Source organism: Pipistrellus hanaki, assembly GCF_964339955.1.
Source record: "Pipistrellus hanaki genome assembly, chromosome: 2".
In the NCBI taxonomy this organism is placed as follows: domain Eukaryota; kingdom Metazoa; phylum Chordata; class Mammalia; order Chiroptera; family Vespertilionidae; genus Pipistrellus; species Pipistrellus hanaki.
In genome coordinates this window covers 118,148,543-118,220,631 of record NC_140504.1, presented here as the reverse complement: position 1 = coordinate 118,220,631, position 72,089 = coordinate 118,148,543, and positions in this window count along the sequence as shown.

The window sequence follows — 72,089 nt, the reverse complement described above, 5'->3', positions numbered from 1 at the left end:
CTCCTAACTGCCCTCCCCTGGAGACCTGGTCCCTCTCAACTTCCCTCCCTTGGAGGCCTGGTCCCTCCCAACCGCCCACCCACCCCTGCTGGCCATCTTGTGGTGGCCATCTTGTGTCCATATGGGGGCAGGATCTTTGACCACATGGGGGCAGCCATCTTGTGTGTTGGAGTGATGGTCAATCTGCATATTACTCTTTTATTAGATAGGATAGAGACCTGGTGCATGGGTGGAGACCAGCTGGTTTGCACTGAAGGGTGTCCCGGATCAGGGTGGGAATTCTCTTAGGGTGTGGGGTAGCCTGGGAGATGGGCCTGTGGTGGTTTGCAAGCCGGCCATGCTCCCCAGTGACCCATGCAAAGGCCCTGGTATCTGGAATTTATTTATCTTCTACAATTGAAACTTTGTAGCCTGAAATGAAGGACTGAGCCAGCCAGGGCGGCAGAAGCTTGGCTTCCTGCATCACCCTAGCCTCCTGCTCTTTCAGCTCTGTGGCTGCTGCCATTTCTGTTGGAATTTATTTACCTTCTATAATTGAAACTTTGTACCCTTGAGTGGAGGCCTGGGCCCACCCGGAGTGTGTGGAAAGCTTGGCTTCCTCCATTGCCATGGAAACCCAAGCCTCCCTCCTGTTCTCTGTGGCCGCATCCATCTTGGTTAGGGTTAATTTGTATACTCTCTCTGATTGGCTGGTGGGCGTGGCTGGTGGGTGTTGCAGAGTGGTGGTTAATTGCATATTACTCCTTTATTAGGTAGGATTATATTGTGTGTTCACCACCCCAAGGCAAGTCTCCTTCCATCACAATCTGTCCCCCCTTTGCCATCTCCTACTCCCCGCCCCCCCCCCCCCCCCCCCGCATCCCCTGTGGAGATCACTTTATGATTTGACATTTGAAATGACATTTGAGATGTGCCTTGAGAGCACAGGTGGGATTTAGACAGATGAAGAGGGTGAGAATGTGCTTCAGGTACAGAGAGTGAGCACGTGACCTGGAGGCAGGAGAGATGAAGACTGGAAAGACCAGAGCACATGCCCTTCAGATGCCTGTCAGTGAGGGGACCTGAGAGGGAAACAGAAGACCCTCCATGGAGGGGGCAAGGCTGAGGAGAAAAGGAACCAACCACAGAGTGGTCAGAACAAGGGAGAGAGTGGGCCCTCCATCGGAAGGCAGGAAGAACAGGGAACCATGGGAAGGGGCAGGGCTGGGGGAACAGGGAAACCTTCTTGGGGGGAAAGGGGACTCTCCTTGGAGGGGGCAGTGTCCCATGTCCTCCCTCCCTCCTCTACTATCCTCCCTGTTCTGCCCCCTCCATGGAGGGTCCCTCCTCCCTGCCCTGTTCCCTCCATGGAGTGTCCCTGTGTCCCTGTCCTGTCCCTCACTCATCGGCCTATGAGGTGGGTGCTCAGGTCTCCAGTGTTCATCTCTCCTGCCTCCAGGTCATGTTCCCACTCTCTGTACCTGAAGCACATCTCACCCTCTTCATCTGTATGGATTCTACCCCCTCAAATATCATTTCAAATGCTAAAAATCACAGTGACCTTTAAAAAATATAAATCTGATCATGTCATTCCCCACACAAGGGCCCTTTACTCACCCGTCCTCTCCTGCACCCAGCCAGCCTGGTTCTCCCTGCCCCGGGGGCACTTGCTGCCCCTTTGGTGGTGGCTTCCCCTTTCTCCATGTGGCCAGCTCTGCCTCAACAGCCGAGTCTGAGTTTAAATATGACAAGATCTTGGGGAGCTCTTCCTGAGACTGCAGGGGAATCACAGTGCAGTGGCCCCAGCCCAGCCTTGTGGGGTGTCATGTGGCAACAGGTCACAGAACTAAGACAGGTCACAATGGTAAGGCAGGTTACAGAGGTAACCTGGCAACTGTCCTGGGTTAGGCAGGTGGTGAAGTTAACCAGGTGTTTCTTTGTTTTTAAATCAGTGATTGGACATTTATTGAGCACCAAATCCCAGACCCTGTACTGAACGTGCTGAAGTTGTGGCCCCACTCTGAGGTCCTGGCCCTCAGTGACCAGGTGTTCTTGAAAGTGGGAAGTGGGCAGGAGGGTGGGTCAGAGATGCCATGGGAGGGACTCAACACGCATTGCTGGCTTTGAGGCTAGAGAAAGGGATCACAGACCAAGGTTTTCTGGAGGCCCCTGGCAGCTGGCAGTGGCTTAGGCAGAGACATGAAACAGAATGGTCCCATAGGAGCAGATTCTGCCAGCACCCATGAGCAGGGGACGGGCTGGGTCTCCCAGCCCCTCTCAGCACCTGAAAGGTAACCTGTGAAGGCCCGCCCCCAAGACCCAGGTGCAGGGAGGGCTACAGGAGGAGCACATGTGTTCAGTGAGTTTGGGACTGAAGGGCTATTTTCTGATTTCATAATGTTATCTATATACTAGAGGCCTGGTGCACAAAATTCATGTATAGAAGGGGGTGTCCCTCAGTTTAGCCTGCACCCTCTCCAATCTGGGATCCTTTGAGGGATGTCCGACTACCTGTGATCAGGTCTAAACAGGCAGTCTGACATCCCTCTCACAATCCAGGACTGCTGGTGCCCAACCACTCACCTGCCTGCCTTCCTGATTGCCCCTAACCACTTCTTCTTGCCCCTAACCACTGATTAGCCCCTAACCACTCCCTTGCCAGCCTGATTGATCCTAATTTCTCCCTTGCCAACCTGTTTGCCCCTAACTGCCCTCTCCTGCAGGCTTGGTCCCCCCAACTTCCCTTCCCTGCAAGCCCAGTCACCCCAAACTTCCCTCCTCTGCCAGCCTGGTCACCCCTAACTGCTTTCCTGGTCACCCCTAACAGGCTTGATGAACGCCAACTGCCCTCCCTTGGAGGCCTGGTCCCTCCCAACTGCCCTCACCTGCTCGCCATCTTGTAGTTGCGGCCAGCTGGTTTGCCCCGAAGGGTGTCCAGGTTCAGGGTGGGGGTTCTCTTGGGATGTGGGGTGGCCTGGGTGAGGGGCCTACGGTGGTTTGCAGGCTGGCCACATCCCCAAACGACCCAAGAGGAGACTAATATCTGGGATTTATTTATCTTCTACAATTGAAACTTTTTAACCTTGAGTGGAGCCAAGCCTCCTGCTTGCTCTGTAGCTGCAGCCATTATTCTTAGGATTTATTTATCTTCTATAATTGAAACGTTGTAGCCTTGAGCAGAGGCCAAAGCAGGCTACAGCAGGTGGGAAGCTTGGCTTCCTCCATAACCAGGGGGAAACGCAAGCCTCCTCTCTCTGTGGCTGCAGCTATCTTGGTTTGGTTAATTTGCATACTCACTCCTGATTGGCTTATGGGCATGGCTTGTGGGCGTGGGTGGGGTGCGGTCAATTGCTTATTACTCTTTTATTAGATAGGATATCAAATCATGTTGTACACCTTAAGTGCATAGAATTGTTATTTGTCAATTCCACCTCAATAAAGCTGGTAAAACTATGAGAAGTTGTATCACCTGGGTCTTTGTGAATATAATTTGTTATATAGTAATGTCACTGTACTATTTTAAAATGTGTAAATGAGAAACACAGAATATGTAAGTCATTTTTATCTTTTTCAGGATTCAGTTTCCTCATCTGTAAAGTGATATAAGTGGTTGAAATGGTTTCTACTATTATTTATTGCACAAACTTTTATAAACCTATTCTTAACATAAATTTTCCAGAAGTCTTAAAAGTGAAGAAATCATTGGCAGTTGATCTGCAAGGCACACAGAGTTCTCCATGGAAATATTTACTGTTCAGCTTTGAGTTCCTGCTGCATGCCAGGTACTTTGCCCTCCTGGATTTTAAAGGAGCTTTTATAAATAAGTATCTAAACAGCTGTGACAATGCTTGATTATAATTTTCATGGATAACGACCGGAAGTAGAGGCTAGAAACTCTCTGAACTTGACATGAAGGTGTAAAAACAATGGTTGATCAGACTCGGGAGATAGTAGGCATGGAAGGGCCAAAGGCAGGGCAATAATGAGAGCCAATCAAAAACAAGATTGGATATCTTAAGAAGATAAAAAAAGATTAAAATTATTTCAAAAGTAATGTATATGTTTTTTTAATTTCACTATTTTTTCACAAAATATACTTTGTGTTTTTTCTTTTTTAAAAACTAAAAGTTTTATCAGTTTTACAACAATGGAAATAGTCTGCAGCTATGAACATTCTTGTACAAGATTTTATAGACATATGTTTTCATTTTGTTGGGCAAATAACTAGAAGAATTGCTGGATGGTAAGGTAAGTGAATATTTAAATTTTTAAGAAACTATCAAATTGTTTTCTAAAGTGACAGTACTATTTTGCATTTTCTTTAGCAAAGTAAGTAGTTTAATTGCTCCATATTCTAGACAACACTGAGTATTGTCAGTACTCTTAATTTTAGTCATTCTGGGGGATGTGTAATGATGTGCCATTGCGGTTTTACTTAAATTTTTTTTATGACTAGTTATGTTGAGCATATTTTCGCATACTTTGTGGACATTTACATATCTTTTTATGTCAAATATTTTGCTTTTTTTAAAAAAAATAGCTTATTAATTATCCTATCATAGCTGCAGATTAGAAACAACCCAAATGGTTATCGATAGTTAAATGAATAAATAATAGGTTGAATAATTATACAACATAATGCTGCCTATAAAAAGTAGCAAACTTCTGATGTACATAATGTCAAGGATAAATCTTAAAGTCAATATACTAAGTGAAAGAAGCCAGGCACATCCATACTTTATGATTTAATTAATGTGATGTGAAATTCTAGAAGAGGCAAAAAACAAAAACCCCATTAATATATACTTACAGAAAACATATAACTGGTTATTAGAGACTGGGAATAGAGAGGATTGTATGTGAAGGAGGCACAAAGTAAATTAGGTTGTGGGTAGAGGGTTTAATAGAAATGTTCTATATCTTGGACATTGGTTGCATGACTATATACATCTGGGTGAGTCATTGTCTATGAGTATACCTCAGTAAAGACTTGAAAGTAAAATAGTTTATGTTAATGTAAAAGATTTTCAATCATGTTAAGCAATAAAATCAAGTTTAAAAAATAATAGAAATATACAGGGATTGAATTTCTAACTTTTTTAAACAATTCCTGTCACTTTAGTTGGGGTATGTATTTCTATGTCATGCTTTTCTTCTAATTTCTCTATAGCCCAATGTATACAACTGCCGCCAAGGGGTTTGGGGGAATAAAAAGAACCACCAGAAATATTATTGGAATGAAATTAAAAACATATAGAATCCTGCTTTCTCCACCTTGGAGTACCTGACACTTTGGTTACATAGCAATACAAGGGGCCACACTTGAGCTATAAGAGCACCTCAGAAACTTCACAAAATGTAGTAGATTAATGGCAAGAATGTGACATGGTGATGGCATTTTAAAAAAATATAACTCTTTAATCTGAAAAGACAAGGACAAGGTCAGTCATAATCAAAGTTTTTAAAGTGTGAAGAGACTATAAGAAAGGTATTCAGATACTTTTATATCCCTTAACAATTAAAGAAATTCATGAAGTAAATAATGCACAGTAGATTGCCCATCTGTTTAAAATAGTAAATGGTAGGTCCATCCATAGTTTTCTATTAAGTTAACCTAAAGATTTCTTAATGTAAATAACCTATATTCACCAAAAAGTTTATTTTTCCTTTACTTCATTACATTCCTCAACACAATGACTGTGTTGGGGTTTTTTAATTTTTTATTGCTGATTACACTTTTATTGCTGATTAAAGTGTTACAGATGTCCCGCCCTCCTCCATTGTCTCCATCTAGCCCATACCTACCGCCTGCCCCAGGCCTTCACCACACCATTATCTGTGTCGATGGGTTATGTATATACTAGTATGTATACAAGTTCTTTGGTTAATAACATCCCACTCACCCACCCACCCCAGCCTAAACAACAAGTCTTCCCAAGGTAAATCATCTATTGGTGATATCATTAGAGGCAAATCCCATCTTATGACTATGACCCAATGGAAAAATTTTAATGAATTGTTCTTAAAGAGTTGGTGCTTCAAAATTATAGTAGAGCCACCATTGTTGCAATATTTCCAATATTTTACACAAGGTTGGATATTTTCTTTTATCTGTAACTTTTGATTAGGGTATGGAGGGAGATAAAAGTGAATTTACCAGTGGAAGCAACCAGGACATAATAGTTATCTCTTACTATTTATTGTTCATGAATATTGTATTTGATAAAGAAGAAAAAGAGAGAGAGAGAGAGAAAATAAGAAAGAAAAAACTTGAGATTTAAATATATTTTTAAAATAGAACTGTTAATCTAATTAGCTTTAACTACAATAATTATAAAATATTATTTGAAAAACATAAAATGTAATGAAGAATACCAACAAAATTCTGGCTAAAATGCATTTTTATTTTTTATAAAATAAGTCTTGACTATTGTCTTTTTAATTTTACTTTCATATCATTTAACTTGCAAAGACAAAGATAAGGACAGTCATTGTGTTGAGGAATGTAATGAAGTAAAGGAAAAATAAACTTTTGGTGAATATAGATAATACCAATGAAAATTTTTCTGTGTGATAAAAAAAATTAACTCAGAAATGCTTACCTATGATCTATTAAATGGACCACTTTATTTTTGAACCATGCACAATGACTTTGAAAGGTAAAATTACCTAGATCTGAAAAGCTTTTATCACTAGGGAAGTATTCAAAGTTATCACTATTAAATAATTACACTTATTTAACTAAATCTAGCATGTTTGGTCTATCTTTTCTTCTTTTATATTAAGCTGTGCTGACCAATACCCACTTTAGCAATAGTTTACAAATGCCTCATTCCAATCCAGCAATGAAATCCACCTGATTTGTTATAACAGTAATAACACAAAACAGGTTTTATTTTGTTTATGGATTGTGATTAAACAACAAAATCCATGAAGAAGCAAACTGTTTACGCCTGTTGGGTGGATGAGCTTTTCCGAAGAGCAGGATTTAGTGCCCTTAAGGAGGCAATTTATTAATGGAGCAAGAGATATATTTTCATTTCACTGTCTGAATAGAGAAAGCATCATATTAAACATGTACTTTAGGGCAGTTAGATTCCTTTATCAGGTATTATATGAACTCTGTTTAAACATCCAATCTTCCCAAGCAATCACAGCAATATGGCAATACTTATTAGATCATTCTGAAATGTAATCATATAGTAATAGTGAGACTGAAGCAAAGCCCTAATCTAGAAGTCAGGACATCTTAGCTTGTATGACCGACCACGAGCAAAACAGTTAAACACAATTCCTTCAACTATAAACATGAAAGTTTAACAAGATGATCTCTAAAATCCATTTCAATTACAGCACAAGATAATTGCTCATTTTCTTCTCAATGTGCTAACGTATGTCTTCCAAGTTGTATTAAAAACATTTTTCTTTCAGTAATGCCTCTTCCCCGACATCCAAAAGACACACATAATTACCACGAATTAAAGCAAGATTTTAAGTGCACTATTCTTTCGAAACATATGGAAAAGCCAAGACAATGCAAAAGTTTTATGATTGCGGCAAAATCACTTAGCAAATAATTTCCATGCCCAAATGACATGAGTTTGGGCCAAGTCATCTCATTTCTCACCTCTTCTATTTTCCATACTAAAAATAGATGATCACTTGCTCATTTTTAAAGTAGGTGTTAAAAAGTTTCTTGGACATTAGGAAAAAAAGACAAAATCATGATATAAAGCAAAACTTGATTATATCTTTTTTTTTAAACTTGTAAATCTATTTTCAGAACTTGATTGGCTCAGCCATCAAGTATATTGTAAAGAAATGAGTGAAGAGGAATATCCTAGAACTAAAATTCAAGCCCGATTGACTTCAGTGTGACAAATCCAAGGTAACAAATTTTAGGTTATTGGGGAAATGGAGAAGTAATGAACCAGACAATCACACAGCTCAGCACTATCGCTGTTTCTGTGTGTTTCAGAATTCAGAATTTAGCCCCTTAGAATTTCCCTATATTCCTAAACAGTTACAGCAAAAATACCAACTCATTAATTTCATTTTGTTTAGATAAAGTTATGGTTTATGTTTTAGCACATTCACAAGCACCCCACAACATTTAGACTGCTATCTCTTTGAATGTAGGACTTCTGCTTTGCTTCTTTTTGTTTCCCACTGCCTACTAATATGCACATAGCAAATAGCTAACACAAATGTGTTGTATAAATAAGTGTTTGATCTGTACTTTCTTTAATATTGCACAAGAAGTGAATATTAACAAAAATAATAAAATACTTTAATCTATTCAGTATTCACTGGTGCCAGGCATTTATCCACTCTACCTTCAATCTACAAAACTACCATATGAGGAATTATCCTCTCCCTTTTCACAGACAAGGACATTCCCAAGAAATTAAGTAAATTGTCCTCCATTATATAGCCAGAAATCTGTAGGACAGAACTCAACCAATCTGTCTGGCAGCGAGGTCTGTGCTCTTTTCATTTCAACACATGTGTTCTCCTTGGTCAGTGCTTTAACCACAAGCCATCCAACCTACATATAACTTTATGAATACTTATGAAAAAGCAAGAGAAAAATGTGGCTCTGTTTTAGGGCTGGCTAATATCATCCAAACAGATATCTAACTAATCCTAAGTTTATTTTATAGCTAGGTAGTTTTGTTTTGTTTTACCAAAATATTTTTAAAAGCTTTTCTGTCAGAGGGAAAGCCTGTCTGAGAGGACATACATACAAAGAAATAAAATAAAAGGGACACTAAATGTTCTGGGTAACTTCTAAGCTTACTAGAAGAACAATGGAGGGATGAGGAGGCGTGGGAGAAAGGAAAGACAACTATCACAGTAGTTCCAATTACGTTAAATCCTCAAAACTTAAGCTCTTGAGCCAGAGTCCTAATCATCTTCCTTAATTACTTGCTCTTGTCCTAAAGCAAGGCCCTTTCACAGCCCGGGCTTCTTTTTCATTGATGGAGGAGGCCATGGGAATGACCAAGCCCTCTAAAATTATGACTCAGACCTCCTGCCCCGCCGCCCCCCCCCCCCAACACACACACACACACACACACACACACACACACACACACATTTCAATTACTTGTGTTGGGGTAACTTGAAGAATCAAGATGGGTCACACAGGATCACCCAACAAACAGGATGTGAGACATAGTTGTCCTGGCCTTTAAGCAAGATTCACTCTTCTTATAGAATGTTCTTCTTACAACCTTTGTCATCAGAAGTGGTGCCTCATCCATATTGGTTATACATCCTCCCAAAGTTTAGTTAATTTACTGTGTCACTTGGGCTCACTCACTTTAAAGGCTGCTGACTTGGGGGATTATTTGTCATGCATTCAGATTCTTCTTCACTCATGGCATGGCAACATGGTAAACACCAGAACCTAATGTTTGCCTTTTAAAAACAGTAGTTGCAAAACAGAAATATTCTTATTGACTTTCTTCAGTTTCCAAAAGGAGATGGTCATAAATGAAATATGACTATTCCTCAACAATTCACTAAGCCTAAATTTCATATTTATAGCTACAATGCATACACATGCATTACAAATGCCATACCTATATTTGTCATACATATTTCAAAATATTAAAACATTTTACAAGATTTATGCAAACTGTTTTATATACATTACCTCACAAGAAACCAAAGAGGTAATGATGCAATAATAATAATAATAATAATAATAATAATAATAATAAGATTTGGAGAAATGAACATGCCCAAAGTGTAGCTATTGAAACAGGCTTTATAAATACTTAACTAAATAGATCACTCCCAAGCCCTTTGAAACAAATTAATTATATTTTCTGAATTGGAACAAAACTTATTATTTAAATCACTATTTTTGCTTTGATTATATACTGATCTATATTGATAGTCACTGTAAGTGTCCAGTCACATCATCAAAGGTTGTCATTTCTTTAAGGCTAAAGAATCTGATGAAATCTATGAACAATTTCCCCAGAGAAATTCATCCATCCATCACAGTTGTTCAACCTTCTGTAGCCTGCCTGTAGGCTTGGGATCAGCATACTCTAGAAAACCATGAGCTCTAGGTTCAAAAGACCTCACTCGCCATCTTAACTTATTTCCTGTCTTCCACAGGGCGGTGCTTTGCACAGTTTTGTTCTCAAGAAAATGTTAACTTTGAAAGAGAAAGACACTTGCTATGAACCTTGAAATCTTTATAGTCTAGGAAGCTATGTACATGGTTTACCAGCAAATGTGTTTTTATTTTTTACTATCATATTCAGAAAAGAGACAACTATAATATGTGCCCTTTGAGCCGTGGTTGGATGAGCAGGTTGGGAAATGATGTTTCTTTAGTGAACTGCTTCTGTCTTACAACATCGAATGCACAGATGGCTATGGGAGACCCAGATTGTGTCTACACTCATTGTTTTGTGCTGTAGATAGTTAGGGAGCTGAAGTGAATATTAGCACTCTTTGGGGGGTGGGGGGAGACTTCTTTCTTGAATAGTATTAATATGTAAAAATAACCTCACAGATCAAAGTTAAGATAAATATGCTTCTTTGGAAAAAGCTAGATTTCAATTAAAATATTTTTATTCTTATTATTAAATTAACATATTATCATTTCACTTTGTGTTTTCTCCTTAAAAAGTTTTAAAATTTAAACATTGCTTTCTTGTAGGGTCTGTAACAAAAATATCTTAAATCCAGGCTTCTCTCCCATTCCATTTGCCTAGTTCTGAACTTTTATAATTTTTTGCTGGGTTTTTTAAACAGCTCTTTGACTCAGAATTCCATGACCAAGCCAGTAAGTCTTGACTGACATTAGCTGTTTTTCTAACTATTAAATCTGATGCCAAAAGAGATTGTAAAGCAAAAGGACTAAACCTAAATTTATTGTAGTTTGAAGGCTCTTCCAATCTATTTCTAACATAATGTTCCCTTCCCCCTTCTTTCTAAACTCTTGTCCACTTCCTTCAACTCACAAACTACCTTTAAATTTCAGTTATACTGAAGTCCTCACCATTTTCTATGCATATTAAGACCTGCTACAATAATAAGTGTGCTGTCTTTTCTGGAATGTTTTATTTTTTTTCACTTTCACCAACTGAAAACATCTAAAGTCACCATGTGGGCTTTTAAGATACAGCTCAAATTTCATCTCTCCTCAGAAGACTTTCATGAACTCATCATATAGTTATTCTATCCTTTAAATTTCAGTTCCCTTCTCTTTATAACTCTATTAAACCTGGTGCCATTGAAAGTTTTATTGTGTGATATCTGTCTGTCCAATAAAACTGTGAGATACTGAAGGACAAAAGATATATCATTATTTCTACAGACAGCACCACATCAGTAATTGACATAACTTATTACTTGAAAATTGTTTGAATAATCAATGAATGATATAGTGGAGTGAATGTGAACATATTTTTTCTCTACTAATAATCAATATGTGAATTGGTAATAAACAAATTTGATTATAAAACTTCTTATATTTTAAATTAATATTTCAAAGATTAAAATATCTTAAATAAGAAAGTATGAAAGAAAAGCTAAATTTATTAAAGCCTTATAATCCTTATACAAGGAGGAAATATTTTCATATTCTAAATTTCTAGGATTGTTTGCATTTTTAAATAGGAAAAGACATAAAAGTAAATTTGGACTTTCAAAATCATAAGAAGAGCCTTAGCTGCTTTGGCTCAGTGGAGAGAGTGTCTGTCTGTGGACTGAAATGTCCCTGGTTTGATTCCAGTCAGGGCACATGCTCTGGTTGCTGTCTCAATCCCTAGTAGGGGGCCTGCAAGAAGCAGCCAATCAATGATTTTCTCTCATCATTGATGTTTCTATCTATCTCTCTCTCCCTCTTCCTTCCTCTCTGAAATCAATTAAAAATATATTTTTTAAAAACTTTTAAAAAATCATAAAAACATTTTGAAATCAAAATATTCAAAAGGAAAGAGAGAAACTATGATAGCAATTTATAAACAATTAAAAAATAGAACTTCCCTTAACCCATAAATTTTAAGGGCCAACTATGATCAGATTTTACAGGAATTTATCCTTCCTGTTACTGGGTACATTCCTGGAAATGGATCGTTATCATAACTTTTTTTTCCCAGAAAAAAATAATCGTCTTGCAAAAGTAATGTTGATTATATTTGTGTCTGTTCACCTTCTGTTTGCTCCTAGAATTAGCTCCCAAATCAATGCTCCTTAGCTGGTTTACACTTCCTCCTGCTGATGTAACCTGTACCACAGCCAGGCTGAGAAGTCTCTTTCTTCCGAACTTTGTGATCCAAGAGGATAAAAATACTTTTCTGAAAGTGAAAATCAGAAAAGCATCCTTTCCACAATAACCTAGAGCAGGAAAATATTTCTGTAAATGTTCTCTTTGTCACAATTTAGAAAAAAATAAAATAATAAATACTGTGAAAGTTAAATTAAATACAGTATTCCACAAAGAACAAAAACTTTTTGTTTCTACTCTTTTAACTTAATAGAGCTTTGCCCTCTACTCCTTTCTTCACAATCCCATCGAATGTCTTAAGTCTATTGAGGATTTTTGCACTTTCTTACATGTTCAAGATGTCCTCAGATCCCCCACAATGCAATTAGTGTTGCTCTCTTTATTGTCAATCTCTACTACCCTATCACTCCCTTTTCTTTCTTTCTTCATTCATCACATCCACCCAGCAGAGCCCCACAGCTAACCCACATGGTGACTTTGTGTAAGTCAGGCACAAGGCAAATGTCAAGGCACTTTACTGGCATGTGCTGGGAAATTTTTGCAATAAAGATGATGATAATAGATAGATAATAGATAGGTATATAGATAGATGATGATGATGAAGATAGAGATAAATAGATAGATAGATAGATAGATAGATAGATAGATAGATAGATAGATAGATAGATGATAGGTGATGGATAGATGATAGATAGATAGATAGATAGATGACAGGTGATGGATAGAAGATAAATATAGATAGATAGATATTATAATTATGAGATAAATGATTCATCCAAAGTCATTCAGTTTGCACAATTACAAGCAATGTCTCAACAAACACACACACACAACACACACAGAGCACTACAAAACCATTAGTGTTCAAATATCGTTTGATCTCTCTTGGAATTTCAAAAAGAGATTTATTCCTAAACTTTCTTTAAAATTATAACATTCACTTTACTCTGTAACATCAAGGACATATCATGAGTTCCATTGTGCCTGACAGGGGGGAATGAATGACAGCATACTGTCAGTTCTGGGAAGAGGCTTCTCCCTTCAGCTAGAAAGGCAACAAAGGAAGGAATTAGGTTGATAAGAAGCATTCCTGGTACTTCTTGAAAGATCCCTGGTCTGTCTACTTTTGAGTTAAAACTAGTTCAATTCAAATCTCTGAGGGAAACTTCATGCCAGTGGTATTTTAGTATGCAGATGCTAGTATCTAATCTAGGGAATTTACTGTTAGGCCCATAATAAAGCTGAATATACAATCAGACTGAGAATTAGAAGATAGTAGATAAATGTATGTGAAAATTTATCCAAGCTTCTAATAGAGAAGTTTCTAAGGAAAAGTAATGGAAAATATAATGAAGATAAAATGCAATACGGATTACAATATTATATACATATATAAAGAGCAAACTTGAAAATTCACTTACAGCTATTAAGATGATGGCTACATATTAGTAATCTATAAATGGCATACATATAGCTACAAAGTAATTGACACAGCAAAAACCATATAAAAGATAATTTCACTTATTCATTATTTTAGTCATTCAAAAGTACTGTTGAGTATCTCTCATGTGCCAAGCACAATTCTGGATATTAAGGATGTAGCAGTGAATAAAGGAAAGCATCTGTCAAAGATTTTTATTTCTGCTTGGGAAGACAAGAAACAAACAAAAAATATATAATACCTTAATCAAAATTTCAGTTGATCATAGTGCTATGAAGTACTGTAAATAAGTGATCAGGGAAGATCTCTCTCAGAGGTCAGTTTCAACAGGGGCTTTAATGAAATGAGTGAAAAAGCTACTGAAAAAGCTAAGGTTCTATTCCAGGCAGATGGAATAGCTATAACTTCAAAGGCCTTAATCGAGGATGGAGGTTTGGTGGGTATATGAAGTAGCAGGAAAATCAATGTGGCTGAAGCATGAATTCCAGGAGGCAACCAGAGGCTGTTATATAGACTTTGAAGATCATGGCAAGAACTTTGGTTTTTATTCTAATTATGATGAAAAACCACTGCAGGCTTTTAGACAGAGAAATAGTATAATCTATTTTAAAAATATATATTACTCTGGCTAATGCATGGTAAATGCATTGCAGTAAAGCAAGTGTGAAAACAGAAACTTGTTACATGGCAGCTTCTCCAGAGCAAGAAAAAAAGTTCCAGAAAACAAAACCAGGTGATCAGAAATCTCCCTCCAAACAGAAAATGAACATATGGGCCCAAACCAATGACAACAACACCTAAAAAGCCCCATGTAATCTGCAGCTGTGAGGAAGAAAACAGAGAGAACAATATTTCTAAGACCTGGGTAACCCAAAATTCCTAAGTATACACCTGAAATGAAAGCACCACATGTAGTAGATTACTCAGCTGATAGATCTGAGTATACTTTGCAGGGTCCAATTTTCATGTGAGTACAAGACAGTGACAGAAAGATCTGAAAGCAACAAAAAAATTCTGGGCCCACAGAGCTATAAAAAAAAAATATCCAGCCAATAGCAAAATCCTAGATTGAGGTAAAACTTCTTGGTATGAGCATAAATGTATCAAGTTAGAAACTAAGTGCATAAAGAAGAGTAGAACAAAACTCATACACAGAACATTTTGATGTTTACTAAATGGGAAGGAGTTGGGGGAAATAGATGAGAAAGGGGAAAGGATAAGAAGTGCAAATTGCTGCCAATAAAACTGTCACAGGTTGTAAAGTATAGCATAGGGAACATAGTCAATCCTATCTAATAAAGAGTAATATCCAAATTGACCATACCTCTGCTACACCCACATACCATGCCCACCAGCCACACCCACCAGCCAATCAGAGCAAGTATGCAAATAAGCCCAACCAAGATGGCTACAGCCACAGAGAGAAGAAGGGAGGCTTGGGTTTCCCTGGCAACAGAGATTGGAGAGGGTGCAGGCTGGGCTAAGGGACACACCTCCTCCATGCATGAATTCTGTGCACCAAGCCTCTAGTAATATAATAGCTATGTATGGTATTAGATGGACATTGAATTTATTGGGGGATCACTTCATAAGTTATATAAATGTCTAACTATTATGCTGTGCACTTAAAACTGATATAATATTGTGTCAGCTGTAATTGAAAAATAAAAAAATTATTTGAAAAAGAAGAAGAGTAGATTCAGATAATAATGGTGGAGGAAACCAAGCAAATATCAGAAAATACTAGAGATGATAATATTGAGAGACCATATTTTAAATTATTTTTAATCTTTATCTTTTAATTACAGTATTAATTTCAGATGCACATCCCAGTGAGCATACATTATATAACTTACTAACTGATCATCCTGGTAAATCTCCTACCCATCTGACATCATACATGATTATTAGAATACTAGAGGCCCAGTGCACAGATTCATGCACTGGTGGGGTCCCTTGGCCTGGCCTGCAGGGATCAGGCCAAAACTGGCAGTCCAACATCCCCAGGGGTGTCCTGAATTACAAGAAATAAAATGTTCTTGGAGCAGATGAGACAAAAATGTGCCTGTTTTTTATTCTTAGCATGAATATAAATAATGAAAAAAGAATAAGCAAAAATAAACCTCCTATAAAAAGTTTCCATTCCTTTTCTTTTATCTTCTGGCTATTGAAAATATATATTGAACCCAATAGAGCTTTGATAGTTTGGGCTTCCAGATAAATTTATAAAATAGAACACTCTGCCCCTTCCAACTATTATATTATATATGATCAAGAAACAAACATCTTGTTGGGTTAAGCCATTTAGATTTCAAGGTTTATCTTTTACTGTGTTATCTTAAGTTAAACAGAAATTTTTAGTACAGTGGATAGTAACCAAAAATATAATATCTGTGGCATTTACAGAAGAAAACTAATAAACTATATCAGAGACTGGAAACATTCTCAAGTTAGGTAGTGATAAAATAATTGGTAACAATGATGCTGATATATTGCAAGACAGACCCTCACCTTCTTAGCCTGTAACTCTAGCAAAAAAGATAGGGAAACTAAATTATATTAGCACACATTAGATGTTACTTTCTTTAGCCAGCTATTATTTAAAATATGACCACAGAAACGATTTATTCAGTGTACACATAAGACTGAAAGGGAACAGAAATTTTAATCTCAAAAAGTTAGGAATGCTTATCTCAAACATTAGAGAATAAGATTTTTGGTTGAATGATTAAGGGTCTTAAGTTACAGGTATATGACAAAGTTCAGATTGAGTCAGGCCTTTAACCCAAGTCTTAAGGTAAATGTCATTGAGTTGAGAAAAAAAAAATGGTGATGAAAAGGAAAAGAAATGAATCAGATTTAAGAATTATGTCAAAGAAAGAATTATAGGTGTGACTACTGGCATAGAGAACTGACTGCAAGCAAAGAGATGAAAGTTATTAATTTTAAAAGAAAGTATATTGCCAAAACAACTATGAGTTAAGACAAAAGTCTTTGGCTGAACATTAAAACAATCAAAGGCCACAAAATGCATACAGGAAGGAAAGAAGCAGCAAAAACTCTAGAGCCCTCAACTCCTACTACACATGTGGCCATGTCAGATAATGGACAAGCAAGAACCTTCCAAAAGGCAGAAGCAGAGGCCACAGAGAACAATGGACAAAGAAATTCCTCCCCAAGAGTACAGTCATATCTAATCAAGGAACTTTTCCTCACTGCCAAGACTTCATAATAGCTGTCCAATAGGATTTCATCATTACCACAGACCAGTGACTCCTGTGTATATTGTAATTTTCTGTTTTTCAAATGGGGTACTTATTACAGTTATTCTATCCCTGTTATACCATACATTTTGGCTACAGTGGAGGAGACAGAAAACTTGCAAGTAATTCATCCATATCCTATCTAATAAAAGAGTAATATGCAAATTGACCGTCACTCCAACACTCAAGATGGGTGCCCTCATGTGGTCAGAGATGGCTGCCCCCATGTGGACACAAGATGGCCACCACAAGATGGCCACCACAAGATGGCCAGCAGGGGAGGGCAATTGGGAGGGACCAGGCCTGCAAGGGAAGGCAGTTGGGGAGGACCAGGCCTGTAGGGGAGGGCAGTTAGGGGTGACCAGGCTGGCAAAGGAGGAAAGTTGGGGGTGACCAGGCCCACAGGGGAGGGCAGCTAGGGGCAATTAGGCTGGCAGGGAAGCATGTAGGCATCAACCAGGCTGTCATGGTTAGAGGGTGATCAGGCTGGCAGGCAGAAGTGGTTAGGGGCAATCAGGAAGGCAGGCAGGTGAGCAGTTGGAATTGCGAGAGGGATGTCCGACTGCCCATTTAGGGTAGGATCAGGCCTACATGGGCAGTCGGACATCCTTTGAGGGGTCCGAGATTGGAGAGGGTGCAGGCTGGGCTGCGAAACACACCACCCCATGCATGAATTTCATGCATCAGGGCTCTAGTATAAAAATAAGAACAACTACTAACCATCTATATATTCTGAGCACTATTTTAAGGTCTTTATATACATTATCTTTTTAAATACACAGAATATTTATAATATTGGTGCTATAAATTTATTTATACTAGCAACCTGTTGCAGGAATATTCCTGCAAGACTTTCAGCTGGCTTCACTCCCGCCACCTCCGTCTCTCCTGCCTCCCTTCCTCTCCTGCTTCAGAGTGCAGGGCGGGGCAGAGCTGGCATGCCCCGCCCATCCCACCCTCCACCAGCTCCATGGCCATGAGCTGCCACCACCCGCTGCACGCCTCACCCTGCACATCCAACCCGCCATGCCCGCCACGCCCACCACCCCCACTGCCTCCTGCCACCACAGCCTCCCACCACCGCCACCTCTGTGGCCAAGTGCAGCTGCGCACCTCGCCCTGCTCTGCCCGGCACACACTGCCAGTGCTTTCCCTCCAGCAGTCACAACCACCTTGCTTTTCATTTTCCCTCTCTCTTCCTTCTATGCTGTCGTCAGTCTTCACTCTTCCCTCCCTCCATGAATGCAAATTAACAGCCATCTTTGTTGTGTTAATTTGCATACTCACTCTGATTGGCTGGTGGGCATGGCTGGTGGGTGTAGTGGAGTGGTGGTTAATTTGTATATTACTCTATTATTACATAGGATAGGATGACATTGGTGCTATAAATATTCCTATTTGCTACTACCTCTAAAGTAGCATTATTTCCAAGCCCTGCAATATAACCTAAGAAAAAGGAGCCCATGCTAAGGAAAATTTAGCTTCTCTGCAGCAGATCCTGAGACAAAGATTTGAGTTCCCATAGTTTATTTGGAAAGTGATCCCAGGAAACACTGGTAAGGTAATCAGGAAGTGAGATCACAAAGGGAAGAAGGTCAATAAAAGGTGCTTTATCAAACAAATTGCCATTTGGGTGACTTCAGCTTTTTGCCCCTAGAAAGTCACCTTACTTCCATCCTATCTACTAGACCAAGGAACTCCTCTGGGTGTGTGATTGAGGACTGCTCCTCAATGGTGATAGTTCCCAGTACTCTCAGGCGATTGCATGTCCAGGGAGAGCATGCTCCGCTGGTCCAACAAAGCCCTCAAGCAAAGGGAAGCAGTTACCAGCAGTTGAAATTTAAATCACATTACACAGAACTGAGGACCAAGGTGATTGCAACTTGATCTGTACTTCAGAAAAAGCTTTATGAGTTGTTTTGGAAGCTGGATGTTGAGAATATTCTGGGTATACAGCACAAAACATATTTATTAGTATTTTGATACTGAGAAGTTAGTGTTCCTTTCATATGAATCCTGAGAGGGCAAGACTGCCTGGATTAAACCCAAGGTAGAACTTGAACAGATGCTACTTCTTGAATACCATGAAGAATGCTGAGGGAAAAGTAGCTTCAGCTTAGCTGCTTCTAACTGTGGTTCTCCCTCTGTCAAATTCTACAGGTAATAGAGCAAATGTTGAACATTTTGCTGGAGTGAGCAGTAAACCTTTGGGATTGTAAGCCACCAAATTTAGGGAGTATTTTTGTCCCTGCACTATAACTATATAACAGTCATCTTCCATTCGCCTCTCCAGATACACTCTCTACCCTTCTCCACTGCGGAAAGCCAGCCTGTAAAGAGTATGTCAATTAACTCTCTTGTCTGCTTTGGCTGAGCTCAACCATTAGAGAGACCCGGCAGGAGATTAGAGGGAGGGAGGAGAGCGGGAACAGGGTAGGTATAACCCCCAATCTCCCCCACTGTAAGGGTACTTTGAGCTGCCAGGTTCACATGAAGACCATGGCTCTTCCCAAGGTGGCCCAGTCCATAAGACTCTCTCCTTCCATGTAATTCACCCCTTTGGGCTTAGGGATAGAAATAGACCAGTGTCACCAGTCCAGGGTTACTTCCCCTTGATGGCTTCCCTTTATCCCACCTAGATTTTTATAAATAGCTCCTTTATTAAATACTCTTCAAATTATTCTATCAGAATGAACCGTCTATGTCCTGTGGAACACGGAATGATGCATTATTATTCTACCTATACTGTCTATTTTAGTTATTCTAACAATAAAATGTCACATTGTTAAAATATCATTCTTTCTGAACCACTGTGGTTTTCACCACATTCAATCTTGCCAAAATTAAGGAAGAGATTGAAAAATCCAAGTTCCACTGCCATCTCAATACTCCTTCCCCAGACAATAATGCCTTTATGTTTAAGAAAGCACTAGCACATCCAAGTTTCAAATCTGTTGCTCCATTGCCCAACCCCACCCTATTTTTAAAATGCAGCGCTAATTTTTTAGTACTTCAGGGATGTTTTCTAAAGCAAGATCTTTGATACTATTTCTTCTTCCTCTCATTATCTCTCTCAACTTTACCCCAGGTTAAGTTTATGTTTGGGTAATGTGTTGAAAGGACAAGCTCCATAAAAATATTTATTGAGATGTGATTAGTGATTCCAAATACAGGATCTTGGTAGGAGATGAGGACTGATGTGCTTCTAGTGTGTTGTAAAATAATTCATTAAGCCAAGATAAGAGGAAAAGAGATTACTTACCTTACTTGGGGCCAAGGAAAACTCATTTTATCCCACACTTAAGTGTTCAATGACATCACCTAAGGAAAATTGTGAAAGATCTCAAATAAATACATTAACTTTCAAAAAGAGAGAGAAACTAGTAAATTACAGATTACCATCTATGGAATATGTTCAAAAGCACCATTTAACAAGCCTGTATTTAAAATTATTATACATGAAAGTAATTCTTTCATTACAGTTAATTTATGTTTTATGTAAATTTGACTTACCAAATCATCTTATGGAATTCCAACCCAAGTTTTTAGAGACCCATAAACATTTTCTCCCACTGAAAATTACTGTTTTGTTTTTCTCATTTTGGCATTGCTTCTTTATCCTTAAATATTAATATTTATATAGTTACACAATTTAAGATCTTTCTCATCAACAGTGGTAGTTCTCAAACATCTAACAGTTCTCTGGGAATATGAGGACACTAATGAACACTCTCCCTATAGTTAGTATGTACATGGGCCTATGCATATACTACTACATTGAATTTTGGAAGGTTCATTGATAACCTAAAATTTGTCCAAGGGTGAATAACTCCTATAAATCTATAGCTTAATCCACACAACACTTCTATGAGATAGGCATTGCCATTTCCATTTTTCAATTGCGAAAGTTAAGGTACAAAGAAGCTAAATCACTTGTCCAACTCAGGCAGCAGAATTTGGTGTTAAACTTAGGGCTTTTGGCACTATGTGCAATGTTCCCCTCTGACCCATGTCTCCCCCCTATTTTTGTCAATGTAAACAATCACTTTATTCAACTATAAAGTATTTAAGGTAGTTTTAGCATTTAATTAATGAGAGTCTAGGATATCTGAAGTTTTGTCAATAAATTGCAGACTGTTAATCCCATCTGATTGTTATGTCATAGCTCCATTTTCTTTTCATTTAGTTAAATCTCTGCTCTATAAAATTTATTTACTCAGAAGAATTTCTAATCTATCTCATGGTGTTATACAAAATTAAAAGCAAATATCTATGCACCCTCCCCCCCAAAAAAAGATGTGGCTCATTATTTATACAGATTTTTCTTTCCTCTGTTTCTCTCTTAGCATCTATGCCAAGCCCACCACCTTGCATTCTGGACCCTTGCTTTGTCCTATTGATCCCCAATAGGAGTGGAGAAGAGAATGACAAGGACACTTGATTACTCAAAAAGGAGAGGTGGTTTTAATTTTGCCACTTAGCAGATAAATTACATTAAGTAAACCACATATATACCATAAGTATTTCCTCATTTGAAAGTCAAGATTATATGGTCCATATCTCTTATCCAATAAGATAATATTGCCTGAGAAAGTGCTTCAGACATTGTTAAATCATCATACACATTCATGTTGCTGTTATTAGAGTCAGCAAAGATATGGAGATAATAGTGATGACTCAACATTTGCAGTGAATAATTTGGTGGACATATCTTACTGTTTTACTTTTTTAAAAAACGTTTTTATTGATTTTTTTAAACAGAGAGAAAGGGAGAGGGAGATAGAGAAATATTTATGTGAAAGCAAAACATTGATCATTTACCTCCTGCATGCCCCCTACCAGGGATTAAGCCTGTAACCTGAGTATGTGCCTTAATTGGAAAACGAACACGCAACATTTTGGTGCAAAGTACAATGCCCAACCAACTGAGCCACACCAGCCAGGACTGTTCTTTTTAAAAAATGAAATGCTGATCATTTAATATATGATACTGACTACACTGGGATCACTGGTCCAGTCAAATTTGTAGAGAAGCTGATGTCCTAATTCCTACATTGAACATAAGCCAACAGGTGAGTCACTTAATACACTCAGTGACCTTTCATGGTGCAATTATTTACCTACTAAGATTGTGTGATAGATTTACTATATTAAATTACCACTTCATTATAAATAACACCAACCTCAATGGTCTTTAAAAATAATCTTCAGTAACCTCTGTAAATAAAGAGGGGTCAATTGTTTATAAAAACTATTATATATATGTGGTATTTTTAAAGATGTTGTATAATAGGTTTGGTTGATTTTTCAGAATTTTTAATGCAGTAGGGCTTATTTTTACAAATTTTCTTGCATTGTAATTGTTTACTGAACATCATCACAGTATATCTTTCAACACACAGTAACTGAAGCCAATAGAATTAGATCATTTGAGTACAAAATGTGCAATGAAAGTAAGTATAAACAACGAACAGAAATCAAATGGAGGCAGAAAAACTGTCAGCAACGGTTCTCTGTATTATAAAATCCAGCTGGAGAAATTGTTTCAGAGAAAGCTTACAAAATATTCCTAGTATTTTAAAAATCATTTTAAAGAAGAAATTGCAATTTCTTTAAAAGACCAGTTTTTTATGATTTAACACTTAACCTATGATTTTAAAACAAACAATAACTGTGAACATTGAAGTGACCTTTGTAACATTTCAGGATTAGATTCTGTTTAGATGCAAATCTGTAGAAATAAAATGTCTCTGAATAAAACAACTGAGGTTATAAATCTCAGTGTGTGTGTGTGTATATGTATATTTTTTACTTTGTTTTCTGAAACAATGACTTCTAGCTCTAGCTCTATTCAGTACAGTGGCCAGATCCAGGGTTAATTAGTGTGGAATTTTTGCAATCTATGGCTAGCCTGAAAGTTTTCTCTACTCACTCATTTTCCCAGGGGTGGCATCTTTGTTTCTGAGGGTCAACCTAGTGCCACAATATCAGTGGGAAAGGGAGAATGCCTGGCTCTCAACTGTTATCTTCTTTGCCATGGTCAGATGATGAAATATTCACATTTTACCTATTTCTGGCTGTTGAACCATATTGCAATATGTCATTGCCATTGGGTCTCAGGTCTTTGCCCATGAAAGTAATTTTGCATCCTCAAAGTCTCTGCTAAAATACTTCTTCAGGACTACCATCAATCTCTTCTCCACCTATGTGCCCTTTTAAGATGGAATAAGGGGAAAGAATATCATGTAGAATATAAGGATTTCTACTGTAAAGGTGCTTACAATCCTGAGAATATACTTAATATTTTTCTGTGTTTTCCTCATAGTGTTCACAACAAGCTTTACCCACTTGCATATGGGCTTTGGATTCATGGTCTGTGTCAAACCTAAGGTTATAAAAGTTTTTATTTTACCTCAGATAACTCATCTATACAACAAATAGAATAGCATTCTTCTTCATTGGGTTGTTGCAAAGATTAAAGTAAATAACAGATATAAAAACAATTTGAATGTTGGCTGGGGTATAAAAATATTTCAACAAATGATATCCATTATTGGCATAATTATTATATCTCCTCCTCTTCATTCTCTCCTGCAACTTGTCCTATGCATAGAGGTTCATCAATATTTATGATTCCACTCAAAAGACACTAAGAATAACAAATGTTGGGCAGAAGACATTTTTACAAGACCTCACATGTTTTTCTTCAGCCTGTCATTTTAGCTTATGAGTGTGCAGAATTTCTTATTGCTTGGCAGAACCTTTCCCCAAATGCCTAAAAGATGTATTTCCAATGTGGAGAATAGAGCTAAAATTTGGATATAGCCATTAATATCGATTTAGTTCATAACCACAAGTCAGAATTGGATATTTTAAATAAGGAAAGAGAACAGTATGAATTCTGTCAGCTTTCATCTGTTTCTTTTCCTGAAAGAATCCCTTTTTAAATCAAAAGAACCAGTTCTTCCAAAGCATTACAGTAAAAAGCTCCAAAGATGAAATCAACCCAGAATCACCTCATGGGTAACTAGCCCAGTAAGTTAATTACAGGATTCTTTGTTGATCTTTTTTATTGTGAGTAAGAGTTCTTGATGCAATGTTTTGGGTTAATTGAAGATTTTCTTTAAAACTATGCAAGACAGCCTGCAAATAGTACATTTATGTATGTAATAGAAATGGTTGTAATATATCATTAAGGCACTCCGGGGCATGCTTTATTGGTTCATTAATACAGTACATGCCTTAGGTGTATTCAACCACTCGGGGCCTATATTAATGGACCAATAAAATGTACCCGGGAGTGCCTTAATGCTACCCTAATATGACTAAGTTTAAATTAATTTTTTCAGGCTTATCTTTTACAAAATCATTTTTTCCTCCTCGGGAAGAGAATTTTCTTTACAGGAGAAAAAGTTCATAGTGACAGAATAAAAAAAGAAGAAGGATAATAAAAATATTTTTGTTTTACCAGTTTCCTAAAATGTTTTATCTTTTTGGATGGTTCTATTTCTAATCTTATGCATTCTACTTCCAGCATCTCTCCACCACTTCCATGAAAATCAATAATCTTGTAGCTAGTAGCAGGAAAATAACTATTTATTTTTTGAAATAACATATTTACTAGAAAATTTCATGTCTACCTATAAAACCCCTGTCACCTTTCAATATTCCACTCAGTCAGAACAAATGCTTACCTCCTTTAAGGGCAACCTCCTTTAATTACCTCTTGTCACCTGTGTAATAAAGAAAATATGCTTTCCCCAAAAGTAAAATATTCCTCCTAATCATCTACATTTCACTTCCATCTTGGCTTTTCAGAAGTTCTTGAATTCTTTCTTGGATCATTATGGAATCTTTTTGAATACAAAAATAGGGAAAGAAAGAAAGTGTTTAATCAAGCACAAACTGAATTAAAATCTCAGTCTAACCATCTACTTGTTCTACAACATTGGCCTAAAAGCTTTCAGTTCTTCTTCAGCAAATGAAGGTAATAATGGCTATCTCATAGGAATGTAGCATGAATGATAAATGAGATGATTCATGCAGAACCCTTGATGAAGCACCTGGCACTTAGGAATCATTGGAAAAATGGTAGTTTTTGCTATTAACTTACCAAATGCTACTGAAAAGATCAAAATGAATGGCAACAGTTGAATTGTATGGCCTGTCCTAAAAATAATGCTGACAAATTAAGCATTCAAAGTACGAAAAGCAAATATCCCTGGCTCACCTCTTCCTACCCCCACATATATATATTTATATATATATATATATATATATATATATATATATATATATATATATATAGAGAGAGAGAGAGAGAGAGAGAGAGAGAGAGAGAGAAAGTGAAAGAGAGAGAGAGAGAGAGGAGAGAGACTGGAACTTTCTTTACTTTTAATTTTCCTAAAAAGTCTAGTCATCTGGGAATGTTTATCGTTATCATCACAAATGTCATAAATAAGTTCTGTTCTGTGGAAAAGCACTAGCCTTGACTCTGCCAGAGTGGGAAATAGAAATTGAATCTCTGTGTTCAAAGAATTTATATTTTAATTAGAACAACCAGGTATATGGAAGAGTATAAATAACAGTACAAAATACATTGGGAATGCTATTTGAGTTTTAATTCAATTTTGAACATAATAGAAAAAAAATGTCAGTGAATAAGATCAATCACAAAAAAGTCCACCCAGCCTGTGGAAACTAAACAAGACTATTTGCTTAATGAGGGAGAAAGTGTATATTGAAACTGGTCATGATGAATTCAGAAGGAAGAAGTATTGTAGAAATCCACTTTGGGGAGTAGAAAAGGAATTTTGATGAAGAATGATTGGTGAGAGGACTATCAGAGAACGTTAGTAGGAGATGCAATTGGGCTGGATTATGGAAAGCTCCACCTTTCAAGTGATAGAAAACTAATACAGGAATTTTGATCAGGGAAATGTCCTAAATTAAAATGATTTTTTAAATGTTCATTACTGTGTTATTTATGAGCTGGGGTAAAGAGAAATGGTATAAGAGAGAGCAGTTTAGAGAATATTGTCTTATCATTCTTGAAGTTGTAGGGATCTGAATAAAATAAAACAAAAAGAAAACAGAAAACAATTATGAATGAAAATCTAACAAAATTATAAATATTTTGTTGTAAAATATCAGGATAGTGTAAGGAGCCTCTGGTACGACTTCAAGTGTACCAACATTCGCATTTTGAGGATGCCAGAAAAAGAAGAGAGAGAGAGCAAGAATTTGAAAACCTAAGTGAAAAAGTAATGACAGCAAACTTTTCTAACCTGCTGAAGGAAATAGACATACAAGTCCAGGAAGTGCAGAGAGTCCCAAACAAGATGAACTCAAAGAGGCCCACACCAAGACACACATTAATTAAAATGGCAAGTGTTAAAGACAAAAAGAGAATCTTTAAAGCAGCAAGAGAAAAACAGTTAGTTACCTACAAGAAATATCCCCTAGGGTCAGTTAATTTCTCAACAAAAACTTTGCAGGCCAAAAAAAATTGGCAAAAAATAGTCAAAGTAATGAAAACCAAGGACTGACAACCAAGATTACTCTACCCAGTATAACTATCATTAAGAATCAAAGGATATATAAAGAGCTTCCTAGACAAGAAAAAGCTTTATCCCAGGCACTGGTCAGAGCTCATGTGGGAGGCAACAAATCTATGTGTCTCTCTCACATGGATGTTTCTCTCTCTGTGTTTCTCCCCTCCCACTCTCTAAAACTCAATGGGAAAAATATCCTCAAGGACTAACAAAAAATAAAAATAAAATAAAAATAAACAAGTAGAACAGAAACAGACTCACAGGTACAGAGAACACTTTAATTGTTGCCAGCTGAGAGGGATGTTTCAGGGGAGGGGTACAAATTGGTAATTATAGAATATTCATGGGGATGTAAAGTACAGCCTAGGGAATATAGGAAATAATATTATAAAAGCCATGTATGGTGTCAGATGGATATGAAATTTATCAGTATAATCACTTAATAACTTATGTAGTACCTAATCACTAGAGTGTACACCTGAAACTAATATAATAATGCATGTTAACTGTAACTGAAAAAATATTAAATAGGTAAATAAATAAATATTTTATTTTAATATGCAAGGTTAGATAACTATTTAGTCAACTCAATTTGCTTAATAGAGAAAAAATTTTCCAAGATCTCACTATATGAGCCTCACATGTTCCTGAGTAATAATAAAATACTCACCACCCTTATCCAACATGGTAATGAAAGTCCTAACTGAGAAATCAGGCAAGAGAAAGAAATCAAAGACATCTAAATTGGAAATTGAGAAGTAAAATTGTCACTCTTTGCAGATTACATGATGCTTTACATAGAAAAACCCTAAAGATTTCATTAAAAAAACAATTAAAAACAACAAAAAATACAGTAAAAGTTTCAGGATACAAAATCTAGGTAAACAAAATCCGTAGCATTCCTATATACTAAAAATTGAATTTCAGAAAAAGAAATAGTAAAACAATCCCTTTTGCAACTGCAACAAAAAGAATAAAATACCTGGGAAGAAAGTTAACAAACGATGTAAAGGACCTATACCCCGAAAACTACAAAGCCTTATTAAAATAGATTGAAAAAGCATAAACAAATCAAAGCAGTACAAAGTCATGGTCATTATTAGAAAACTAGTGGCCTTGGGCACAAAATTCATGAATCTGGGGTGTCCTTCAGCCTGGCCTGCACCCTCACCAATCTGGGACCCCACAGGGGATGTCCAATTGCCTGTTTAGGGATCAGGCCTAAACCGGCAGTTGGACATCCCTCTCACAATCCAGGATTGCTGGCTCCTAACTGCTCTGCCTGCCTGCCTGCCTGATCACCCCTAAACCACTATGCCTGCTTGCCTGCTCACCCTCAACCACCCCCCCCCCCCAGCCAGCCTGATCATTTCCAACTGCCCGCCCTGCCTACCTGCTCATCCTCAACTGCCCCCTCCTTGCCAGCCTGATCACTCCCAACTACCCCCCCCCCACCGCTGGCCTACTCACCCCCTACTATCTCCCCCACCAGCCTGATCACCCCCAACTTCCCCCCACTGCTGGCCTGCTCGTCCCCAACTGCCCTCCCACTGGCCTGATCACCCCCCAACTGCCCGCCCTTCCTGGCCTGATCATTCCTAACCACCCCTGCCTCGGCCCCACCACCATGGCTTTGTCTGGAAGGACATCCTGAAGGTCTCCCAGTCTAAGTAGCCTATTGCCCTTTTATTAGTATAGATAACTTTGAAAGTACATATTTCAGCATAGGTGTATTAACTGAGAGCATTAATTCTATGTCTGAAGAAAAAACACACTATGTCAATTACCATAGCACAAAGTACAGCAAAACTTTGGAAGCCTCCTATAAATATTTCTCAGCATCATACCATGCTCCCTGTATTTCTTTCATTTTGCCAAAAAGGTTTCCTTCATCTTCACCCTGCCTTCTCCTTTCCCTTTACCTAAATAAAATTTACTTTTCAAAGCCTATTTTCTCCAGGAAACTTTTCCTAACTACTCAAACTCACATTGAACACCTCTCCTTCCTTGAATTCCTAGAACCCCTACTGAATTAGCCATTTAATTTAGCACTTAATTATATATGTCTAAAGCACACAGGACCATGTGCTTAAAAGAGAAAAAGGCAAAAGTAGGGAATATATTCACTCATTCCACAAAATTACCATGGCTGTTCTCATGTCTCCAAAAAGAGAAATTCTAAATATATTTAAAAAAATAATAACATCATTACAATGAATGTGCCACTCTCAGGGTGACTGCTTTGTAATCTTCATTTAATTCAAATAAAATATTAATTCACTAGTTCAAAATTACATTGCATTATAAGCATCAATTTTAAGCATCATGGAAATAGAAGAGTTTTTTAAATTAATTTATTTGCCTAAATTGTTCAAAAGAAAATTAGCATAAATATATGATAATTAAGTCAAACAATTATTTGAAAAGTTAAAGGAAATATATACTTTATTTGTTCAAATATCTGCCTCAGCTGAAGATGATGTGACCAGGACTGTCACAGCAATGGTTTCCAAGGGCATGCCTTCCAACAGCCGTCATGTGGTGAGACGGGACGTGAGCGTGAGGAAGGTCTGCCTATCTGACGCTGAACTGAGTAAGAAAACCCAGAATGTCAAGAAAAGCCAAAATCCATTAAGGAGAGCAATGAATAAAGGCTAGAGAGAACAGAATTTTGAAGTGGAAGCCAAAGAGCCAGAGGCAGATCAAAGCTGGGATATATTGCCAAGAGTCAGAGCTGGAATTAGTGAGAAACCCATTGTTAGCATATCAGTCCTGGTGTTGAAAATTTCAAGCAATTGTTTAAAAATAGCTTGGAGCATCAAGATTCTGCTTAATGATACTGAGTAAAAGATAATTTTCTAGTTTTTCTTGACACTTTTTCTGTCTGTTTTTGAATTTATTTTTTTGTAATCCTTTGTGATTTTAGACACAGTCTCAAAGATGGTTAATTGTTAATTTTAATAATTTGCTCCAAATTTAAGCTGTTAATATTTAGAATCTCACTATATGTTTTAGTGTATAGGTTATTTCACTACCTGCATAAAAGTTAAAAAAGACATATAACCACAAACTTTGAAGCTGACAATATATTTTAGTCATCATTGAACAATGATATCACAGAAAAACACCAGTCATAACTAAAGACAGGGTTTTTATAGATATCCAGGCACATGGTTCAAACTTTAATATCAAATAAAATATTCAGGTAAATTTCATTTTTGCAAATAACTATTCAAGAATACATCATAGAACCTGAAAATTTCCCCTAGTCATCTCTGTAGCAGGCTCAAAAAGTCTTTTTGCCACAGATGGTCTTTCATTACCATGGAAATGATTGTTCCAGCCTTTTGGAAGGCAATTTGGCAACTCATATTAAAAGCTTGCAAATGCCCTTATCCTCTGACAGAGCAATTCTGTTGCGCTGTTTGTGAATTTTTACTAAAGAAGCAGTCATGGATGTGTGCAAATATTTATCTCAAAGATATTCATTGTATCATTGTTAATAATAGCTACAACAATTCAAAATTCAAATGCACAAAATAGGACTGTGGTTAAGTAAACTATGACAAACCCAAGTAATGAAACTAATTAGCCACAGGAAAGTATGCTGTAAAAGAGCATTTAATAAATATAGAATGTTAGATTACAAAGAAAGTGATAAAAGCAAGTTATACAGTATAACCTCTGAGCTTCTAAAAAATACCACAAGAGCAAGAGCAAAAGAGACCAAGTTGACTAAAAATATTAATAATCTTTACCTCTGATTGTTCTTTATTGTGTGTGTGTGTGTGTGTGTGTGTGTGTGTGTGTGTGTGTGTGAGAGAGAGAGAGAGAGAGAGAGAGAGAGAGAGAGAGAGAGAGAGAGAGAGTGTGTTTATTGAATTTAGTGGGGGTGATGTTGGTTAGTAAAATTATATAGGTTTCAGTTGTATAATTCTATAACATATTATCTGCATATTGAACTGTGTGTTCACCACCCCAAGTCAAGTCTCCTTCCATCACCATTTATCCCCCTTTAACTGCTTTACCCCCCCTTACCCCTCTTTCCTCCGGTAGTCACTATATTGTTGTCTGTTTCTATGAGTTTTTTTTTTGTTTGTTTGTTTACGTAATCCTTTTCCTTTTCACCCCGCACCCTCAAGTCCCCTCCCTTCTGATAGCTATCAGTCTGTTCTCTGTATCTATGAATCTGTATCTATATTGTTTGTTTATCTTGCTCATTGGATTCCACATATAAGTGAAATCATATGGTACTTGTCTTTATCTGACTAGCTGATTTTACTGATTGTTCTTAGAATACAATTTGAATTCCTTAACATGATGTAAAATGTCCTATGTGATCTGGTTTCACCTCCTGTTCTAACTTCCTCCTCGCCACTCCTTCTCATTCCCTGCTTTCTAGACTTTTGGCCTCCTCTGTTCCTGGAACATGCCCACAGACTTCCAGCTCGGGGATCAGGTCACTGTAGTTCCTCCATCTAGAAGGTTTATCTGCTTTGCACCACTCCTACCCCCTTACCCTTCTCTCCTTCAGACCTCAGATTAAAACACACCCACACAGCATTCCACCCTTCACCTTCAGACACATCCCCCTTCACACATTTTCAGGGAACCCTCACTCCAGTTTCATAGCATTTAAATCTATTGTAATCAAATAGTTGTTTTTGTGACTATTTGTTTACTATCTGTTGTTTCTAATACACTGCAAGTTCCATAAAGTCACAGACTATGTATTTGCATATTCACATATTATAATTTCACACATAAAATGATATATGGATGACATTATGGGAACTATTTAACTTCTTTACCTTATATCAAACATATATAATCTCTGCAATAAGGAACAAAGATTTTTGTTTTGTTTTTATGTGGGTTTTGCTTTTTTTTTTTTAATTTCAGAGAGAGGAAGGGAGGGAAAGAGAGAGAGAAACATCAATGATGAGAGAAAATCATTGATCAGCTCCTTCCCACATGCCCCCTACTGGACACCTAGCCTACAATCCTGGCATGTGCCCAGACTATGAGTCAAGCAGTGACCTCCTGGTTAATGCATTGACACTCAACCACTAAGCCACACCTGTGGGGCAAAACATAACGTTTAATAATTAAAAAGTTTATTTGAAATAGTGTAAAATAAATGAGCATCAAGTTTGACAATGTATTTGAATTATTCATGCTACAACATGAATAATTTTGCTTGCTAGTATAAACTAGATTATCCCTTTAAACCAGGATTTACTACCTCTGTTACTTATTTTAAACTTGAATTTGATTTCAAAATTTTCCACTGTAATCATTAGAAATTCCTCAGAGTAAAAACATAAATACCAAGGAGGAAGTCTCCATGTGGATGGTGGAGAGAATTTTCCCTTAAGAAGCTATTTCCCAGATAATAAGTCCTAAAATAGCAATTCCATTGGTTGGATAAAAATAAGAGATAATTCAAAGTGTGCAATGGTTCAACGCTCTGTGTGAACTGATAATATCTCTCTCTGTTCCTTTCTTTCAGCCTTGACCTATGTAACAAAGAATGTAGTTTCCACCATCCAGCCAATTTGAAAACGACTTGCCAGCCTAGTACATGATCCAGAGTCTTAGTTCATGAATCCTTTTTGATGATGACAGATCCTTATGTTTGTACTTGTTTTAGTTTAGGTTTTTCCCCCCTTAGGTTGCTTCTCTATTTTAAGCACATGAAATGTATTTCAACACTTAACAACACAAGAAGTATAATCAAGAGCTGCAAAAGTTCCAACTAAATTTCTCGTTTGAAGTGATAACCAAGCATTGCTACACAGAGCTGACTGCATGGTAGCTTAATGGTATGTTATAAAACCCTTTTCACCATTAAACAGGAAAGTAAACCTGCCAAATTTACTTTAAAATACAAAATTAATTTCCTGCTACTGTCTCATTGCCAAAATCATTTCATCCAATGTTGAAGGTTAAATGCTGTGTTCCTAACTGAACCTCAAGTTATTATTTCTACATGAAGAAAGAAAAAAAACACAAATGTACTACTTCTTCAAGTGATCTCAACTGTTCAATATGTATGTAAGGTTCTTGGTGATATTTTAAGTTCATTATTATTAACCTGGCAGAAACACAGTTTCATAATCGAGTGCAATTTTAATAAAATCAAACATTACTACAATATTATAAGTGCCTCATCTTGACTTTCTTCTAATCTATCCAAATTCAGTGTTTCTGGTATAACCACTTGAGTTCACATTAGATTTATTTCACACTATAAAAGCACAATTCATTAAACAGAGTAGTCAATTTAAAACAAAGGCACTTTTATCACAGTCAATTCAATTATTTAACACTGCTTTTTTAACTCACTACTTAAAGTTTCTTTTGACAAGTATTCCTTTAAATAAATGAGTTGTAATTTAAAGATTAAAAAAGATAAAGTTACACTATATGCAATTAGCCTATAGGAAGATGTTTTCCTTTTAATATAAAACTATTTTTTTCAGTTAGACTGAATTTCAAGTAATAGAAGCCATCATGGTTATTTTTCAGAAGAAATAAACATAAAATAACTTTCTATGTGCAATTAACTTCACTTTGCTCTGTTGCTTGTATTTTCATGTAAGGAAGTAACTATTTGGGCATGCCTATATAATTAAAGCATCAGAGTGATCATATGAATAAGTTATTCTAAAGATAATGTAATCTGAAGGACATAGAATCAACCTTCTCATCCTACTAAATAATAATCTGATTAGTTACTTTATAATATTAATAAACAGTCAAATGGAAAGTTTAGTAACTGCCTAGCCAAGTGCTGACAAAAGAAAATTAAGCTAGTGTGGTGAGTTTCTTTCAAAAGTTTCCTCACAAAATGTTTTGTTTAAAATTATTATGAGATTTAAATTTTATTTAAGGTTACAGACTTGAACTTCAGATAATGAGCTGAATAAGGAATGTTCCCATTAATAAAGAAAAAGGAATTTAGATATGTTTAGCACAAGCCTTATTCATCAAACAGCATTTTCATAAAGGCAATGTTATTAATTTTTTATGCGAGTTGTCCTAGAAAAATAAGGTGAAAAGATTCAAAGGAACATGGCACACATGTCTGTCATAGTCTAAGAAGATTATGATTTTAATATGTGATTTATGAAATGAATCTCATGGCTCTTAGTCAGATTTCAAGCAGAGTTGCTCCTAAATGAAAATACTCAAAATAGATTATTGTTATTAGAATATTTCAGATAGAGGGAATGTTTGGTACTGGGCCTTTTATATTTTTGCTTTTATTTCTCCTTTATACTTTTATTAAGAAATATATTTGGATACTTTCAAGTTTCTGGTCTAACTATTCACCATATTTTAATAAATAACTCATTGGATCAAATGGCTTATTTTAATATAGATTAGTGAATTAATAACTTTTATTTAAAAAATTAATAAGTGAAATCCTTTGTTACATTGTAGTCACCTAGAAATTAAACCCTGAATACACCAAAATCAAAAAAGTACTAAACTTAATGATAACTATGTATGTCCCCTGGACTTACTTTTCATCTTCTATATCCACTATCCTATATAATAAAAGGCAAATATGCAAATTGACTGAATGGCAGAACAACCCATTGCTATGATGTGCACTGACTACCAAGTGGCAGACGCTCAATGCAGGAGCTTCCCCTGGTGGTCAGTGCGCTCCCACAGGGGGAGTGCCACTCAGCCAGAAGCCAGGCTCAGGGCTGGTCAGCACAATGGCAGTGGAGGGAGCCCCTCCCCGCTCCTTGGAAGTGCTAAGGATGTCAGACTGCCAGCTTGGGCCTCGGAAGTGGGCCTAAACCATCAGTAAGACATGCCCGAGGGCTTCCAGACTGCAAGAGGGCGCAGGCCAGGCTGAAGGACTCCCCTGAGTGCATAAATTTCATGCACCAGGCTCCTAGTAATAAAATAATTTTCAACAAAGCCCTACAATATTTCAGTGAGATATAGGTGTCAAATTTAACCAATCAAAAGTTATAAAACCTAAGAGCCAAGTTGGACATTTACCTGAAAGCCTCATTTGGATATAAGTTTGTGTGGATTAATTACTTAATTTAGAAAAACAATGGTAAGCCAAGCTGTATCTGGAAGGAAATGAAAGAAAGAAAAATCTAGATAAAATTTTCAAAACAAAATAAAGTTGTAGTATGTGTGTCTATTTTAGAGACTTATTTTACCCCTGCCTTTCATTTTCCCCAGTAAAAATGTGCCTGGTGTCCCATCAGGTCTGTTTCTACTCTAAAAATGTTCCTTAGTCCTCCTGCGCATCACAACTGGCAAACATGGCCAAGACTCACACCACGTATATTCTGGAATCTCTTTAGCCCACAAAGTTGATGCCAGTAGCTGGACGTGGTGGAATAAGCAGTAATGAAATGTGCTACTAAAAGCCTTTACATCTTCATCCTAACATGTCATAAAGCACAAGGATGAATTTCTTTGAGCAATCTCCAAGTTCCATTTCTATACCATCATTTCACGTTGCTAATTGACAAGATTTCCTTTTGTAATTCACTTCTGTAGCTTCCATTTGATAATGGGATTTGTGGCTGTTATCCCACCTGCTTAATGTTAGACTATCTTTTTATCCGTTCATTCTAAGTATTGGGAGTCTTAGGATGAAAGAGGTAATTTTCAGACTCAGGGTATTTAAGCATAAGAACAAAACCAATCTGTGCATCCAGTGTAGATACATTTTCCAGCAGAACTCTCTCTGTGTTCCATCATCAAGGGACAAGAGAAATAAGAAGTCCCCATTCTAAAGAACTTTCCTACCATGTGGGTTTTATTTTCCTTGTAACTTTCTGTAATCATATTTTCTATATTATTTTCTGTACATCTAACATTTATCAAGAGAATAATAAGTTTAAAAAAACTAAATTTCATGAATTTGATCCACAAAAATATACACCCCTCTCGTAATTTAAAAATAAAAAATAGAAACAATAGTATTCAATACAATTTCCATTCTGAATGTCATTTTTCCTCATAACTGCTCATCATTCTTTCTTTTAGTTATCACTGAAGAAAGACTTCTACAGCCATAAATTTAATTTCTACTAGAATTTTAAAGAATTTTAAATAGTATATGGACTAGCAATAACTATGTTGGTAGATATTATTTAAAACAGTTCTATAGTCAAATCACTTTGAAGATAACACAAAAAATACCTAATCCTGGAAATGCAGAGCACATTTTTCCATATGTGAGGTATTGATATTGATATTGTTAGATGTAACTTGCCAACCATGTCTGAAAACTATTTAATACAAAAACATAACCACTAGCAACTGAAAATTAAGGATTATGAAGACCTTTCAACCACAAATGTCTTTAAGAAAGACTTTAGAACATATTTCACATTTAAAATTTTACAGTATAAATATTTTAGTTATGAATTTAATATTACATATGTAAATTTGAATGATCAGAGCAAATTCTCAATAAAATATCTATAGTCTAGAATTACTATAAAATATCTTTAAATGCCTACTAGTTTATCTAATGTAGGGTATTTCCCTTGCATCATGACAAGCATAGTTTGAATAATCCTGTTTGACTCAGAATGAGCTCAGTTGCTACAGTAAATGTAAATTAGAATTTATGGATACAAGATAATTAAGCATATATTAGGGCCTTTTTCTTTGTTCAGATTTGTATCGCAAAAGATAAAGGAAAGCTAAGAGATGGGTGTTCAAAGAAGAAATAAAAAGCTTAAAAATGAGACTAAGCAGAGCACAGGATTCCAGAAAAAAAATGTCCCATTCAGACTAGAAATAGCCCTACCATTTGATATAAATGAGGATAACCTACTTTTCCAAGGAGAAATGTTATCTTATTCATTCATTCAGTGAACATCTATTGAGCACCTCTGATGGCAAGTCACTGTGACAGACACTAGAAAGAGAAGTCAGGGGAGAGACATAGTCACTGCCCATAGAAAGCTTAAGTTTTAACAGACAGTTATTAATTGCCCAAGTAAATAATCCATTACAATTATGAAAGATGCTACAAAGTGGTGTTGGATGGGGTGGAATAGGTCACAAGTATGGGCATATGAGTACAATTAGACCTAGTCCAATAGATAGGGAAAGTCTAGTTAAAGAAGTTGCATTTGATATGGATCCTAAGGCTGAAAGGAATTCACCAGAAGAGAACAGCAAAGGGCATTCAAGGCAGAGTTGCTGTGCCTTTCACAGGAAAGCTGGCTGGAGAGTAGAGAGCATAACACTTTGCTGTGGAAAAGCTGGTAGAATAGGCAGGAGCCTGATATGAAGGACCAGGTACAAAGAGCAGTTAAAAGATCACCATCCAGCCTGGCCAGCATGGCCCAGAGGTTGAGTGTCAACCTATGAACTGGGGGATTCAATTCCCAGTTAGGGCACATGCCTGGATTGCAGGCTTGATCTCCAGTGTGGAGCATGCAGGAGGCAGCCAATAACGATTCTCTCTCATCATTGATGTTTCTATCTCTCTCTCTCCCTCCCTTCCTCTCTGAAATTAATAAAGATACATTTTTTTTAAAGATCACTGCCCTAAAAAGGTATTACACCTGGCCTTTTGCCCAGTGCAGGGGTGAAGGTGGTAGTGAGGAAAATGCTCTTTTCAGAAAAACACTGTGTTCTGTGATCTTTCGAAGGTTCTAACCTTTACCATGGCTATCTTTGAGTTCTAGCCTGAATGTATATCGTCCCAGGTATCATCATTTTGTTCGTGCTTTTTGCCTACTCTTCTTCAACCAAGCCTGCAGCACACCCACCTAGTTTTGTCTACGTTAACACTATTGGGAGGGGGGAAATGTATCTCTACTTCCAGTCCTCACAGACTGAAAACATATGAGCTGGCATTCTGTCTTTGAAATCTGCTATTTAAGATATGAAACTAATTAAACACCAACTTAACTCCATTTCAGATATGGAAATACCTTCAAATTCCTAGATGTTATTAAAGTTAGAATATGGGTAGAGATATGACTCCTAAGCCACTTATGTTTTCAAGTTTTAGGTAAGCTCTATAATTTTCAATGCAAAATCCTGGGAAATTATATCCCAATTTCTAATACAGATCACCAGTTTTTATTCTACAAAAAGATACTTTTACATTAGTTATCTATTTATATCCCAAGGTTTTAACAGAGGAGATGGGATTTTTGCAATTCTAGGAAGCTCATAATATCTGTATTCATCTCATTTAAAAGACTTTTATCTTGAAACAGAGGTTATTCTTATAAGAGTTTTCAGTTTTCTGAGGTTCCTTGAAAAGTCTGTCAAGAAAACCAGTAGCATACATTTTTACAACTCAGCTTTAATATCATAGTTCGAAGGGAAATCACATCCAAGATGTTTTACTAAGTGGTTGGTGAATTAAATAGATGTGAATTCCCAGAAGATGCTATGCATAAATAGAGTTGCTGATTAGCATTTCAAATTGTTATAAACTACCTATGAATTATATTTGGGAATTATGAAGAAAAAAGGATGTTTATATTTACCGGTTGTTAACTTGAGGATTTTTAGGAAGTAGAGAGACTGGTGAAGCAAGCATTGAGTGTATAGTACCATCCACCATATTCCCTGTTATTTCCTGGAATTAGAGAGAGGTTCTTCTATGAAAATTATACCATGAGGCAGCTGTTTAATTTTTTTCAAATAACTGATAAAATAAAACTATAGACAGTGTTAAATAGCTCTTCTACCAAAGTTGTGTTTGTTATTCAGAATCTAAAAAAACATATATCCACAACAGAAACACTATAGTATTTGCCTTTTTTAAATTTTAATTAGTTTATTTTATTAACTTTGGTTAATAGCATTATATAAGTTTTAGGTGTACAACTATATAATAGAATACCTGTATACTCCATTGTGTGCTTGTCACTCGCAGTCTAGTCTCCGTCTGTCATCATATCTTTGACCCCCTTTGCCTTCTTCATCCTCTTCCAAGCCCCTTTTCCCTCTGGTAATTATCATTCTATTGTCTATATCCATGAGTTCATTTTGTTTATTTGGTGCTTTTTGTTTTATTTCCTACATATGAGTGAAATAATATTGTTCTTGTCCTTTTCCAACTGACTTACTTCACTCAGCATGATACTCTCAAGATTCATCCCTGTTACCAAAATGGAAATGTTTCATCTTTTTTAGGGCTAAGTATTCCACTGTATATCTCACATCTTCTTTACTCAATCATTTATCAAAGGTCAATTAAGTTGTTTCCATGTTTTTGGCTATTGTGAATAATGCTGCAATGAACATAGGGGTACATATATCGTTACAAATAAGTGTTTTCAGAATTTTCAAGTAGATACCCGGAAGAGAGCTTGCTGAGTTATATAGTAACTCTATGCTTAACTTTTTGAGGAACTCCATACAGTTTTCCATAGTGCCTGCATCAACTTACATTCTGATTAACAGTGTGCAAAGGGTCGCTTTTTCTTCATATCCCTTCTAACACTTGTTATTTTTTATCTTGTTGATAATAGCCATTATAACAAGTGTGAGATAGTATCTTATTGTGGTTTTGAGTCACGTTTCTCTTATAACGTGTGAAGTTTACTAGTTATAAGAGAAATCCCATGGTTAGGTTACAATGCACACAGGGCTTATTCACCTCACAATAAAAATAACCCTCATATTTCTCATGTTTTGGGGTTTCTTATTATGGGTAGTTTTTTAATATGAGAATTATGTAAGGTAATAACACACTGTAAGGTTTTGAGTACATGGTCTAATTGTCATTCTTTCATGTGGAATCTTGGGATTCAATTGATGTTTGTTTCATTTTCCTATCCCTTGTTATTTAATAGGTTGATTTAAATTCAGTGTTCTGGGAGCATTTGTAGGAAGTGGGGAATATTAATTAAAAAAAAAAGAAAGAAGGGAAAAATTGAGTGACTTCTTCAATATCCTAATACTAATTTTGTAGACACACAATTTTATTTTTACTGATGCTCGTCTTTTTCACCATACCAACCTTTCTATTCCTCCTGTGATCTCCAATTTACCAACATATCCCTTTGATCAGTCCCAGCATGGCTGATCCCAGGTAGGTATTTGAAATGAAGCCATATTAAAATCTGAATGCAGTTTTAAGGATCTTTAAAATACTAGAGACTCTAATTTTTAAATAGGGAAGGCTTGAAAGCATAATTGATTTTCTAATTTGTTAAAGCTTCTAATTTGTGCAACCTTTAAAGAAAATGTTAGAAAATAGGGTGATAGGGAAAAGATATTTGACATAATGAGTCTACCAGAAGCCATGGCCAGTGTGGCTTAGTTAGTTGGAACATTGTCCATACACCAAAAGATGGCAGGTTCTATTCCAGCTCAGGGTACCTTCCCAGGTTGCAGGTTAAATCTCTGGTCAGAGCACTTGCAGAAGGCAACTGATCAATGTTTTTCTCTCACATCGAGGTTTCTCTCTCTCACACAAAGATTCTGCCAAAAAATCCATTCTTGGGGTCAGTTTCCCTGAGCTAGACATGATTCTGACAGCCCTTTTCGTGCCTCCACATTTAAACCTGTAACATTGTCTAAAACAGTTCATGTGCCAATATATGCTTAGTGGGGAGTAAAGAGAATAGTCATACGAGTCTCTTCTGTATTGTCTTTTTTCATCCAATAGAATTGCAGCATTACTATGTTGTGACAAAATTTATAATATGTTTCCAAGAATTTTTTTAAATACACAAAAACTCAATTCTTGGAAAATGGCATAAAATGTATAAAATTCTGTAATCAGCTTTTTAACTGATAAAATTTCAGTAGTTATCATGTAATTATGACAATTTAACTTACATGTATTTTATCCAATGCATGAAATTCATGCAAGAGTAGGCCTTCACAGTCACGGCAGCTGCCTCAATCCCAGCTTCATCCAGAAGGTCATCCAGTCTAATTAGCATATTATGCTTTATAGATAGATAGATAGATAGATAGATAGATAGATAGATAGATAGATAGAGGGGCAATATGGAAATTAGGCTGGGACTCCATAACGGGTCACTACCAGACAGGACAAGGTTGCACACACAGATGAGGCCCAGAGTGGAGACAGAGACAGAAGCAGAGGGACCTGCCAGAGCTGACAAGGCAGCTCATGTGGCCTTGGTGTGGACACAGACAAGGGGGCAGGGGGACACTGAGTCAGGCATAGGTTTCCCCACCCCCCCCCACGCCGCAGCCCTGGAACGGACACATGCAGAAGGAGGGGGGGAGGGGGGAGACGCTGTGAGTCAGGTGCAGGTCCCGGCCTCCCCCAGTGCTGGTCTAGCCGACTCTCACAGTGGTCAATGCTGCATGAGTCAGGCTTGGATCCTGGCCCCCATGGCACAAATCTGGCCTGACTCCCACAGCAGCCAGTGCTGTGCAAGTCAAGTGCGTGTCCCAGCTCCCTGTGGGGTACCTCCTCTCACAGCAGGAGGCAGGGTGCCTCCTCACGTGATTTCGATTGCGCACTAGGCCTCTAGAAGATAATAAAGAGCTAACATGCTAATTAGACCAAACAGACGTCCTTCCAGATGACCTTCTGGACCAAGCCAGAGCTACAAGGGCTGGCCAAGGCTGCCCTGCGGGATCAGGCCTAAACCGGCAGTTGGACATTCCTCTCATAATCTGGGACTACTAGCTCCTAACCACTCACCTGCCTGACTGTCTGATTGCCCCTAACCACTCTGCCTACCAGCCTGATAGCCCCCTAACTGCTCCTTTTTTGGCCTGATTGATACCTAACCACTCCCCTGCTGACATGATTGACACCAAACTGCTCCCCTGCAGGCCCAATCATCCTCAACTGCCATCCCCTGCAGGTCTGGTCACCCCCAACTGTCCTCCCCTATAGGTCTGGTCACCCCCAAATGCCCTCCCCTGACAACCATCTTGTGACAATATGGAGGCAGCCATCTTGTGACTACATGGGAGTGGCCATCTTGTGATGATGTGGGGGCAACCATCTTGTGACAATGTGGGGCTGGCCATCTTGTGATGTGAGAGTGTGAGGGTCAGTTTGCATATTACCTCTTTATTATATAGGATACATTCTGACTCTACTAAGATTTGCCATCTGTTTTTACATGTGGTTCACCTTTTACATTATATCTTTTAATTTATTAGTAATAGTTTTTTAAATGTCTAGTAGTTCAACATCTCAATAATTTCTTAATTCTGTTGAATGCTTTGGCTGTTGACACAAATTATTTTTCCTTGCTTCCTGTGAACAATACAACTTTTTAGTAAACATTATGTGTAGAACACCAGAGACATAATATATAGAACATTATATATAGAACAATACAGAATTAAGTATATATCCTATATGATATTTTTTTGGTAAGGCACTAGTCATTAATGACTATTACATCATTACTGTTAGGACTTGAGAAAAACTAATAAAAAGTTTAACAGGATTTAGATTTTGATGTTGCTATTGTTGTATTTCTTATACACTATGTTTCAATTCTTCCAGTGGCAAATTACCATTGCCTTTTGCTTAGGGTAGGGCTTGGATTGTCAGAGGTTTTTCTTAGTGTTTTTGTTCATCCCTGCATACCATACATCATATATTGATAGTTGCTCTTTCACCATCCTCTCACTTTTCCTTCTGACTGTTGTTTGTTATTCCACAATATTTTGGGGAAGCAGAAAGAGTTATTTGGGTGCCAGGGTATCAGAGGTAGGGTTTCCTTTTACTCTGCATAGCAGCAAAATTCCGACATGAGTGAGTAGTTAGTCTTAAGTTGTAATTTTCCCTCCTTTAGAAGTAGCAAGACTCTAATGTCATGAGTACAGACAGAATATGAGATCCTGGGCAAAGAAGATATTCTTATTTATCTCCCACTCACCCCAACCATAGAATACAGTGTTTTTTACTTCTACCTTTTAGCCAGCTCAGCCACTCTATCTGTTCTCTAATGTCACTGCTTGTCCTAGCTGTTTTCACAGAATAGTCCCTAAACTTTAAAAGTTTTATGAATTATCTGGTTGTTTGGGGATTTTTTTTTTTGTCATTGTTAGGATGAGAACAATACTTTTAATTTTAAATATTTATTTAAATCTATTTTCCCTATATACTTTGCAATGAAGTCTTCATTTCATATATATATATATGTGTGTGTATCTTAAGTCCTGAATTCAGTCAGCTCGTATAATTTTATCCTAATTTTATATACATTTACCTTATTAGATTTTGAACTTTTGATCTAGGTGTATTTTTTAATATCTCCAAATGCTTAGAAAATATTTATTTTAGCTTGAGGTATTGTGTTATACTTTTCTGCTTTGTGGTTGTTTAGAAGGGGGAGAATATTCAACAGCTGAAATTATTTTATTCTGATTTTCTGTTCTCTTCTTACAGTAGTTTTATATAAATGTGATCTGTTTTATGTTTTATTTTTCCCCCCATTGCTATTCAATTCATGGACAGGTAACTAGTTCAAGAGTGCCCTCTTCTGTTATTTTAATAAAATACAGATGTTTTAATGGATAAGGAGTAGGTGAAGGTACTACCATTTTTCATTTTCTTTTCAATAGAATACATAATTTCTCACCTCTTATTTCTTCTCTGCCTTCCCTATCACATCTCCAAAGGGTACTATTTTCTCTCTACATATAGAATTTTTCCTAAAAACAATGCTTCCTCAAGAACATTATATCTGGCCCCCTCATTTTCAAGTTGCTTCCCTGTAGACAGTACAGTATACTATAATACCAAATCCTAATTCTGTGTTTAGTATTTTGACTTTTGTTCTTGGACTATTTTCCTATAAGAGGGATTTGTGTGTGTGTGTGTGTGTGTGTGTGTGTGTGTTTGATCTAAATGTCCTCACCCATCTATCCTTTTTATAAATAAAATCTCTGAAGCCTTATCTGCCTCTTTAAACATACTCTTCATATGAGACAGAAGGCACATTCTAAAATTTATTATTTTTATCATTATTCATACGTAATTTGAAAGCTTGAGGTTTTTGTATCATATAATGTTTAACATATGGCTCCTGTAGGATTCAATTTGGACTTCTGCTTTGTTATATGGTTTTAGAGGGGAAGATGTATGTAGAAAAATAAAATCAGACATACACCAAATTGTAGTATGTTCATAAAGTGGAAAACATACAGCATTAAAATGGAATACTTTTATAAACATAACATGGATGAACCTCAAATACAAATTTTGTATTGCAAGTAGCTAGATACAAGAGTATTCTTACTATATGGTGTGGGGGGTTTTATGACATTTAATAAGGAAAAACAATTTATTATAAGTAAGTTGTTGCTAGGGCAGGTAAATTCACTCAAAGGAGCATATGGAACTTATTAAAATGATGAACATTTTATATCTTAACTAGTTCAGTGATGGCTACACAGGTATACAGTATACATTTCTCAAAATTTATAAAATTTTATACTTAAAATGCATTTTGGTAGGTAAATTTTCCCTTAATATAAGGTTTTATTTTTTTACAACTCAATATATAGGTAAATAGCAGATTAGATACAGATGCAAAGAGAATAAATGGACTAGATACACCAGAAAGATAAAATGTAGATAATATAAAAAAAAGTTAAGAGACTTAAAAAGTAAAAAAAGAAATTCTAATAATACTTCTTTAATAAGAGTTCTAGAGATAAAGAATATAGAGACAAAGGAAAGGCAATATTTAAAAAATAAATAACTGAATTTTCTAGAAACAAAAGAAGAAATTAATCTTTATGTAAAAGGAAAAAATCAACAGAAATCCAAGCATGTTAATTTATTTTAAATCTACATCAAAACACATTTTAATAAAACTGTAGATTTTAAAACCAAAGAGAAAATTTACCAAGAAATCATAAAAACAGAAAGAAAAAAGAAAACCTGAATGATAAGCAATGTTCTTACCAGCAAAAGTAGGTGCCAGAAAACAAGAAAGAAATCTCAACATGCAATTCTATGCCTAACTAAATTATTATTCAAAACAAAGACAAAAATATGAATTCAGACGAAGATAAATAGAGTTTTCCTATTAATTGCCACATGCTGAACTTTTAAAAAATATGTAATTCAGTAAAAAGAAAGGGGGAAAAAGCAACAATGTTGGGAAATATTAGTAAAAAGAAATAATTGAGATTCAAACTTTTTGGAACTATCTTAAAGATGTGATTTAAAAATTGTTAAGGGAATAGTAGAAGTTGTTACTTATTTTCTTTTCTTTAGAATATAAAAAATTATAATGATCTACTAAAGGAATTATCTGAAATGGACAAAGAATGATGTGGTTTCTTTCAAAATTGAAGAATGGCTATCAGAAATTCTGAGAAAGTATTATATATAATAACAACAATTAAAGCATTTATAGAGGCAATGTGCCATCCTACACTGAATGGCCAGATTATTCTGACCACCTGTGGTTCGATGAATCTCGTTTACAGTAGCATAATGCTGATGGCAGAGTGAGAATTTGGCAGAAATAGCATGAAAACATGCACCCCATATGCATGAGTACAATCCTTCAAATGGTTGGGGCAGTGTTACGGTTTGGGATATGTTTTTCTGGCATCATTTGGGCCCTTTAATTCATGTGGAACAACATCTGAATAGCACAACATACCTAAGTATCCTTGCTGATCAAGTTCATCCCATCATGTTGATGGTGTATCCCAGTGGTCCGCAAACCAAAGCTCGCAAGGCACATGTGGCTCTTTGGCTCAATGAGTGTGGCTCTTCCACAAAATACCATGGCCTGGGCGAGTCTATTTTGAAGAAATGGCATTAAAAGAAGTTTAAGTTTAAAAAATTTGGCTCTCAAGGAACAGCAAAAGTGGCAGCTGCAGAAGCTGCGGCCACTGTGGCAGCAGAGGCAAAAGCACACGCGCTAGGACTGCGGAAATATGTGTCCACAAAAGCCCCCCGCTGTTGGGTCTGGAGTGATTCGAGAGAGCGGACAGGGATCCCCAATCTTGCTAATAGTGGGGTTCTCCAGGGAGCAACCCATTCTGATCTAACACGGATGGAGAACAATGGAGTTGGAAAGCAGTCTGTTTGTAAGTTTGCACAGACTGGCCCATCACTCACCTAGGCTGGTTCCCCTGCCACCCTTTGCTTCTGATTACAAAGGAGAGATCACCCAGATTGGCTGGCCCTAAGAGACAGCAGGGGAAACTGCTTTTCTGGAAGCAGAGAAGCAGAGCTGGGAGAAATCATCCGGGATTCAGCTCCCAGGCAAAAAAAAACAGTATTGGGTGCCATAGAAAAAGAAGGCTAGAGCAGCCAAAAAGACAGGGACATCAATCCAGAAACATTGCCACCTAGGGGCTGGAGCAGAAACTGACTGTGTTTATTGCTAGTTTTATTTTATCAAAAACCAAGAAACTAAGGAATCCTCATCTTAAAATCAAGGAATAGTTTACAACAATGAGGTGAGCAGAATGCAGGGAACTGCAATACTGTCTGGACTGAGAAACAGGCATGCCAAACAGAATAACAGAAGTGAATGGCCTTCACAACTGCACACTTTTTTTGCTAAATTTTTTATTTTTTATTTTATTTTTATTTTTTGCATCTTTTACTTAAGAAACAATTTTTTTTCCTTTTTCTTCACTTGATTTTAACTTTTTAATTATTACATTTTTAGGTTTAATCAGCATTATTACTACTGCTATTTTAATTTTTTTAAGTGCCATTTTATTTTCTCTTTTTTTACATTGGAATTAGTGTTCTTCATTTTATTTTCATTTCTCCTTTAACATTGTTTAACCCTATCTCAACATGACCTTTACACCGTCATTCTCTTTCTAACCTTTCCCCTTTTGCTATCCTACTTATCTTAACCCTTTCCTGCTTTAGATTTTCCCTACTCTTTCTGTCTCCCCCCTACTAAAATGTCTACCCTACTTATCTATCTAATTTCCAATCCCCTGTGCCAAGTGCATACACACCCCTCTCTTAACTGTATTAACTAGCAAAAAAAAAAATTTGTTTTCCTCACTGTCCTTTTGATGCTGTTTGGGGGAATGTTGATTATATTGTATTTTTATGCTTTTTAGTGAGAGTATTTTGCTTATTCTTTTGTTGTTGCTGTTGCTTGGCATTTTCTTATTTGATTTGTTTTTGTTTGTTTTTTTACTTCTGTTTTCCCTTCCTTTGCTGGAAATTAGGGGGTCTTGTAGATTGTATTATTCTCCAGGTACTGCTGCCAGCATTTGCTGGGGTTAGTAGTTGTTCTATTGAAATTCTCTCCCCATATATATAGTTTATTCCCCTTTTATCTCTTAGTCTCTTTCTTATCTCTCTCTCTTTCTCTCTCTCTCTCTCTCTCTCTCTCTCTCTCTCTCTCTCTCTCTCTCTCTCTCACACACACACACACACACACACACACATACTTTTCTTCTCCCTGTTTCCCAATTTCATTTTGACACTCCTTTTTATATATTTTTTTCCTATCTTTTTCTTTTGCTCCCTCTTCTTCTATTTTTACTCTTCCTCTTTCTCTCCTATCCTCTAATTTGCCTTTCCCTAGTGGTCACCTTTATTGGAGGTTATTAATATCACAAATACATTTCTGTTCAGTGCCTTGTGTGTTGTACCTGGTTGTGTTGTATTGTGTGCCTTTAAATGAATGTAGGAAAGAGAGATCTACATAACCAGACATCCTGAAAAGAGAGACCATGGGGAGACAAAGAAACAGCCCACAAATGAAAGAAAAGCAGGCATCACCAGAAAAGGAAGTAAACAAGTTAGAGGCAAGCAACCTACCAGAGCAAGAATTCAGAGTAGTGATCATAAGATGGCTAAAAACAATGGAAGACAAATTTGACAATATGAGTAAGACCCACCGGGACCGGTTTGGCTCAGTGGATAGAGCGTCGGCCTGTGGACTGAAAGGTCCCGGGTTCGATTCCGGGAAGGGCATGTACCTTGGTTGCGGGCACATCCCCAGTAGGGGGTGTGCAAGAGGCAGCTGATCGGTGATTCTCTCTCATCGATGTTTCTAACTCTCTATCCCTCTCTCTTTCTCTCTGTGAAAAATCAATAAAATATTAAAAAAAATATATATATGAGTAAGACCCAAGAGGAAATGAAGAAGAACCAAGAGGAAATGAAGATGAATCAAGAAGAAATGAAAAATGACATCGCTACTATGAAAAACTCAATAGAAAGTATCAAGAGCAGACTAGAAGAAGCAGAGGACTGCATCAGTGAGCTAGAAGACAAGATGGAAAATAATACCCAATTAGAGCAGTTTCTAGAGAAAAAAAATTAGAAAGCAGGAGAGCCTAAGGGAACTTTGGGACAATACAAAACAATACAATATTAGGTAGAATAATAGGGGTTCTAGAAGGAAAGGAAACTGAAGAAGACATGGAAAATATATTTCAAGAAATAATGACAGAAAACTTTCCTGAGATAGAGAAGAAAAAATCCACACAAATCCAAGATGCTCCAGAGTCCCAAGCAAAATGAATCCCAGAAGTCAGACGCCTAGACACATTATAATTAAACTGGCAAACACCAACGACAAAGTAAGAATCTTAAAAGTAGCCAGAGAGAGACAGAAAGTTACATATAAAGAAACCCCCATCAGACTAGCAACTGATTTCTCCACAGAAACTCATCAGGCCAGAAGGGAATGGGATGAAATATACAAAGTCATGCAAAGGAAGGGTCTGAATCCAAGAATTCTGTACCCAGCAAGGCTATCAGTCAAAATTGAAGGGGAAATCAGGAGCTTCACAGACAAAAAAAAAGACTAAAGGAATTTATCTCCACTAAACCAGCAATGAAAGAAATGCTAAAGACTCTACTGTAAAAATAAAGAAATAGGAAGCAAAGAAGGAACACAGGGGTATAGAATAGAAATGGCGTCAAATAAGAATCTATCAATAACTGTAAATGTAAATGGATTAAATGCTCCAATCAAAAGACATAGGGTAACAGATTGGATAAGAAAACAAGACCCATATATCTGTTGTCTATAAGAAACTCACTTCAGAAAAAAAGACACACACAGACTGAGGGTGAAGGGATAGAAAAAGGTTTTTCAGGCAAATGGAAATGCAAAAAAAAGCTGGGGTAGCAATACCTATATCTGACAAATTAGACCTCAAAGTGAAGGACATAAAAAGAGATAATGAAGGCAACTTCATAATACTAAAGGGAGCAATCCAATAAGAAGAAATAACCCTGGTAAACATATATGCACCCAATAATGGAGCACCCAAATACATAAAAACAAACAAAAAAAAACCTGCTGGAGGACATTAAGGGAGACATTAATAGCAATACAATCATAGTAGGAGATTTTAATACCCCACTGTCACCTTTGGAAAAATCATCTAAACAAAAAATCAGCAAAGAAATATCAATCCTAAATGACTCCCTAGACCAGATGGAATTAATCGACATCTTCAGAACATTCCACCCCAAAGCCACAGAATATACATTCTTCTCAAGTGCACATGGGTCATTTTCAAAGATAGGTATAGAGACCGTAAAGCAACAAGCAGACTGTCAAATTACAGCGGGGAAAGTAGGGAGACCTGGGGTAGATAAGAGATCAAACGAAAGACTTGTATACATGCATATAAGTACAACCAATGGACACAAAACTCTGGGGAGGGAGGACATGAATGGGAGCTGGGGCAATGGTATATGTACACAGATAATAATTTAATAAAAATAATAATAATAAAAACAATTTGGCTCTCAAAAGAAATTTCAGTCATTGACTGTTGATATTTTTCTCTGTTGACTAATGAGTTTGCTGACCACTGGGCCCTATCCCAATGGGGATGGCTTCTTCCAACAAGACAATGTGCCATGCCAAGGTGCTCATATTGTTCAGATGGTTTCAAGAACATGAGGGAAACTTTACCTTGCTTAGGTGGCCCCCACAATCACCAGATCTCGATCCAATTGAGCATTTATGGGATGAATTTAAAAGAGCCATCAGGCAGCTGGTTCCACAACCATCCAATCTCACAGAACTGGACAGTGCTATTCATCAGGCATGGTGTCAGATTCCTCGCATCACCTTTCACCATCTCGTGGAGTCAATGCCAAGAAAAACTGCCACAGTATTGAAGGCAAAAGGTGGCCCAACAAAGCACTGATGGGGTGGTCATAATAATCTGGCCACTAAGTGTAATTATTAGCACAGATTAAAAAACAGAATGCAAGACTATAATTTCAGGGATCATTTCTATAGTTTGTTAAAAAACAGAATGCATATGTTCAGTTCTTGATTCATCACTTTCTAATTGCATCACTTTGAAAAAGTTACTAAAATACCCATTTCCTATCTATAAAATGAAAAAAAAATATAGTGCCTACCTCAGAGAATTATTGTAAGGAATAAATGAGAACAGTTTTTTATGTAAATTACCGTATTTTACAGCGTATAAGACGGCCCCCTAATTTTACAGTTAAAACATAGGTTTAGGCCTATATTTGCTGTATAAGACTACCCCCCACTTCAAAGAAAAGACCTACTTTACCGTCAAGATCTGCAGGTAATTTTTGTGCAATTTTGGTCTTTTGCCCCCGATTTTCGGTTGACTTTTTTTCGTTTCAAAAGTCGTTTTATACGCCGGAAAATATGCCTGTTTTTGTTTTCAATACTTTAAAATACTTGGGCATTTTAACTCTGAAATCTTAGTGGGGTAGAGTGGATTTTCTTTGCTCAGATCTGTTTATTTCTCCTAATAATTATTTTCTTAGAAAATTCCTTTTTGAGTTTCTACTAGAAAATTTACCTGACAATTGTGAGACTCCATTTGCTCATTCATAAAAAGGATATGAGGCTACATTATCTTTTCATGCTATTATTATGAACAAATAAATCAACCAGGCTAAATGTTTAACTAATCAATAAGACAAATTTCTTACAATGTCCTACATGACTCAACATGATCTGGATCTCATATTAGTCTCTCCATCTCTCATTCCTCTCTAGCGCCATTCACTTCTTTGCTCTTGCTTGAATATTCCAATCCATTCCCAAATCAGGGCCTTTTATATTTGCTTATGCTCAGATATTGTCATAATTACTCCTCACTACTTTAAGGTCTTTATTCAAATGCCATCTCCTCAGTAAGAACTTTCTTAACCACTCTTGCTTACAAACACTTCATATACACATTTCTAGCTTGGTCTTCCTCTGACATACCATATTACATTACTTATCTCATTTTCTTTTCTTTGTCCCCATCTGAATGCATGCTTCATGAAGGCAGAAATTACCTTTTTTTTCCTCCTTGCACTGCTGTTTCTCCATCACCTAGAAAAGTGTGTGGTACATAGCTGTCATGTGGTATTAGTTGAATAAATCATTTGAAGGCTCTGTATCAGATACTTATACATGTTTCCTACTTCCTTTATACTCTCTGCTTGCTAAACCTCATCAGCTTACTCCCATCAGGTCTTGCCATTGTGATATCCTGCCTAGGGATCATCCCTGAGTAAGCTGGCCTTCCCTTTAGCTTTCACTGTGCAGCCATGCCTAAAGTCACTTCCAGACTTGGCAGAAACACAGTAACATGCATAGGACATGATCTGACATCCTGAATGATATCCAATGGGCCAAATGCTGCAACCCAAAAGGACAGAGAAGTTAACTCCTCCCTAATGAAGAACTTAGGACAACAGAAAATGAGAGTGGGCTGCAACATGCAGGCAGCTACACTCCTGCTCTTCTTCACTCCCACAACTACTCAGTGATGTGGATTCTTCCTGAAACCTATCTGGAGATATCCCTTGTGCTGGGCAGACACACCTGCCAAGCAATGTACAGAGTCTCTTTGCGGCTTGGTCTGAAGCAAGAGCAGTGCAGTGACACACTATGTCAGTTTGCTTCCCAGCACTCTGCTTCCTTTGTCTCCCCACCTTTTACAACTACCCTCACCCCTTTGTCCCAATTTTGTATCGTTTAAATCAGGCACCAGCACTATAATCCTTGCCTCAGGTTCTGTTTTCTAAATAACCTGGATAAGGCAGAGTCTTTGATGTTTCTATTCCTTTGGATTCAAAGGGCAAACTACATTAATCCCTGTGTAGGTGAGGATACAGTGGGATTAACCATGTCATTGGAGTCCAACTGAACTAGGTTTGAATATTTACTAGTTATGTGACCCTGGGCAATTCACTTAATCATTCTGAGACTAAATGTCTTCATGTGAAAAAGGAAAAGAATGATGAAATATCATAATATAGTACATTTCCTGACACAAAATTGTCACTCATAAAAAATAGTTAAACAGTAAAAGCCATTGATTTCTCTTCACAGCAAAGGGAGGTGCTAAGATCAATAATTTAGAAAAGATAAATTCAAAATATGGTATTAATAATATTTCTTTTATACTGGTGAGTTTAGCTTTAACTAAAGAAGATCAATAAGTAATTTCCTATAATGTCTCAGAATATAGTAAAAATTATTGCTGGTTTCTTATATTTGATTATTGCTGGTTTCTTATATTTGTTTAAAACACTTCCTCATATATTATTTCATTTAATGTTCCCAGCAACTCATTGAGGGTGACCTCCTCAAAATACATGTATTTTGTACTACAAATTCTTACTGCATATAAAATGATATGCTAAGAAAAAAAAAAAAACATGTATGTCTCCAAAGTAAATAAATTTCCCAAGATTTTATATTGTATGTGTTAGTTTGTACCATAATGCTAGATGCTGTAACAAATAAATTTTAGAATTCTTCACTGCTTGTAGTCAGTCATCTGTCTTCAGCACAGCCATTCATGACTTCTGTCTTATGGTTCTGTCTTCTTCAAAGGCCTGAGAATCCTCTGGTTTCAGGTGGAGGTGGAAGAAATGGTTAAAGGTTCACCTTTATCCATTTAAGTGGTTTGGCTTAGAAGTGATATTCATCACTTCTCACATTACATAGTCTTCTGATCACAGTTAGATACAAGGGGTGCGGTGACACGGGGCCATGTTCTCTGGAAGGTACATACTTTCCAACCGTCAGTCTATGGAATGGAAGTTTGGTGAACATATCTGCTTAGAAGAGTTAAATAACAGAGTCTTTTTCATAACCAAGGTTCTTTGACAATAAAGCTTGTGCTCTTCTCAGCAGATATGAAGTGCTCAGTGACAACTCATTATAGAGAATAAAAAAAATTATATGTCATAGCTTCCTGTGGGGGTGAATTTTATTTATAATATATGGTACATTGCTTTTAATAAAAGGCAATATCATATTACTATTGCATAGCTGCACAGATCCTAATGTAAATCTAAGGTTTATTAATATATTGCTCATTTGAGATGAATAATAGAAAACAGATGCACTTTGCACCATAAATGCTTATAATACATTTTTGATGGACATGTCTAACAACATATATCAAGCCAAACTTATAAAAATTAACACCAATTTTTTATTTGTTTTTACCTTTATTTAAGGTGAATTAAAATCATGAAAACAGAGGGGGAACGGTAAAACACAGGACAATACTTTCTGTGATGTGCTCAAGTTTATTTTCAACATTTAACTGTGGTTTATCCAAAGGAAACTGAATCTGTGAGCTTAGTAAACAAAAGAATTCATTATTTCAAATAGAAACATGCATGTAGGCAACCAGATATTTTTTTAAAAGAGATGAAACAAACTCATTATGTTTTAAAATTCAACATATTTATTGTCCATCTCTTTCTTCTAATTTCCCCTCTAACCAGAAAAGTTAGTATTATGGAAAAAAAAACCCAACATATATTTATCTAAAAGGTGCTGACACATCCTGAGAATTTTCAAACATGTTTGTTTACACATGGTCCTTCCTCAGCCATCAATTGTTTCCATATAGCTTTTGAAAAATAGAGGGGATTTTCATAATGGTAGTATGGGCCACTTGTGTGGTATAAATATACATATTGCTAAGTAAACACTACTGTATATACACATAAAATACATACATTACACTATTTCTTGCTTATACAAGAGCTAAAGTAAAGACAGTGCCTTCTGGCTTAGCTCACAAAATGTAATTTCTATAATGAATCATTTTTCCCTTATATCCTTGATAGTCTGTCTAGACCAGCCAATAAGATGAAACTCTCACACACAAACAGGAAACTAGGAATGGCAATATCATCAAAAACTACATGAAGCCCAAACCAATGAAGGCTAAATAGTTGAACATTAAAATAAAGGAGGTGAGTTTTTTACTTAAGCCACTTCATTTTCAACATTCATCAGAGTAAGGGAGAAGCTTCCATTCGTTTTGTATGTATGGTTCCTAAATCTGCTTTCTTTTTTACTTTCTACAGCCTGCCTGAGTACATTAATGTTTGTCATTACTCTGAGTGGCTGTGGGTTCTAAGGCTCACTGTGTCTGACTTTTGCTTTTCTCCACACAGTGATCTTCTGGTACTGTTAACCTTAGGGTTGAATTTTTCAGTCCATCAAGAAAGAAAGGGCAAGATGCCTAACAGCAGAGAAAATATCTAAAGTCTATAAATAAAAGAAAAACTAGTGTAATAAATTCTCATAAAAATAAATCCCTCACTGCAAAAGGAAAGATCCATGGTGGAATGTTATTTTTACATCTCCCTTTTACTTATTCCAACAATACCCCCAAATTTTCATGAAAATGTTTTTTTCTTCTTTTCTCTCCTTTCCCATCAGCTCTCTGCCCAGAATTTGATGATGATTAAAGCAAGCTCTGTGTACTTAGCAATTTATCTTTCTACATCACCTGTTTGTAGGTGATCAATTTGCTATTTTTAAATTAGTGTGGCATTTGCTCAGTTAATTATATGCATTAGGAATTATTTTAATGGGAATGTAATCTTCACCACAAAGGTGCTAAAGCAGAACTCTTCCTCAAACATACAATTGCTGTGTGTTCATTTTTAGGCATTTTTACTAAGCAAAAATCTTAAAGGGAACATATTCTGGGAAAAATAATAAAAACTTTGAAGAAACAGTAAACATCATCCCCCCACAAAAATGGCTAGAAATAAGAAAAAGAATATAGTTCTCTTTTGAATCAGAATAACCTAGAAACCCCTAAAAAAAAAAAAAAAAAAAAAAAGTCTTCTTAGCCTCATCTAACTTATAGCCTAAATTGTGACTTTTAAAAGTTTTTTTTCAGACTCAAGATATAAAGCAATAAGTTCATTGTAACATAAGCTTATCAATCTTGCACTACTTTCTGTCCACATTGCTTAAAATAAAAGACAATTATCAAGGTTTCCTATTTTGATTTTTTATTTCAAATGTCTATAAGTCCTTATTCCCTTTATACCATTTGTTATAAAGAATAAAAAGCTCATTAGCTTATTATAACAATAGCTGGCTAAACTCCAACAAAAAAAATCCATTCTTCACATTTGAGTTTTATTTTTGGATTCAGTTAAAATACTTCTAAAATATGCATGCATTGACTTTGCAAAGATGTAATTGTGATATTAAATTTTATTGAAATTTCTCAGATCCTGATTTGTGTACAGGCTTGTGCTCTGAGTCCCACGAAGCAGTAAAACGTTTAAAATACTGTCTGTGCAAATGCAAAATTTATGAATTCACACATCTCTGGTTGATTTATGTGAAATAATAATGCACTATTTAATGCTTAAACATGGCTAGGAGCAATGCTAGGCTATCAAGATGTACAATGGAATAATAGATTTATAAGACAGATAACCTTCTTGCCTAGAGAAGCTTGTTTAAAGGTGTTGTACAGATATATTAAACTATATGTAATTTTATACTCACTTAATGCTGTAGGCCTATACTGCAAGCAATAAAAGATTACAACCTTGGCATTTGCAATAATAAAATGATCTGGCTATTCAACATAAGGTATCTGAGGACTGAAAAGAGATAAGGAACTTCTTTAAAACTTTTGTCCCTTTTCATTTATTGCTCTTTACAACATATTGTTTTCCTTTTATGTGGCCAACATAAGTCCCTGCCCAGCTGTTATCTCTCATCCTGCATCTGAGGGGAGAGGTTTCTATGGGGCAGTAATTGGGTGTTTCCAGGAGGCCTCCAGGCGCATTAAATCACCACCTGATTTGCTTAGAAAACAATATGCAAACTTCTTAGGAGGAAATATAAGAGAAAATAGTAATTGGCAGTTTTCTGGTAATCTCTTTACTCTTTTTTTTTTTATGCTGTGTGCATGTATCACTTTTTTAATCAGAGATGGCAACGTTTATATTTTTGTTTTTTTAGTTTTGGGGGCTTTTTATCATCATAAAGCAATCACTAGAATAGACTAGCTCAACTTTCATGCTCACACAACTTAAAAGCTATACAAAAATTTAGAATTCTTAAAGGGATTGTTCCCGGTGTATAATGCTTTGAGTTTTGTAGTGATTTGCTTTCTGAGTTTGACCCTTTTACACAGCGTGGTGAGTTAATCACAAATGTCTCTAAAATAGATATAAACAAGGTTATAAACACGTTAAAAGATCTCTATTGTATTGCAACTTCAACTATGTTCACCAAATATACTGGCCATTTATATGGTGTTGAATAGCAATTCAACAGTGATTTTCAAAACCAATGAGTTATTTAAAAATAAAAATTTGTTTCAACTAATACAGAATTTTTATACAATCTCCTTTGAAAGAATAAAATTTTTGACGAATCAAAATGTTAATGCGATTCAGTTTACATTGATTAATAGTTATAAAAATATATTATGACAAGATGAACGACTAGTTATAAGGAAATAACTAGTAGTCCTAAATTTTCATGTTTTATGACAAAGGGTTCGGTTAACATCAAATTAAAATTTGATTACATTTTTAAAATACTTATGAGGGAGGGTTTTGTTATTTTTTCCTTTTAACTTCCCAAACTCAACTGCATGTCGGTGGCTACATTTCCTACTTAACACAAAGTTTTTTTAGTTTGACAGTGATATCAGTTATACTGACCTTAAAGTCAGCTATATTTGTCAAGAAGCAGCCTGCGTAATAACCATCAAATGTTCAGCTTTCTGTGTATACAGTTTCTAAAGTACAAAATTTCAGCAGCCATTGTTAATGACATTTCAGCAACTTTTATTCCCTATTTACACACACAGTGGAAACACATATAATTAAGAAACATCCCAGTGCTGAAATATCATCTTATGTGGGCACTAACTGTTGAATGATTTTCAGCTTTTCAACATTGCCCTGAGGAGATGTACAATATCTAAGCAGCCACAAATCTAGTAACTAGTTGAAACTTGTCAAAATATGTGGTCAATCTGAGTTTTAAAGATATAGTTTGTGTCCATTGGAACCAGGGTTCCTGCCAGCTACAACTGCCTACTTTCCTGATGCAAGATCAACTGAAACACTTGCAAACAGATAATCATGGGCCTCTTTCTAAAAATGAGATGGGAGAAAGAGTACTGTGGCACTACTCAACCTTGACTGTTAAAGGAATACAACAGTATTTTTCCCATTAAAACATTAATGCAAATACAAATGTATGAAATAATTAGAAAATATGTTAACTTTGCTAAAAGCCATTGTCTATTTGAGTATTCTGTTTTGGGAGTTGAGACAGCTTTTTTTAGGTCTCTGTTCCACATATATTATTTTCTATCTTCTTACCCTGCTTTATGTTTTGTCATAATACATAGCACTTCTAATACCTGAATTTATTGATTTGGTTATTATCTAATTCACTCAACTTAAATGTTAAGCTCTGTGAGTGTAGGATATACAAATACAGAAAATCCTCCCTTAGTGTCATCAATAGGTTCTTAAGCCAAACGACCATTTCAATATTCATTGAAACAAATGAGTACTCTTTTACTAAAGAACTATTTAGCCTTGAACAAGTCATTGAAATTTTCTGGATCCTAGACTCTCCCTAATTTCAAGAATGAGGGAATCGAACTTAGTGATCTCCAGGTCCTTCAGATTCAAATGTTTTAATATGATTAAATGCTTTAATGTGACCCTATAAATCATCCTTTCTAAAATGTGGTATGTTTCCATAAATTTGTTTAGACAAATATGAATTCCTCTGCATCACTGATTATAGTTTCTATTCAAATTAGCATGGCAAAAAGATTATATTTTTCTATTTTTAATAGTTCAAATCTGTGTTCAGTTACTTAAAAATAGAGCGATTGTGCCAGTTATCAATGTACTGCTTTTCAGGTCCACATTCACCCTTCATTGCCCTGTCTTATGTTACTAAATCTGGACCCACTAAACATTTTTTTGCCCACTGGCACAATGCTAAACTTTGCCATGGAGGGTGACAGAAGGATGGTGGAGGAGAGGAGTCTTTGGGTAGTCAGTATGCCTTTCTCCCTTCTCCCTGCAGTGCCACCAGCTTGTGGGCGGTGCTCAGTTACCCAGCAAGCTTCAGCAGGACTCCTGCACCAGCCTCCAAGCCAGGTCAGCTGCTGCCCAGAGGCTAGCAGGCCCCTGGGGGGCAGCTGTCCAGGGGGTCCCCCCTGTGACCTGGTGATTTCCCAGGGAGCTCCACTAGCAGCCCAGCGCGGGGTTCTGCTCACCAGCCGCAGCACCTCAGCCAGCCTCACCACCTCCAGCTTCACCACTCTCTCCACGTGTGTCTGTTCCTCCGGCGCTTTGCCTTAGCCAGAGAGTCAGCTGCAGCTCTATCAGATATTTCTATGTTCCTTGGAATTCTCTTTACCTCTTAGTAGTTAAGCCTTAGTTGCTAGTTAATAAGTTTTTAGAATAAGCTTTACTTGTTTGGGTTACTGTGTGTGTTTTTGTCTCCTGGCTGGACCCTGAATAATACAGTTATTTTTTAAAGGATTTATCTAATAAAAGTTAATAAGTTATATTCTATTACCTCAAATTACACTAACATCTATATTTGAATTTTGTGAAACTTTGGACTTTCTTGTAATTTTAAGACTCTTTTCTTTCTTAAAATCAAAAGACTTAGGTCTAAAAATATGCTTCTTTAGTTTCTAATTTTATATGTAGAGATTATTAAAAAAAAAAAAAAAAAAGGATAAATTTCTTTATGAGTGAGGGAAACTGAGAATATGTACACAAGTCCCTAGAGTCCAATTTACTTTATAGTCCAGGATAAAATGCCTTCAGGTAGATTGCTACACTCTCCTTATACAAGGTTGTGCATGGTGTTAACCACCAAAGTCAAGCATGCTAGCAATGACAGTAGCTTAAGCTGAACTAGGCATGGGTGCTTTCGAGTTAGAATATGGGATTCATAGGCCACATGAAGATTATGGAATATTATCTGATTTAAGGTAAAACATACAATAATTTTATTTATTGCCAGCAAAGATGTGATGAATATATAGAATTATATTATTTAATATCAAAAATTGAGAACATTTCTAGAATTATTTTGGTGATGGATTTCTAATTCTATTTTCAGAGAACATAATATTTGAATTATCCTAAACTAGAAGCCTGGTTCATGAAAATTCATGCACTGGAGGGGGAATCCCTCAACCCAGCATGCCACCTCTCACAGTCCTGGAGCCCTTAGAGGTGGGAGGTAACCCAGCGATCAGGGGAAGACAACACCCCCATCACACCTCTGCGGCTGCCACTGCCAGCAGTGCAAGCCTTGGCCAGCCCTGGTTACTTGAGCCTTGGGCGGCCCTGGGAGGCTGGGAAGCTGCCATTTGAGGCTTGCCTGCACTTCAGGCTGGCCCTGTGCAGCTAGGGGGCTGAGGGAACTGGGGGACTCTGGAGACAGGTGATACAGGTGTGCTCAGCAGGGTTGAGAGGACTGGCTGTTGCCATCTTGTGACTGTGGGTGCTGCCATCTTTGAGGGCGGGCAATCAATTAACATATTCCCTCTTTATTGGCTGTGGGAACCACCATCTTTGCAACGGCATGAGGGTCAATTACCATATTCCCTCTTTATTAGATTAGATTTAGAGAACTTTTCTTTATTGTCCAAAATATGGTCTGTTTTGATCAATGCACAGTGTCCATTTTTTAAAACTGTGTATTCTATTTTTGTTGAGTGTAGTATTCTATCAATGTAAGATCAAATTTGTTAATACTGTTATTCAATTATTCTGTCTTGAGGATTTTTCACCTAATTTTTCTATAATTATTGAAAAGCAGTATGAAAAACTCCAGTTGTATTTTTTTTTCTCTTGCAGTACAATCAGCTTCTTCTTCATTTATTTTCAACATCTGTTATTACCTGCATTGGATTGTTATGTCTTCAGAAAACTACTTTGTATGAAATTAATGTAGCTATTCCAGCTTTTTCTGATGAGAGCCCTCTAATATATCTCTTCTATCTTTTACTTTTATTTTTATATATACTTAAAGTGGATTTCTTGATTTCTTATAGGAAATAAATAGCTGGGTCTTAGAAATTATTTTTTAATATGACACTAAAAGCACAAGCAACAAAAGCAAAAATCAATAAATGGTACTACACCAAACTTAAAAACCTCTGCACAACAAAAGAAATAATTTTTAAAATGAAACACAACCTTGCAAACCATATCTCAGAAAATATTCAAAATACATAAAAATCTCATACAACCTAATAACAATAAAATAAAAAATCTGATTAACAAATAAGCAGAGGAACAAAAGAGACATTTTCCAAAGAGGACATTAAAATGAACAACAAGCATATAAAAGATGCTCAACATCACTAATCATTAGGGAAATGCAAATCAAAACCACAGTTCTATATCACCTCTCACCTGATAGAATATCTATCATCAAGAAGACGAGAGATAGCAGGATGTGGTGAGAAGGAAATCCTTGTTCACTGCTGCTGAGAATGTTAATTAGCCCAACCACGGTTAAAAACAATGCAGTTTCCTCTAAAATTAAAACTAGATATACCATACAATCCAGCAATTTTACTTCTGGGTGTTCATCCAAAGAAAATGAAAGCAGGGTTTTGACAAGATATATGCACTGCTATGTACATCATAGCATTATTCACAAAAGCCAGAATATGGTAACAACCCAAATGTCCATCAATGGAGGAGTGGATTTAAAAAGAAAATGCTACATATATATGTAATAAAATATTATTCAGTGATTAGAAAGCACCTTGAGCACATTTTGCTAAGTGAGATAAAACAGACTGAGAAAAACAAGTACTGTATGGCATTACATATATGTGGAATCTAAAATAGATAAACCTGTAAATAATAGAGTGAAACAGAGCTTACCAGGGATTGAGGGGTGAATAAGAGTGAAATTGTTTAAGGGTGCAAACTTGCAACAAGTACTAAATAAACCATAGCTATCTAATGCACAGTATAATGAATATAGACAATAATTTATATATATAAAAGCTTAATATGCAAAGTGACCCCTTGGGAGTTCAATTGACTGGGAGTTTGATTGCTCCCTTTGACGTACGCTAACCACCTGGGAAGCCCCCAGCTGGCAGTTGGCAAGCGCTAGGAACCCTGCCCATGCACAAATTTCATGCACTGGGCCTCTAGTGTACTATAATTATGTAATCTGATAAATATCACTATATTGGATCATTTTACAGTATCTAAATATATCAAAGCAACACTCTGACACCTTAAATTTACACAATGTTACATGTCAAATTTATTAAAAAAATAAAAAATAGCTAAATTTGGTCATTTTTAAATAGTATGTCTACAAACAGCAAACATTAAAAAAATATATTTAGCCCTAGCCAGTTTGGCTCAATGGCTAGACTGAAGGGTCCCAATTTCAATTCCTGTTAAGGGCATGTAAGCATATTATAGTTTGGTTGCAAGCTCAATCCACAGCCTTGGTCAGGGTGCATGTGGAGGCAACCAATCAATGGGTTATTGTTTTCCAACTCAATTCTATTTTCAGAGATAGAATCTATCTCTTACATCAATGTTTGTCTCTCTCTGTCTCTCCCTTCCACTCTATCTAAAAATAAAAATCAATGGGAAAATATCCTTGGGTGAGAATTAACAACAAAAGAGAGATTTGAAATTTATATTTTTGAATAAAGTCAATGACAATTCTACCACAATTTAAAAAAACAAAAGCTTTCTTTCCCCATCTCTAAAAAATAATTATTCAGATTAAATAATGCAGTATGTATAAAGTACATAAAAATAAATACTAAAAATTATTATTTGTAAAACTGGAAGTCTCTTGCAAGATATCAAAAACAAAGTTCAATATCAAATACTCAATTAATGAAAACATTAAAGATTCGTATGGCCTTAATTGGTTTGACTCAGTGGATAGAGCATCGGCCCACGAACAGAAGTGTCCTGGGTTCAATTCTGCTCAAGGGCACATGCCTCTGTTGCAGGTTCCCCTGCCCTGGTCGGGGTGTGTGCAGGAGGCAACCAATTGATGTGTCTTTCTCACATCGATGTTTCTCTCTGTCTCTCCCTCTCCCTTCCACTCTCTCTAACAATCAATGGAAAAATATCCTCAGGTGAATATTAACAAATAAATAAATTTAAAGTTTATTATTAATTCATTCATTCCATTTTGAGCACATGTTTTATAGGTTTATCTGGCATTCCTTGTTGCAACCTAAAATCTCTTTGTGCTTCAGAAATAGTTACTATTTGCATCACACTAAGTCAGAACTTGTTGGATTCCATCAGCTACAGAGGGGACTGATGCTTCAATTCTTGCTTCCCTGTGGTTTCTCATCCTTGCCCCCATAAAAATAGTAATGACAATAGTATCTTAGGACTCCAGTGTTTTTTTTCAGAATGTTACATGTGAAGGAAAGTCTATTCTCAACCTTTGACACTTATTCTTAGACTGATTAAAATTCCCATCAGCTGTGACAGCAAATGTCCTGTTTATGTTTTAGCAACCAACTTCTTAGGGGCAAAGTTCACTTTATCAGATTTGTCGGTGAGTTATGACAAATGGAAAATACTCAGAATTCACATTTAGTAAAACAATAAATAGTAAATAAAACAAAAAATTCAAGATTTACTTTTAGTAAAGCAAAAAATATTTTTACTACCTTAAAAGTTTTCATTTATTCAAACTGACTTGTCAGAAGATTTACTATGATTTTTAAAAATTAATTATGATGCTGTCTCATTACATTCTAAAATATGCCAAGTCCTTTGTGATTAAGACTTTTTTATTTACTTACTGTATTTTCCGGCGTATAAGACAACCCCCTAATTTTACAATTAAAACATAGGTTTAGGCCTATATTCCCTGTATAAGACTACCCCCCACTTCCGAGGCAACACCAGTTCTTTTTTTAATAGACCGCCTCTCTGACTCTGGCCAATCTGAGCAGGCTTTTTACAGAACACAGTGTAGCTTCGGGTACAGAACATGTATAATTTGCATGCATAAAAAGCCTGCTTGGATTGGCTGAGTTAGAGAGGCAGTCTATTAAAAAAAGAACTGGTGTTGCCTCGGAAGTGGGGGGTAGTCTTATACAGCGAATATAGGCCTAAACCTATGTTTTAACTGTAAAATTAGGGGGTCATCTTATACACCGGAAAATATGGTAAAGAGTAATCCTTAATTCAGAAGAAGAGGAAGAAACAGCTGTGCTACTGATAGCTAATAGCTGATTTACAGCCTGAACATATTTTGGAAGAAAGTCTCTTTATGGGGGAAAAAGAAAAACAATGCCATCAAGGTGTTACCAGAAAAGAAAACTAATTATTAGGGCTGGACTACCTTTGTGTCTTAGTAATAATGGAGGACTTAAATGGGGAAACCTGAAAATGTCAATCAAGTGGAGAGTTTACGTTTCAAACTTTTAAAATGGCAACCAGTGAAGAGCTGTTGGGTGATTGATGATGATGACTTTGTGTGTTTCTCTGGGTTGAAACATTTAGGATTTTATTAGGACAACGGTTTATTTTTTTTTCTATTAATTACAACAGCACAAGGACCTTTGCCAATGCTTTCTTCATACCAAAATATTCATGGCAAGATTATTTCTAAGATTGAAAATATTTAAACAATCTAAAATAAATAAAATGTGGTATATCCACATGATGAAATATACTGCAGCCATTAAAAATAATGTCTTAAAGAATATTTGAGATTGGGAAAATGCTTAACATTTAATACTTAGTATTTTATTTTGTTTTGTTTTGTTTTGTTTTGTTTTAAAAAAAAAAAGGCACATAAACAAGCCACTAAAGTCTGGCCTAAGTGTGTGCATATGTGATGCCCACACACACACACACACACACACACACACACGCACACGATTATAAAAAAAAAATAATAACATCTGTGGACACATCTTTTTTTAAAATATATTTTATTGATTTTTTTACAGAGAGGAAGAGAGAGGGATAGAGAGTCGGAAACAAGGATCAGCTGCCTCTTGCACACCCCCTACTGGAGATGTGCCCGCAACCAAGGTACATGCCCCAACCGGAATCTAACCTGGAACCTTGCAGTTCAGAGGCCCACGCACTATCCTCTGAGCAAAACCGGTTTCGGCTGTGGACACATCTTAATACTAGGATTACAAGACATTTTTACTTTACTTTTTCTACTGTTCTATATTTTCCAATTTTTTATAATATTTTAGCTTTTAACTAAATCTTATAATAAAATATTGGTAATATTCATAGAAAAACATTCCAAATATATTCTTAAGAGGCATACAAATCCTCAGTAAATTTACCTAGCTAGAAGCAGGACTAAGTCTTGACATAGAATCATATTAGTAAGCAGACATTCTGACTATGTCACATTGAATGGTAAGAAACATTAACACCTTTTTGCCCAGTCTCCTCCAACAAGCCATATAAAGGTTTTTCTTCAGGTTTTCTATCAGCCTAATTAAATTTCATGGGACTAATAAGTGATTTGCTGATATTACCTTGGTGAGGTAACTAAAAAATATTGTTCTTAGGACTCTGATTTTTCAACAGAGTATTGCATTTTCTGGGTAGAGGTAAAATTAGAGATACTTGGAACAAAACAGATACTGTTTCCTGACAGGTTTCAGATAATCAGAGACATGAGCAGTGTTTTTAACGACTCATTATGCAGCCTTCTATAAAACTAAAATGATATTTCAATCTAGGATCTTCAGTGACAGTTAAATTCAGTAATGTTAAGTCACTGTTCTGAATCTGAAATATTGACTGTGGCAATAACAGCTGATATGTCTTAACCAAATGTGTACTGTTCCATTCCATGATGACATTTATCACGTGAAGTTGAAGAGTCTACCAGATTATTGTCCGAGGCATTGTGTTTCACTAAGGGTTTGTTCTGATTTTCTTCACTTATCTCCTAGAACAAAATGAATGATTCAAGTTTTCAAAAGAGTTGGCGCAGTAGCTTTATGAGCTGACACACAGCCCATTTGGAAGACTGCAGGTCATGGGGAACCCATCCTAACTTTATGGAAGGCCCAGCCATGGAGCTCTGATGGTTTGGGCCACTTCCGGTTTGTGAGTTGTCCCCTCTATTGATTTCTTGGTGTTCCACAGAAATAGTGCCAAAGTGTATATGCTTCCATGAAAGCTATTCAGAATCCCAGCAACTGTTTTAACAAAGTGGTAAGGATATGTCATGACAAGCATATTTATTGCTTTTTGATAAACTGTATCCAAGGACAATTTCTACTTTTGAACTGTACTTTTTAGCATGAACTACTACATTTTCCCCAGGCCAAACATCAAAATTGCTTTTTTGTCAATAATGATAATTATCTGGTTCTACTTTCTGAATTTCATGCTGCGGATTTAGAGCATCATCCTATCACAAGGTAGCAATTTATTTGACAGTGTCTGCATTTTGCATCCTTTCATCTATAAAGTAATGGTGGATATTACCTTCCATAAATTGAACTGATTTAAAAATGGTGTGCAACACTCAGACAGGTTTAATGACTAGACCCAAATGGAGTCCCACTTCTCAGGTATTTCTGGGACACACTTTAATGCAATACCCCAGGTAAATCTTTTTTGAGATCATTAAAAATATCAAAGACAAGTACATGATCTCACTTATACATAGAATTCAATGAACAAAATAAACTTACAAACAAAATAGGTCCAGAGGCATGGATGCATGGCACAGAGGCACAGACTGTCAGATCTCACAGAGAAGGGGGGGGCAAAGAATAACCAAAGAACTTATATGCATATAAGCATAATCCATGCACATAGACAATAGTGTGGTGAAGGCCTGGGGTAGGGCAGGAACTGGGTAGAGGGGAACAATTGGGGGGATATGGGGGACATTTGTCATACTCTCAACAATAAAGATTTTTTTAAATGTCAATATTGATTAAACCAAGGTGTCAATTGAAGATTTTATAACTTTTATATATAATGAAATCCTATACACAGCTCAGAAAAATAAATATTTATCAATGTTAACTAAGTGTCTCTGCAATATAAGCTGCAAAAAATCATGTCTAGGTTTACCCCACACTCCTAGACAAGGTCATATAGTTTCTTCCTGGTAGAACTACTCTGAAAAAGTTGGCGAGCTCTGTCATTGCCAATAGGTAGGTAGCTCTAGGGAAGGTATAGTTCCAGAAAATACATGAGAGCACACAGGGAGATAAAAGCAACTAGTTGAGGAGAGAATCCTAACCAATGGACACAGACAGCAAGGGGGTGAGGGTAAGAGTAGGGGGAAGATAATGGGGGGATAAGGACAAATATGTGATACCTTAATCAATAAAGAAATTTTAAAAAATGCCTGGCAGCACCGTGGAGAGCTGGTAATGGGTCAGGCTATGTTGAGTTTAGGTGAGAACCTTAGGAACAACCAACCACTAGCCTCCAAGACCTTTAAGACCTTGAGGAGCAACCCAACAGACCCCTGGCATTTTTAGCTTTTTTAGTTGGAAACTTCTGTTTCTTCCATGCTGAAAGGGTGAAGAAAAAGATCAGAAGCAAGATAAAGAAAAAAGGATAAAAGAGGAGGAAAGGAAAAAACTAAAGAGGGAGCACCTATTATTTTCAATGCTAAATTATATATAAGTTAATAGAATTTATTCATTGTATAATGTTGCTTCGTTTAATCTCCACATCATCTCCATGGGGTATTGATATAATCCTCATATTATGCATAAGGAAATTGAAAGCCAAAGAGATTAAAAAATTTTTTTAATTGCCAAATGTCAAATAGCTCATAAGAGTCAATATGGGGTTTTTACAAGTCTATGGGATTTTACATACAGTGCCCTTCCTATGTGTCCTACCCATTCTATATGCCCAGGTGTTTGCTTTTTGCCCCACAAATTTTCTGTGTGAGTAGAATAGTAATTATCTTCTAGGAGGTGTATCTGTTGAGATTAGTGCTCTAGAAAAGTTGAATTGTCAGCAAATGAGTTTCAAAAACGCAGTACCCATTGGAATAGCTATGGTTTGGGAAATTCTAACTATCTAAACCTAATTTTTAATCTTATTTGTTTAGCAAGGTCTGACACTCTCTGCCTATATCTCTTAACTCAAATCTCCCTATGTTAACCATGTTGGTGATATGTCAAATGGCTCTCCCAAAAAAAGTCATATCCTGGTCCAAGATATTTATCACTTCTCTCAAGTATGTCTTAATCATTATGCATCTCCTAAGCTTCTTGCATAATTTTCTCACACTCTTGTTAATACAATCTATTCACTTTTACCAAAGATCGAATCTATAAGCTAAACAATGAAGAAAAATGAAGAAAGCAAAGAATAAAAGAAAGAAGGGAGGAAGAAAAGAGAAAATAAGTAAAAGAGAAGAGAAAGAGAAAGAAACAAAGAAAGGAGAAAGGAAGAGATAAAGAAGAAAAGAAGCAAGGGAGGAAAGCAGGAAGGAGGGAAGGAATAGGGAAAGGAGAAAAGCAGGAGTAGAAGGGGAGGTGGCAGGAGAAAGTGAACTCAAGTCTCCTAACTTGTATTAGATTGTTTTCCCACCTATAAATCTTTTTTATTTTGTAATCACAGAATTTTTAGAAATTGAATTTTAAATATCCAGTCTAATTATTTATTAGACACAAGTAGAAACTTCACCAAAATCATAAAATTAGTGATAGATTTTATGATTTTGGTGAAGTACTCTTTTCATTATGCCCATTATAGCCATAATATAGGCTGTATTCTCAGAAACAAATTGGATATATATATTATATATCCAAGATTTGTGTTCAGATGTTTTGCTTAACTTCTTAAGCATAATAAAATATATTACTTAATAAGATCGCTTAAGAAACTATATTGTTTTATTCAACAATATCAGTAGGACTTCTGAGGATAATCTAAAAAATAAGAACTACTTCAAGTTTAATCAGCGGGAATATCTTTATGTGGAAGTAAAACTTCTGTCCCTGGAATTCTGAGTGAACTTACAGACACAGAAAGCCAGTTCCTGAAGACTTAGAGGTGTTTACTAAGACTACTGTAGAAGACCTTCAGGTTTCCCTTTGTTTTTCTAAATTCTAAAATGCAATAGAAAATAAGAACAATAGTGTTTATATCTTTAAAATGAGCCAGGTGACATGGTGTAATACTTTTATTTGATGCTTTTAGAAATAGTATTTATATAAACTATTTCTAGGACTAAAATGGAGAGAAAAACAGATTATTGCAAGATGCATGACTTTCAAATGAAAAGTGAATGATAGCTGTAGAGGCTATTCCTGTTTCATGCTGACTTTATAATTAAGATAAACCTCAAACAGAAGCTTTAGAACAACACAAACACACACACACACACACACACACACACACACACACACACACACACCTACCCGTGACATAAACTACTGCATTCCGCTGTCATGAAAAATGTAAAGCTTAGCTGTCCCAAGGGCAAGTAGAATGAACTTCTCAGCTACTCATCTGGGTTTCAGTATGGCATCTTGACAAGTGGGTAATCTTCAGTACACAAAACAACTCCACAAGTAAAAACCAGTTCAAAGACACTCTTTGCAGAAAATCAGTTCTTTATTTTGACACAACATTATTTAAGCCCTGGATTAGAATCTAAATTTGTGAAAAATGTTCCAGTAAATTATTTCTACTCTTTTTTCCTGGGATTTCTTTCTTCGGGTGCTCTAATTAAGTTAATTACATTTTTAAAATATTTTTCATGATTTTGAAATGTTACTCTTTGTCTTTCTTGCAATATTAAACAACATAACCATATTTTAAAGGTTTAAGCATATCCCACCCACACAAAAAGTAATAAGAAATGTGAATATTGATTGAACAGAAAAAAATATTGCTACTGTGACCATGTTTACCTATTTTTAGTAAAATATTTAAATAGCTCCAACTGAAGTGATAGTAGCACATCAAAGATTGTATGCTTCATGATGATTGTAGCTTTGTTGGGCTGTTAAAGCAATAGACTGTCTTTCATCAAACTGAATTCAATTTTTGTTCAGTTTTCTTCCTGCTTAATATGTCTTTATATTCTGCTTAAAATACAGATCTATTTTTTTTTATTTGTAAGTCATTTCAGGTTTCTTAATTGATCTAAAGTATTGCTTACTTCAAAATTGAAGTGCTTTTATTCTTTAAGGTATTTTATTCATGTGTATATGATTTTGGATTTTCTAATATGTCAGAATGATACATAATAAAGAGAGTAATATTAATGCCAGGTGACCATTTTTTATTTAATGTGTCAAGTAGTAAAATTAATTATAACTATAATTAGTAGGAGATACACAAAACAAAAAAAATCTAAAATATTACATCAAAAACATAAAGTGTAGGAAGAGAGAGTAAAAACGTAATGCTTTTAGAATACATTAAACTTAAAAACCTATCAGCTTAAAATATATATATACATATATATACATATATACACATATATATTCCATATATTAATACAAAGTTTACATATAAAAATCATATATATAACTCATGGTAAACCATAAACCTACAAAATATACACAAAAGATAAAGAAAACCTGCAAACCACAAGGAAAGAGACCAAAAAAAGAAGAAACAGAGAAGAACTACAAAAAAAATTTAAATCTCTAATCAAAAAACATAGAATTAGCTGAATGGGTAAAATACAATCTATTACATGCTGCCTACAAGAAACTCACTTCAAATCAAAAGACACAAACATAGGGAAAGTGAAGGAATGCAAAAAGATAATTTCCTGCAAATAGAAATGAAAGAAAACCTCCATAGCAATACTCATTATAAACAAAATAGACTTTAACACAAAGACTTTAAAAAGAGACAAGAAAAGCATCCATATTTACACACCCAAAATATGTGTTCCTAAATATATAAACCAAATATTAAGGGCATAAAGGGAGAAAGGGAGATTATTATAATAGTAGGGAACTTTAATATCCAACTTACATTAATGTATCATCCAGTAAAAAGAAAAAAGAAAAAAAAAGCAATAAGGAAACATTAGTCTTAAATGTCACATTAAAGAAGATTACTTTAATAGATTTAATAGATCATTCCATCCCTAAAACTGCAGAAAACATGTACTTTTCAAAGGCACATAAAACATTCTCTAGGATAGATCACATCTTAGGCCACAAAACACACTTCAATAAATTCAAGATTGAATTCATATCAAGTATATTTTCTGTCCACAACAGTATAAAACAAGAAATCAAGTACAAAAAAAACTGGAAAAACACAAACACGTGGAGAATAAACAGTATACTACTAAACAACCAATGGGTCAATTATTAAATTAAAGGGAAAAATTAAAAGATATCTTAAGACAAATGAAATAGAAACATAGTTCTTCAAAATCTATGAGATGCAACAAAAACAGGTATCAGATAGTATTCATATAAATATAGGCCTTCTTAAGAAACAAGAAAAATCCCAAATAAGCAATCTACACCTAAAAGAACTATAAAGGAAAAATAAACAAAATCCATAATAAATAAAAGGAAGGAAATAATAAAGATCAGAACAGAAATAAATAAAATGGAGACTAAAGAAACAATTTTTAAAAATCAGTGAAACTAAGAGTTGATTATTTGAAAAGAAAAATAAAATTAATAAACCTTTAGTCAAACATGTCAATGAAAAGAGAGAGGACCCAAATGAAAAAAATCAGAAATGAAAAAATAGTTATAAATAGCACCACAGAAATACAGAAGGCAATAAAAGAATACTGTAAATACTTATATACCAACTAATTGATCAACCTAGAAGAAATGTATAAATTTCTGGAAACATAACTTTCCAAGACTGAATCTGGAAGAAATTGAAAATCTGAGCAGATCAATTCCTAACAATGAAATTGAATCAGCAATCAAAAAAAATTGCAACAAACAAAAGTCTATGGCCAGGCAGCTTCACAGGGAATCCTTCTAAAACAATTCCAAAATAATTTACCCTGATTAAAAAAAAAAAAAAAACAGCATTACCCTGATGACAAACACACACACACACACAAAAAAAAAAAAAAAAAAAAAAAAAAAAATTACAAGCCAACATCGCTGATAAAAATATCTGTAAAAATTTTCAACAAAATATTAACAAACCAAATTTAATAGCACATGAAAGGATCACCCACTATAATCAAATGGGATGTATTCCAGGGATAAAAGGATGGTTTAATATACATAAGTCCATCAACATGCTACACCACAATAATAAAACCAAAATAAAAATCATGACCTTCTCAATAAATGCAGAAAAATTATTTGACAAGATTCAATATCCATTTATGATAATAAAAAAAAAACTCTCAACAAAGTGGCTAAAGAGGCAACATACCTCAACATAATAAAGGCTAAAAATTACAAACCCATTGCTAATATTATACTCAATGGTAGAAAGCTGAAATATTGTCCTCTAAAATACAAGAATGGCCCAACCAGTGTGGCTCAGTGGTTGAGTATTGACCCATGAGTCAGGAGGTCAGGGTTTGACTCCTGGTCAGGACACATGCAGGAGTTGCTGGCTTAATCACCAGTAAGAGGCATGCAGGAGGCAATCAATCAATGGTTCTCATCATTGATGCTTCCCTCTCTCCCTTCCTCTCTGTAATCAATAAAAATATATAAATTTTAAAAGACAAGGATTTCTCCCTCATCACTTTTATTCAGCATATTATTGGAGTGCTAGCCATAGCAATTAACAAAAAATAAAAATAAATAAGAAGCATCCAAATTTAAAAGAATCAAATAGCCACTATATCCAGATGACATGATAATATATAAAGAAAATCCTAAAGATGTTGAGGTATTTATGTTGAGGTATTTTTGTTGAAAAATCTACAAAAACTAATTAACAGCTCACCTGGCATGGCTCAATGGTTGAATATTGACCTTTGAACCAGATCACATTCAATTCCCAAACAGTGCATATGCCTGGATTGTAAACTCAATCCATAGTAAGGGATGTGCAGGAGGCAACCAATCAATGATTCTATTTCATCATTAATGTTCCTATCTCACTCTCACTCTCGTTTGCTCTCTGAAATCAATAAGAAATATATTTTTAAAAACACTAATAAATTCAGTAAAGTTTCAGGATACAAAATGAATTTAGATAAATATTTTGCATTTTTATACAGTTATCAACTATCAGAGAGAGACATTAAGAAAACAATTCCATTTATAATTGCATCAAAAAGAATAAGTTAATCAAAGAGTTAGAAGATCTTTACTCTGAATACTATAAGACATTGATAATAGAAATTGAGGATGACACAAATAAATAAAAGGGCATACTATGTTCATGGATTGAAAGAATCAATGTTGTTAAA